This window comes from Sorex fumeus, unplaced genomic scaffold, assembly GCF_029834395.1.
Source record: "Sorex fumeus unplaced genomic scaffold, SorFum_2.1 ptg000019l, whole genome shotgun sequence".
In the NCBI taxonomy this organism is placed as follows: Eukaryota; Metazoa; Chordata; class Mammalia; order Eulipotyphla; family Soricidae; genus Sorex; species Sorex fumeus.
In genome coordinates, this window is record NW_026606076.1 from 2,371,160 (window position 1) to 2,443,248 (window position 72,089).

Here is a 72,089-nt window from a genome sequence, read left to right on the forward strand (position 1 = left end):
TTAGGCTTCATCTGCGAATTGCCCCTCTTGCTCCTCCCAGAGAAGCTTATCCTGTCCTTGCTAACATACCTAATTTAGTTAAAGTTTATCTTTAACATTTCCTTTGTATTTTCCCTCGCGTTGTCTCAGTTCCCGAAGTCAGTCTTGATTACCTATATGCCATGACTTTCTGTTAATTCTCAACTTCGTATTTGTACTGCTTTGTAGTTGAAATGCTGTGTATTTGTACCTGCTTTTCTATTTCCCCTTTAGATTTTTTATGTTTTTATTATTCAACAGTGTGTTTGGTTAAACAGAGTAAGACCATCAATGCTATGCTCCTAATATTTGGGAGTTGATTGACTCTGAAGTTATCTACTCCTGGGCACAATTGCTTGGTCATCATTACTTGACTCAGGTTACAGTTGCTGTAGTTCTTAACACCCCAAAAGGGACATTCTGCCGTGGTACTTGGATGGACCTGGGGCAAATGGCAAAACTACCCCCGGCTTCAAAATGGAACATTCTAGAAAGCAGATATGCAAGGTCTTGATGCAGACAGTTACAACGTTAGAGACAGGACCCCTATGGGAAAGGAAAAGCTGAACTGGCCTGAGGACTTAGTTTGGGATTTTCACTAAAAGCCTTGTTTGTTCTCAGAGCATTAAGTGTTTTAAGTTTTAGCATTTAAGTTTTAGCATCAAGTGTTAAAAGCCTTATTTGCTCTCAGAGCCCAGATAATTAATTGTTGGGATCTTTGTCTCTTACTGTTTATCAAACAATTGCAACTATTGATAACTTATACAACTAGAGGAAAAAGATAAAAGCAAAAGCAATGTAGATGTCCCTGGCAGATTTTAATGTTTATTTTTTGAACGAAGATTTTTGTGTGTGGGGGAGGGAGAGCTGTGTTCATGACTCACTCCTGGTATTTTTGGAAGAAATTTTCATAGGAAGCGGTGGAGCAAAAGTACCGCAAGTAGGGTGATTGGCTTGCACACAGCCAACCCAAATTCTGTGTCTTGAATCCCACTGGTCCGCACACCTGCTGGGAGTGAAACCTGAATGCAGAGCTAGGAATACTCCCTTAGCAATGCTGGTTCTGATTCAAAGAAGAAAAACATGCACACACACTCGCACAGACACATACACATGCACACAGAAAACATGTGATCGCAGAAAAAGAGAATAATAATTTATGGAAAACCATGCCAGAAAAACAAAGTTCTAAGGACCTGCTATTTGACTATTTAAATGTTCTTCCCTCTTATTTTGCACATGAATTCTGTTTGTTACCTATGTGTCGAATTTGCCCTTTTTTGCCGTGTTTTTGGTCATAATCTACAGTGCTCAGGTCTTAACTCCTGACAGTTCATATTATGGTCCTTAGGAAATGCCCTGGTTATTTGAATTATTTTGCTATACAACTGACTGTTTGTGTGGTTTTCTAATATATTCTTGCACGGCAGGAGCAAGTGTTGGCTGAGGCTAACGCAGATGTGCTTTTTCAGGGTTAGAGTAAATCAGGACCCATAAGGGTTCAGGTCCAGCACGAGAGAGCAAGACTGTGCCTCTGACCCAGCTGTACCCAGAAGTGATCTCGGTTCCCGGGACAGAGTGCCCAGGTGCATGTACTTGTCCCTTCTGCAAGAGAGTGGCTGAAGTTTTGTCCACTCTAAGTCCCTGTGGCTTTACCTATGACAGAGCCTCATCCAGGCTATAGTTCCCAGGGGACAGCACTGCTGCCAGCTCTAGGAGCACCGGGACTCAGAGTCAACCGCTGGCTGGGCCTGTAGGGATTTTCCTGTTCAATCCAGGGAGGAATCCGGAGATCAGAGAAGGCTGCCGTTTCCTCCCCTGTAGCCTGTGCCTCAGCTCCTATCCTGGAGTGCAGCACAGATGCCAACAAAATTTGCATCCCCAGCGGAGACAGGAGCTTCTGCCATTGTCTCCCTGAGGTGGGATTGTGAGGTTGTGTCTGGTCTGAGCTCAAGGGTGGGAGGAGGTGCTGCTCTCTGGTGCTCACTCTTCTGACTTCTCCAGGTCTTTGCAAGGAGCCTCCTGCTGATCCTCAGAACAGCAGTGGCGGGAGAAGATGGTGACGCGGCTTCTGATAAACCGTCCAAAGGTAGGAGTAGAGGGACAGAATGGCATGAGGAAGTACAGGAGTGCCCGGGCTTCCTGGGCGATCTGTTTTGAGTTTCTTTTGAACGGATTCCAAGATGAGACTTCCAATCGGACCACCCCATATTTGGCTTTGGGACTGACCCAGCGGTGCATGAGGAGTACTCAAAACTCAGTGCTCAATGATTATTCCTGACAGGTCTAGGCTACCAATGGGATGTTGGGGGACCAAAGATTTTGTCCTGGGTTTTCTGTTTTATTTCGGGTGGCAGAGCAATCATTCCTTGTGCTGCCCTCTGGCATTGCCTCTGGCAGTGCTTGTAGGACCATATGGGATGGTGAGGATCACCAGTCCTACACGCTGTCCCCAGTACAGCTGTCCTTTTACGCCAACCTGCTGTTTCTTTTTTTTTATTGCTTTGTTTTTGTACTCAGCCATTCTCTTGCCTCTGTGCTATGGATTCACAACTGATGGGCATCAGAACACCCTGGGGTGTGCTGGCCCAATTTGCGCCCTGGAAACTACAGTGACTTGGGTCCCAGGACTTGCTTTTCCCCTGTTTTGTCCCTCCTGCTCTGGAGAGCCTCACCTTCTCAGTCATACAGTCTTACGTTCACATAATGCTTTGTGTGGATGTCTGGGCATGTGCCGATCACAAGTAGAAAGAGCCAAGGATATCTGAGGCCAGTAGAGATGTTGGGGTCAAGAAACTTCTACCTTCTTTGTGCGGGATTTGGGGCGGTCCTGAGCAGTGAGTTCCTACAGGCACACATGCCATGCACTTCTCTGAGTAGTTTTCTATATGGACTGTCGAGTTCTAAATCCTAGTGATCATGAGCTGTGGGGGTGCAGCGGTGAGCGTGCAGTGGTTTTTGCTACACCCAGGGATAGTCTTTTGAATCGTACAAGTCTGTATTTAGGTGATCCTCTCTACAGTGCTCACTGGAACAGTGGTGCATGAATTTGCCCTGGGGTTACCAGGAAAGGCAGATACATCCAAGAACCTTCTGTATAACGTCCTACCACTTTAGCAGATCCAGCTGCCTTATGTGATTTCTGGGGCCCGTCAACAATGCGTGTGCATGGAGGCTGGTTCATTCGTAGGGGAGAGGCCCAGCGACAATAAGGACCCTGGGACTTGGCCTCACAGTAGTGGGAATGAGGCTAAGATAGACTCTGACACTCACCCTCTCCGTGTGCTGACTCAGGACACAGTGACCTTCCATGACGTGGCTGTGAACTTCACTCCGGAGGAATGGTCATGCCTGGCGGCCTCTCAGCAGAAGCTCTACAGGGATGTAATGCTGGAGACCTACCAGCATCTTCAGGCTGTCGGTGAGAGCAGTGTGGAGTCAACCGTGTCTGAACAAACCCGCGTGGGCTCCCTGGGCTTGGGAGGCAGCTGTGTGTCCAACAGTATCTCTGTGGCGGGCTGGGATATTGGATAGCCGTGCAGTAGCTGTTCCCTCCCTGTTTTTTTTTTTAGGGTTCACCTGTGGATACACAGGGCTTACTCTCAGCTTTGTGCTCAGGAATCACTCTTGTGGGGTAGCAGTACTCTATGGGGTGATTCAGATCAACCCAGTTCAACTGTGTCCATGGGAAGATCCCTCTCTGCCCAGTTATCACCCACGTCCCCTTAAATAATTCCATCCTTTGGTGAATCAATTTACTTTGTGTACTACACGAACTTTTGTGTGTTTAATTGGTTTTGCTGTTGCCTTTGTTTGGGGGCACAGTCAACAGTTCTCCTGGCTCTGTGCTAAAGGATGACTCCTAAGAGTCTCAGGGGCCATGGGGTACCATGGACTGAAACCTCTTGGCAACTTAAAATGTTGTTGCCTAACCCCCAGTACTTTTGCTCCAGTCACTCAAGTCAGACGGTTTTTGCTTAGGGATTAGGGATTATTCCTGCCTGTGTTTTCAGGATCCACACCTGGCCTTGCTCCAAGATCATATGGGCTGCCTGGGATCAACCCACATGTGTGTGCAGCGCTTCTGTCCTATGTGCTGTACTATCTCTCCCACCACAGGGGATTTGATTTCTTGTCTCTCAACTCATTAGACGCTGCCCTATTTCAGTCCTTGGATTTACTTCTAATGGTTCTTGTGAGACTTCAGCAGCACTCAGGGTTTCCTTATGGACTCTGCACTCAGGGATCACTCCTGGCTGGCATGACTGACCCAAGGGGATGTTGGTTATTGAAACTAGATTGACTGTGAGAAACTCCTGCTGTGATCTCTTTCTGGATACATGTTTTAGCTTTAAAAAATAAGGGTCTCTTGCCACCCTCGGCCATTTCCACATTTTTAATGCACGTAGTTTTACTGAAATCCGTGATGAGTTCATGAGGAACTCAGGAAACTCCATGTGGTGCTGGGCCTAGAGATACAGTACAGGGAGGAAAGTGATTTTCTTACAAGTGGCGCATGTGGGTTAAATCCCCAGCATCCTATGTCATCCCCGAGCACCAGCAGCAGTAATTTCTGAATAGAGAATCAGGATGCACCCCTGAGAATTTCCAGGTGAGACCCCAAACAAGACAAAAACCAACAACATACTGTGCTGATCAACCACCTGTGGGCCATACACAAGGCCAGGTCTAGAGTATTTGTGGTATATTCTGGGCCCACCTATTTCACTCTTCAATTGAAACTTGGGTCTTACCTCTCGAGTAACTACAAATATGTGTCATTTTGGAATGGACATTCTGTTCATGTCTTTCATATATTTGCCAAGTTATATCAGGAAAACATGTGGATTTACCTGTCACCTTGTTCCTGTCACTTATCCATGCCTCTGTCTCTGTCGCGGCAGGGCACTCTGGGATGAAGCCTGCGGTGATCTCCTGGCTGGAAGGAGGAACCCTGAGGTTGGGGATGAGAGGCATGTGTTCCGGTGAGTGTCTGAGGACCCTTCCTGGCTCAGGCCCTGTGTAGTGAATGGGTGCTCTGAGCATGTATCAAACACGCTGCTGAGACCGGGGTCTTGCTCTCCTGGATCCTTGGGTCTGTGCTGCACTCACGTTGCTCTTCATTCCCCTGGACTGTCAGTCACAGAATGATCCTGTAATTTGCTTCCCTGGCTTTCAAATAAGTAAGACCATAACAGAGCTAGTTCGGATCTGAACGATAGTACAGCAGGGAGTGCCCTGCAATGCCCCAAGGTGACCTGTTCAATAATTTGTTCAATAATCTGGTTCCCTGAACATTACCAGGTCTGCTCAAAAACAAAAACAAAACCTAATGTACAATTGCCAAGATCCTCACAGTTTTCCACTATCCGAATCTTTTCTTTAGTGTGGGACTCTTTGGACTTTGAAAACCACAGAGATGTACTCTTAAGTATATGGCATCATTTTGCTATATTTTTGGACAGTGCTTGAATTGCATGTTTTGTTCAGTTTCAGAACTGAAACCACGACTTCAGGATTTGGCATTACAGCACTTTGATTTGGAAATGGGGTCAGCAAGTAAGAGTCAGTTGGTAAGATTCGCTAATTCAGTATAAATATTATTATGCCAGCAGGAGTGGACCAAGTATGTGATTGTTAAGGTGGAAGTCTGGGAATGGTAAGGAGGAATGCCAAAGCCTGATGTTTGGAGTAGAGGACTCTTAGCTTCACTAGGTGCTGAGATCAACCATGTAGAAAAATACTGTGAGTTTTGATATGCTTGACAGTGGTAGTTGTTTAGAAAGCTAATTTGTACGCCCTAGAGATGGTGCAGTGAGAAATATACTTGCTTTGCACAAGGATGTATGGTCCTTACCCAGCACACCTTATAGACACCATATCCCCAGAGAACTGATCCTAGACACTGCATGGTGTGCCCCTCAGCCCACCCAACCCACGATAAATAGAAACTAAAAAACAGAAAGAACAAAAAACTTCATTGATCCTGAAATCCATCACTTGTGGTGAGAGCTTTGCAATGTCGATGTGGTCTGTCTCAGCTGTGTGGCGATGCAGTGTAATCTTTACCCCTGCATCACAGGTTCCACACTGAACTTTAACCAAACCCACATGTGGATGTATTTCATTTTCTCTTGAAATGGATGTGTCAGTTTTCTATAGAAGGAATTACTTCCAGTTGTATTCCTTCATTAATTTAAAGGGGGAAAGTCACAGAATTTACTGACTCTGCATTCATCAATTTTGTGCGTCCAACTTACAGTAACATGAAGTTATTCTATAGTAAGACAATTCATATGTCGGTAATTGCATTTGTGTTGTGCATATGTGTGCAACCACACCTGGAGGGCTCAGTTTTTTGAAAGGAAGACTCAGTGAATAAGTCAATAATTAGAATCCTCTGTTGTTCTGCAGGAAAGCGGCCACTCCGCGTGGAATGTCTCTGATCCTTCACTGTATGACAATGTCTTGAGTGAGCAATCCTGCCCTCAGCCTCATGCGGACGCTGAGGCAGGCGGTATGTCTTCTGAGGGTGATCAGAATGGCGAGAGCTACCTCAATCTGAAGAAGCCCTCTCCTGGAAAAAGTTCCTTGGAGTGTGTTATTCTCAGTTCACAGGCACAAAATCCCCCAGTGCGGCAGCTGCTAGGGAGAGGAGCACTGTTTAAAGTGAGTCCCTCACAGCAACATACCCTCAACCACAGTCACCATGAGCAGAACCCATCTATGTGTAAGGAATGTGGGGGGGCCTCCATGTGTTCTCAGCACTGTGGTGTTCCCTTAGAAAACCACAGTGGAGAGAATCCCCAGAAAAGTCATCCCCGAGAACAAAGTGTGAGTCAAAGGTTACTCCATCATGACCATATGAATATAAATTCAGGAGCGAAACCTTTTGCATGTGAAGCATGTGGGAAGGCCTTCGATAAATCATCACATCTTATTATGCATAGGAGAATTCATACAGGAGAGAAACCTCATAAATGCCACACATGTGGAAAGGCCTTTATTCACACCTCATCTCTTAATAGACATATGAAAACTCATAGTGGAGAGAAACCTTATAAATGCCAGACATGTGGGAAAGCCTTTATTCACACCTCATCTCTTAATAGACACATGAAAACTCATAGTAGAGAGAAGCCTTATATATGTCAGGAGTGTGGTAAGGCCTTTACTCAATCCTCAGTCTTCAGTATACATAGAAGCATTCACACTGGAGAGAAACCATATGTATGTAAGGAATGTGGAAAGGCCTTTACTCAATCCTCAAGCCTCAGTATACATAGGAGGATTCACACTGGAGAGAAACCATATATATGTAAGGAATGTGGGAAGGCCTTTGCTGTAGCCTCAAGTCTTCGTGTACATAGGAGAATTCACACTGGAGAGAAACCATGTATATGTAAGGAATGTGGGAAGGCCTTTGCTAGAGCCTCAAAACTTACTGTACATAGGAGAATTCACACTGGAGAGAAACCGTATATATGTAAGGAATGTGGAAAGGCCTTTGCCGAATCCTCAAGACTTAGTTTACATAGGAGAAATCACAATGGAGAGAAACCATATATATGTAAGGAATGTGGAAAGGCCTTTGCTGTAGCCTCAAGACTTACTGCACATAGGAAAATTCACACTGGAGAAAAACCGTATATATGTAAGGAATGTGGAAAGGCCTTTGCTGAATCCTCAAGACTTAGTTTACATAGGAGAATTCACACTGGAGAGAAACCATATATATGTAAGGAATGTGGAAAGGCCTTTGCTGTAGCCTCAAGACTTACTGCACATAGGAAAATTCACACTGTAGTGAAACCATATATATGTAAGGAATGTGGGAAGGCCTTTGCTGAAGCCTCAATACTTATTGTGCATAGGAGAATTCACACTAGCAAGAAACTGTATATATGTAAGGAATGCGGGAAGGCTTTTGCTGTAGCCTCAACACTTAGTGAACATAGAAAAATTCATACTGGAGAGAAACCATATATATGTATGGAATGTGGAAAGGCCTTTCCTAGAGCATCAACACTTACTGCACATATGAAAATTCATCTCAGAGAGAAACCTCATCAGTGTCAGACATGTGGGACGGCATTCACACGGTTCTCTTCCCTTTCTCTTCACATGAGAATTCATACTGAAGAGAAGCCTTAGTTATGTCGGGAGTGTGGAATGGCCTTTACTACATCACAATTGACTGTACATAGGAAAATTCAAACTGGAGAGAAACTGTATATGTAAGGAATGTGGGAAGGACTCTGTATGTCCTCAATACTTAATGTACATAGAAGAATACACACTGGAGAGAAACCGTTTACATGTAAGAAATGTGGAAAGGTCTTTTGAGAAGCCTCAGATTTAGTGTACATAGGAGATTTAGTGTACATTGGGATAGGCTTCTCCTCATTTCATTGAAAGGTACCTGCTGATTTTCACCAGGGCTGCACCTATGCCACTGTTCTAGTGCTTGGAATTGTTTGTGTTTAACTTGTAAATAATGGGTCTTGGTGATGAAAATCAGAAGGTAGGTGACTGAATAAACAGGTACAGAAACACCCCCTGCTCAGAGCTTTCACGGCTCACTACTCTGTTATTGATTGCTATACTTGTGACTTGGCCCAGAGAGGCTGGTTAGCGGGAATTATGGCAGAAATTAACCAAGATGCAGCATTGAATACTTTGAAAATGGAAAAACAGGTAAACCTTCATTCTTCAGTCTTTCCTGTGTTAGGATTTGGAATGCTTGAGCACCCTGCAAATCCCGGTATGGGAACTTGATTGGCAGGTCACGCCAGCTTATAGGGCGCTTTCACACATTGTTTTTTTACTTGTTATGGATATCCAGGTTTTAGGGGATGTGGAGCTTTTGGGAGGTGCATTGAGGGCTCTTCTGTGGCGCATGTGTCATGGATGAGGGTGCGTTGTCCTGAGAGCCCCTACAGCCACGATTGCATTCAGGTCCAAGATGGCACTGGAGGGTGGGCACATAGACTTCAGTCCTTGGTGTGTGGCATTACAGCAATTTACTTTGGCAACAGGGGAATTGCATACAAGTGTGATGTAAGATTCTGTTGTTGAAACTAAATATTAGGCCATTGGAGTGCTCAGTGGACCGAGCATGCGACTTGAAAGGTGGGGTCCGGCTCCATCCCTACAACCACATCTATGGTCTCAGCACCACAGGAAAAATATCGGAGCCTAATGCTGGGACTAGAGGAGCTTTAAACTCAGTGTGTGACGAAATCTGGAAATTTATTTCATTGTATTGTTTTTTAAAGTTTTCATTAAAGTGCCGGGATTTTCAAAGTTATTGATAGTTGTACTTAGGTGTACAATAATTGAACACCAATCCCTGCATCAGCTTCCTTCCACCCGTGTTCCTGTATTCCCTCCCCACCCCGGTCCCCACTCTACCCCCTTCTGTTCTAGAAAACGACATGACTAATTTTCAGTAGTTGCGGCTTAGATCTCTTGTTTTCAGTACTGTTGCATCTGTGTTTTGGCTAAATGGCTACACTCCTCACTCATGTCACTGGCATACATAACTCCCTGATCCCTGTAAACTTCTGGTTCTCTTGCGCCCCAAATTTCTTTCTTTCTTTGTCTCTAAACACTGGAATCAGTGATGATTTAAGCAGCCCGTTTACAGTACATTTCCACATCCAGTGTTCTGTATTCCACAGGTGAGTGACATCATCCTGTTTTTGTTTATTTTTCTGGCTAACTTCACTCAAAACGGTATCTTCCAGTTCCAACCATGTTGCTGCATAAAAGCAGTAATTCTAAAACCTAAAATATGTATTTTTATTTATTTACTTTCCTTTTGAGGTTATATCCAGTGATGCTCAGGGGTAAATCCTAGCTCTCCGCTCAAGAACTATTTCTATTGGTGCTTGGGGGCCATATGGGATGCCTGGTATTGAAGCTGGGCTGGCTGTGTGCAATGCAAATGCCTACCCCTGTACTATGGCACCACCCCCCCAAATTCTTTTTATTCTAGGGTAAATAATGTGACTTTACATTTGATACACATCAAGGACAAGTGTCATTGCTGAAATGAACTCGATGGTTCAGCACTAGTGCTTTTGCTTTAGGAAAGGCACTTGCTTGGTACCATGAAGAAAACTTGGGTTCCATCCCAGCACCCCACATGGCCCCCAGAGTCCAAACAGCAATAATCCCTGAGCAAAGGTGGTGTGACCCTCTCCCCACCTAATTAAATAGAACAAGATAACAGAAAACTCATTGATCCTGGAGAGGAATCTGCTTCAGGTGAGATGTTTTCAAAGGTCTGTCTCGGCTGTATGGGATCCATCATTGCCTTCACACGTGTATCCCACTAAGCTATCCCACTAAGCTCCACACTGAGCTAGTTCCAAACCCAGTCTCAGGCCCCTTTTATTTTCACCCTAAACTGGTGCTTCAATTTTCTGCAGAGGGAGTTATTTCCACTTACTGTGTCTGTTCTTTGGAAAAAAATTTACACATATATGTGACCTGCCGTCGGTCTATTTTGCTTGTTAATCTTGCTGAAACATCAGGTCGTTGCCTGGAAAATCCACCCACGTGTCAGAATTGCAACTGAGTAGGGTAAATGTTAGAAACCAACCTGCAGGTCTAGAATTTTTTGACGAAAAGACTATCAGGCACAGCACAGTAATTGGAATCCTTCTCTGCTTTTCTTCGGGTAGCAAGAGCCAAGGTGGAATTCTTCTGGTCATGCACAAAGTGACAAACTATCGACTGAGCAGTTATGCCTTCAGTCCCATGATGATGCCAAGACATGTGGGATGTCTTCTGTGGGTTACCAGTAGGAAGTGAGCGCCCATACTGAAAAGAAGCGCTCCCCTGGGACAAGCTACTCAGAGGCTGTTCTTCTCAGTCCATGGACACAAACTGCCCCAGGGGAGAAGCCCCTGGACTGTGGGAAAGGAGCACTGTTTATAGTGAGTCCAGTTATGTACCAGTTATGTACTCCACAAGATATGAAGACTGGAATAGAACCCAGGTTACCCAAGTGAAAGAAAGCTCTCACACTCTGGCTCTCCATACAGCCCCATGATGAAATAAAGGGTGCTGGGAGGATCCTCCCAGGATGGGAGATCATGCTGAAAGTTAACTATAGACAGAACATGATTACCACTCAATGCCTCATTTGCAAACCACAGCCCCCAAAAGGAGAGAGAGAACAAAAGGGAATGCCCTGCCACATAGGCAGGGTGGGATGGGGGGATGGGAAGGGGAGGGATTAACTGGGATCAGTGGTGGTGGAGGGAAGTACTCGATAATTGTATAACTGAAACCCAAGCACAAATATTTGTAAGTCTATAAGTGTACCTCATGGTAATTCACTAATTTAAAAATAAATAAATAAATACAAACAGAAACAAATAAATAAAAACAAAGAAACGATCCTGGAGAGGGACAGAAACGCCCACAGCGCCATCTCGTGGTCTATCGGCAGAACTGCCGCGGCCCACCTTTCCCACGCTTTAGATTTCCAGCCCATTTCTCTGCTTCAGTGTTAGGTATAGGGTCATTAAGGATCAAGGAAGCCACTTGGGTCGCTGCAGTGGGAGCAGAGCGGTTAGTGCTCTTGGCTTGCAGTCACAGGCCCCGGTTCTTTCTCCGCTCTCCATACAGCACCACCATCATGCCGGATTCCTGAATGCAACATCAGGAGAACCTCTGCCGTTGCTGGATGTGTCCCCCAAACTATGAACAAACCAAATACAACCAAAACAGCCCCAGTCCCTTATTGGGGGATTCCCTCACCCCATCGTGGGGGTTTCTGAGCTGTATCTTGCTGTATCCATGCTGCCTCTTCCTTGTAATAGAGGTTTGGGCTCCCTCAGAATGTGGGGTGCTGGGGTGTGGGTTGCCCATAACAGGAAATATTTCTCAATGGCTTGGTCGCAGACATAGCAAAGTGGCTTCAGAAGGTTTCTAGCTCAGTGAAGAGAACAAAAATGAAAATAAATGACTTTGCCTTGGAGTTTCGACGTCAGTTCAATCCTCTGCACCCCTTGTGGTCCAGAGACAAAGCGGGAGCAATCAACTCGATCCTCAAGAAGATTCTTTCTTTGGTTCTCCATACAACCCCAACATCATGTCGGAGTGATTCCTGAGTGCAGAGCCAGGAGTAACCCTGAGCATGGCTGGTGTTGGGCCTCCAAACCATGAACAAACAAAGTCAAACCAAAACAGCCTCAGTCCCGTGATGGCAGATTCTGGCACCCTAACTTGGTGGGTTCTGAGCTGTATCTTGCTGTATCCCTGACCCCTTTTCTTTGTAGAAGAGGGTTGGGGCATCCTCAGAAAGTGGGGTGATGGCACGTGGGGTTGACTTTAACTGGAGACCTTTCCAAAGAGCTGGGCCACAGACAGAGCAATGAGTGCTCATAACTTTTCTTGTTCGAAGTGAACAGAACAATGACAAAATAATCTCACCCTGCTTGTAACCAACCAGTTTCAATCCCAAGTACTCAATGTTTCCCAGAACCCTGTGGGCACGCACCAAAACAGTCTCCCCCCCCCCAAAAAAAAAGCCTCGGAGCCAGAGCTACAGTGAAGCTGGTAGGATGTTTGCGTTGCATAAAGCCAACTTGTGTCCAATCTCGGGCATCACATACTGCCACAGACTGGCTTGGTCGAAGAACAGCATGCAGAAGGGAGACCAGGCGAAGGTGCACAGGAAAGCAGGAGATTCGGCGCGTTGGACAGACAGACACCAACACAAGAGAGGCTGAGTGCTGCTGCGGTTTATTGCATCCAGAGTTCTTCTTTTTATACAGTTACAGAAACAACGTGGCAAAGCACACATTACATCAGACCATGGGTCATGTTCCCAAAACATCAAGGGGCACGTACATGTTCCGCTTTAAGATTAGGGCAGAAGATCCGCTTGTCCCAATAAAATATCTGGGTGAAATATTATGTTCCTTATAATTCCTTTATTGTTTACTTTTACTGACATTTAAGTTTTTACTTCCCTAAAAACGCCTACCCATAAAATAAAAAAAATCAGGATTTACAAAAGCTAATATTAACTCTACTTTACTATTAAGCATATAAAAATCAGGACTTTACAAAAACTATATTAACTCTACTAGCAAGCATATTTCCAAGGCCAAAAGTTAAATCAAAATATCTTATTACAAACTATATTATTAATCATCAAAATTAACTAACAGGCAGGCTCCTATTCCCACAGAAAGGCAAGTGAAGACTGCATGTCAGAGGTGCCTAGAAAACAGAAAAAGGGGGCTACCGGAGGCATAGACCTGTGGGCCGCGAACCTCCCATTCCCAGGGACCCAGGCCCTTGCCTGAGCCCCCTTGCAGCATGTTGCTACGTGGGCGACGCCATAGCCGGCGTGGCAATTCCTCCCTTTTTATTTTTTAGACACATGGCATACATGTCAACCCGAACCTTCTGCATAGAACGAAGCACGCTTCAGAAAAAACAGGGAAGAATACAAATAACTACTCCTACTACTAAAGCCAATAGGGCAAAAACAATAATATAATGAATCCAATCAAATGGATTGAGGGCCTTGATGCCTTTAGTCAGACCAGAGGCCAGATCACTTAATTCAGATGTCTTATCATAAGCCTGGCTCATAGCTGCAATATCCCTCTGTATGCTCTCCAGGTCATGAGTAATAGATTGATCCTGCCAGACTCCCAGCAGGTGATGTTTAACCTTATTCCAATCAGAAGAAGTGTTATAAGGCAAAGCAGTGACACAGATGGCCCTGAATTGTTCATGACAACGAGTATGCATCACTCTTTTAAGATTTTCAAGATCCTGTCCAAGAGCCAGGACCACTTCTTCCAAAACATTAACCTTTGCTTCTAATTTTTTATCAATAATTACTTGTTCAGATAAGGCAAATGTAACATTCTTATTCAATTCATTAACAAAATGAACAGTATGAATTTCCTCAACTAAAGCAGCTGTGGCAATAGCAGAGGTGGTAATGATAGATATTAAGGCCGTAATGCCAAGAATCAACGCGGCCACAAACCGTTTGGGTCGAATTAAAGCATGTAATTCCTTGAGGATCTGGATAGCAGAATTATCATACCAGGTCATATTGGGCAAATGTACGGGCAGCATGACAAAAGATGGCCTCTGGACAATCAACACAATATCCTTATTAGCATCATGGTTAGGAGAAACACAATTGGTTAATTCACAATTTTGACAGGCCACATGATAAGAATTGGAGCCAAAAGGAATAATATACATATCATCATGATTTGCCACTAATAAAGCATATGGATAGGATACACAACTTCTCACTGCCAGTACAGTATAAGAGGCCTGTCCAGGGCGTTTCTGAAGAATCATATTATAGGCGGCTGTAAGGCGGAACAGATCACAATGGACTTTTTTCCCGGCAGGAGTCTTAGCCACCCAAACGGGCTCCACATAGCCGGGCGAAAACCAACGAGATAAAGGCTCGTTGGTTGGAGAGGAGAGTACAAAACCATGATACTTGTTAGGATTATTTTGTAATTGCTGCCTAATACATAATCTATTATTAGTGGAGGAGGAATAATCCCAAATAGTAACATTAGAAATAGCAGTGGGAGTATACTGTACGGCGGTTGAGTCAAAACCGCAATCCAACCATTTTTGGAAAAGGAGAAAGGTTACTGTCCCAGAATTGATCAATATCCCGATATTTCTCTGCACATTTTTCCAGAGGCATATTTGGATCTGAGACAAAGACATCCTTAAGAGATGGCACACCACCCAATGTTGACATTTTCGTTTCCCACACCCAACGCTTGCCCTTATCGGGGGTTTCACCTTTCACTCTGCGAGGGGAATCAGCGAAGAACGTACGATACCTGACAATCATACAACCCTGAGCACCATAATTCCCCATGGCAAAGCAAATGGGAAGAGAATCTGAATGACCAGAAAAATCAGTCAATCTAGACACATGTTTTCTATCAGAAGAATCCTGAAGGCCTCCCATGAGCTCACAATGATTAGTAAGTACTTTAAGGAAGGTTTTGTCAAGCCATCCCACAGGGTGTAACAATGGGGGACTGGGCACATAGGCCCAATAAGCGGTTGATGATGAACCCGCAGAGGGAGAAGGCAAGGCCTGTCCAGCTGACAGTAAGGACAGGATTGCCAGGAAAACACACTCAGCTGTTGGTTTAGGCATCTTCTTCCTCGCTAGGGCTTTGGCATGCTGCATCAGTCTCCGGAATTGTGTCCAAGTTGGCAGGTCCTGTGGCTGGAGCAACAGCCTTTCCATCTGCTTGACCAGGGACGCTGCCATCTGCTTTTTCTTCCTTTTTTTTCTTGCGCCTGCGGTGCCGGCCTGACAAGGTGGTCCGGGATCCAGATGGGAGACTCGGCATCCTGAGGAAAAACACAAGCATAGCCTCGGCCTGAAGCCAGTAAAGGATCGGACCCTTTCCATTGGCCCGTAAGGAGGTATTTCCAGAGCACGTTTGCTTGTGCCATGGGGGGCATCTGTCAGTGCCTTTGAGCAGGAGTCTGCCCATCAGAGTCGGCATTCAGGTGATTGATCACAAAGAGGGAATGGCTCAAAAGATGATGTGGCGAGTGATACTGCTGTGCGTCTTGTAGACGCTGCAGTTGTATTTTTAACACTTGATGAGCTCGCTCAATAAGAGCCTGCCCTTGAGGATTGTAAGGAATGCCAGTGGTATGTAAGATACCCCATCGCTGGAGAAAAGAGGCAAAGGACCTAGAGGTATAAGCAGGTCCATTATCTGTCTTGATATGTAATGGCCTTCCCATGATCATAAAGCATTGTAAGAGGTGTTGAATCACATCCTTCAAGGCCTGTCCTGTTCTTGCAGAGGCAAACATAAAATGAGAATAAGTATCAATAGTTACATGAACATACTTCATCCTTCCCAAAGAGGGGACATGGGTTACATCCATTTGCTAGAGGCTCAGAGGTCGTAGGCCTCGGGGGTTTACCCCCATTTTTGGCCCCCCTGAAGGAGGGGGACAATGAGCACATTCTTTGACAATTTGCCGTGCCTGCTCTCTCGTGATTTTAAACATGTGTCTTAAAGCATTGGCGTTTTGATGATGTAGCTCGTGGCTCTCCTGAGCCTCTGTCACTGACAGTATGTGGCTCCTAGTTAATAAATCAGCCATGTGATTGCCCTGAGAAAGAGCCCCGGGCAGCTTAGTATGGCCTCTAATATGTCCCACATAGATCCGGTTAGTCCGGTTTTGCAAGATGGCCTGTAAATGTTTAAGTAAGGGGAGAATTGTTGAAGGTCCTGAGAGCAAAGCAGTCTCAATGTGTGGGAATAAATTAGCAACATATTTGGAATCAGTATAAAGATTCAAGGTTTGAGGAAAATGGGCTAAGGCAAGGTTCACTGCTTTAATCTCTGCTTGCTGAACAGAGGTCTGCTCTCCGTGTTCCACAATGGGGTCTTGACCTTCAATATACACAGCAGAGGTGCCACTGGAGGAACCATCTGTAAAAACAACGATACCTCCTGCTAGCGGGACAGGAGAACATATTTTTGGAAAAATTAAATCAACTGACTTTATAAATTCTAGTAGAGGATCCTGGGGATAATGATATAGAATTTGTCCTGTATAACCCATTACAGCCAATACCCAATCATCTGATTCCTTATATAACATTTCGAGTTGATCTTTATTAAAAGGAGTGACAATTATGTGGGGCTCCTACCCAAACAATTCCCTAGATCTGACTCTACCTTTACAGATTATTTGAGACACCATAAAGGGCAAAGAGGCTACTGTCTTTTTCTGATGGTGAGGCAAGTGCAGCCATTCCAGGATACCTTGCTGCCACAGGCAGGCAGTTGGAGAGTAAGGTGTGGCGAACACGAGCAAATACCATGGTTGATTGTAATCTAACTGTTTAACCTTAGCCTTTTCCAATGCCTGTTCCACCAGCTGAATGCCTTTCAAAGCAGCAGGTGTTAATTCCCTTTTTGATGTTGGGTGACTGTCCCCCTTTAAGATATCATATAGGGGATCCAAGTCTCCTGTGGTAATATGTAAATAACTTCTAATCCAGTGAATATTATCCAACAACTTCTGAAAATCATTTAGGGTTTTTAATTTATCAGTTTTTATGGAGGCCTTTTGAGGGACAATAAAGTCATTTTGGAACCACTGTCCCAGATATCCTATGGGCTTGTCACATTGGACTTTATCAGGAGCAATGACTAGCCCTTGAGCTGTTAATTGTTCAATGGTATCATGCAGAAGTTGCCGAGCCATATGCTCCTTTCGATGAGCTAGCAAAATATCATCCATATAATGGATGATATAGGCCTCTGGGTATTGCTGTCGAATTGGAGAAAGAGCCATATCAACATATTTTTGACATAGGGAAGGGCTATTTTTCATTCCTTGCGGCAGAACCTTCCATTGATAACATCTGTAAGGCCGCTTATAATTGGTTGAGGGGATACTAAAAGCAAATCTTTGACAATCCTGGGGTTGTAACTTAATAGTAAAAAAGCAATCCTGCAAATCAATAACAATAATTTTCCAAGTTTTAGGAACGGCAACCGGTGATGGCAACCCAGGTTGCAAAGCCCCCATATCCTCCATAGTTACATTAATGGCTCTTAAATCCTGCAACAGTCTCCATTTTCCTGATTTCTTCTTTATTACAAATACAGGGGTATTCCAAGGGCTATTAGATTCCTCTATATGTCCTTTATCTAATTGTTCCTGCACTAATATTTCTAAAGCCTGTAATTTTTCATCAGGTAGGGGCCACTGACTCACCCACACAGGCTGATCATTCTTCCAAATAATAGGATCTGCAACGATGTTAACTGCAGTGGCCCCTATAAAAAACTTTGTTCTTGTTCTGACTCATGTTCTTTAGCAGTCAGGACACAGCCTAGTGCCTTTAGCAGATCTCGTCCCCACAACGTAAAGGGTAGGGAGGCAACAACATAAGGCTGGATAGTCCCTTCTTTCCCATCTGCCGTCCAGGTTAAAATGGAGGAACTTACTGTGGCTCCCATGACAGTTCCAACTCCCATAAGGGTGGCTCCGGTAGTGTGCACGGGCCATGAAGGAGGTCAGTCCCTCCCGGCTATGCAGGTCTTATCAGCGCCGGTATCGAGCACTCCTCTAATCGGCTTTCCATTAATGTAAATAACTTTGAATGGTGCGAAATCCATCTCTTTAACCCAGGCAGCGACGTCGGCTGGAACCTCAGTCGCAACAGCTACGTCTGTAGACCCGAACTGTCCCGAGCCTCTGCTTCCTGTAAGAACAGGTGTCGGCAAGGGAATATAGGGCAGTACTAACAGCTGCGCAATTCTCTGGCCTTTATGCAGCTGTACAGTTTCTTTCAAAGGCTTTACCATTACTTTTATGTCTGATTCAGTATCTGAATCAACCACCCCGGGCACAATTTCCAGATGTTTATTAATGTTGGAGCTTCTGCCAATGACAAGCCCCATGGTGCCGGGGGTCAGTGTGCCCTTGTTACCTGTTGGAATTACTGTAATGCCATCCCATTTAGATAATATAATATCAACAGGAAAGGCCAAGTCCAGACCAGCACTCCCGGGTGTTCCTCTGGGTAGGGAGTGGATTGTAGGAGCATCTGTTTTTAACGGAGCCGACTTTTCGGCCGCTCCGTTCCCCTCTTTTTGTGTTGGGCTAAGGGGACGCCCCTCATCTAGTTTTTTGACTGTTCCTTATTCTTATTCCCTGTCAGCGGCACTCCATCCTTGGTAAATTTAGACTTACATTCACTCTTCCAATGTCTGCCTTTCCTACATTTAGGACACAGACCGGGCAGGCGAGAGCTCTTGTCCTTCTTCTCTGTACATTCTCTCTGCATATGCCCCTGTTTTCCACAGTTGTAGCACCGCGGCCCCGCATCCACACGGCCACTAAGCCCTTTCTTTACATAGGTCCCAAAGGACTGTCCCTTCATGGCGGCGGCATAAGCAATGCCTTGAACAACAGCCGGGGAGGCATCAACACAGGCCTTAATATAATCCTGAATAGTCCCTGTCTTCCTAATGGGCCTTAATAAGTCTTTGCACAGAGTGTTGGCATTTTCCCAGGCGAGTTGCTTAATAAGCATCTCTGTCCCTTCCGAAGGAGGGAGCATTCTGTGCACGGCCTCTTCTAAACGGGAGATGAAGTTTTGATAGGTCTCCCCATTGCCCTGGATAATGCCTGATAATGTGGTGCCTTTTACCCCGGGAGGGGGCAATTTTGCCCATGCCGCTACGGCATTCCTGGTGACGATCTCTAAAAATTCCCCGGGTATCTGTATCTGAACCCTAGTGGTTGCGTGGTCCCCTGTTCCCATTAACATATCTATAGTTGGCTTAGCACCCCGTTTATTTGCCATATCATTTATTGTATCTTTACATTTGTCTTCATATTCAGTCCGCCAGAGCACATAGTCTCCGGGGGATAAAGTTGCTTTCGCGACCTGATGCCAATCATACGGTGTCATCCAAGAGGCTGCCAGCATGACTACAACTTGTAAAGTATAAGGAGCAGAAGCTCCTGAGGACTGGACCGCTGCCCGTAACTCCTGCAAAGTTTTTAAAGGAATAGGTTCCCAACGCAGGTCACCTTCGAGTGCCTCCATAACAGGAAAGGCAAACGAAGTGTCCCCGAGGCGCCGAGCCTCAGCCATGGCGCCGCGGAAGCCCACAAGTAGTGGATACAATCTGCGGGCTGGAACTGACCTTTTTACTCTTCTAGCCCTGACAACGGGGAATGCCTTAAGGGCAGGGGGGTGATGATCGCGAAATTCATCTTCCCAATCTCGTTTTGCCATTTCGCTAGCTATTTCCCAATCACCCCACTCGTCCTCATCATCCTCCTCCTCTAATAGGGGAGCAGAGGGCCTCACTGAACCCTCATCTGGTGCTAATTCTGCATAAATAAGGGAAGAGTCGGTTTCCTCCTCTAGACCTTCTAAATCAGACGTTTGTGTTAGTAACTCCTTAATTTGCAACCATAATGGATAAGAACAAGGAGGCAGTTTCTCTTCTCCCTCCTCCTTGCCATACTTATGCAGAGCTTTACCCACTTTCCGCCATTCAGACAGCGTTAGACTACCATCTCCTGGGAACCAAGGACAAAGATGCTTGACCACACGCAAAAATTCTGACAGAGCTGAATCAGTAACTTTTAAACCTTTTTCTAATAACATGCGCCGCACGACAGCTGCAAAGAGCTTGTCGTCTTTTGACATCTGTACACCCATGATTACCTGATTACCTGCACTTAACCGGTGAGCCTTTACCGGCGGATCCGCAGAATCCTGGCAGGAGCCGATCCCTGCTTTGGAGAGAGAAAAGAAAGAAAGAGGGGGGATTACCTGTCCTTCCGGTCCCTGTTGGGGCGCCACCTGCCGCAGACTTGCTCGGTCTAAGACCACCAGACTGAGGGGAGACCAGGCGAAGGTGCACAGGAAAGCAGGAGATTCGGCGCGTTGGACAGAAAGACACCAACACAAGAGAGGTTGAGTGCTGCTGCGGTTTATTGCATCCAGAGTTCTTCTTTTTATACAGTTACAGAAACAACGTGGCAAAGCACACATTACATCAGACCATGGGTCATGTTCCCAAGACAACAGGGGGCACGTACACGTTCTGTTTTAAGATTAGGGCAAAAGATCCACCCGTTCCAATAAAATATGTGAGTGAAATATTATGTTCCTTATAATTCCTTTATTGTCTACTTTTACTGACATTATGTTTTTATTTCCCTAAAAACGCCTACCCATAAACTAAAGAAAATATCAGGTCTTTAAGAGCTAATATTAACTCTACTTTACTAGCAGGCATGTAAAAATCAGAATTTTGCAAAAACTAATATTAACTCTACTAGCAAGCATCTTTCCAAGGCCAAAAGTTAAATCAAGATATTTAACAAGCAGGCTCCTATTCCCACAGAATGGCAAGTGAAGACTGCATGTCAGAGGCGCCTAGAAAACAGTGAAAGGGGGCTGCCGGAGGCATAAACCCGTAGGTCACGAACCTTCCCTTCCCAGGGACCCAGGCCCTTGCCTGAGCCCCTTTGCAGCATGTTGCTACGTGGGCGACGCCGTTACCGGCGTGGCAAAGCCTGAGCTTGAGATTTGATGGTCTCCAGATAATATTACCTCCTGGACATCTGCTCTTTTGACTGAAGCCTCAGTTGCCCTTACTTCTGCGATCCCCAAAAGAAGGGTCCGATAAGAGACTAGATGGACCCAGGGCAAGTGGTGAGCTAGCTACCCTGGCATCGAAATGGTCCTGGCCAAAGTACCATAATGCTTATCTATAAGAACCTGGTCATGGACAAATTCTGTCATGAATCAAAAAGTAATAACTAGACCTGGACGCTGCTGGGATTAGGAGTGATTGATCTGGTCTGAGCACTGTAGTCTAATCTGTGGTGAGACATCCCCAGGAGAGTCACCAACAAGCCTAAAAGTGTCTAGTAGTGTGTCCATACAGAATGGTAATCATTAGGAAGTAATACGAAATATGTCAATTCAGTTGCTGGTCTAAGGAGAGGAGTAACACACCTTAAGGGCTGCTTTTCCTTCGTGGGCTGCAGGTGATGGGGAAGTCTGGAAAACCATTTTTCATTGTGCTTCCCGTAGGGAGGCGTGGATTGGGGTCGTAGTGAGAGAAGAAAAAGAGCAGCTTCAGGGAGACAGGGGGAATGAAGGAGACTGAGAAAATAATTGATCCTCTACCACCCTGATCCCCTATCTTCCCGTATGTACGTGTTACACCCACCAACTGTCCCCGTTGCCATGTAATCCCATCAATGGCCAAGACCCAGAGACTATAAAACCCTGCTCCTGGAAGAGAACAGCCCAGTCTCCTGACTCTGCGTCTGGTTGTCTTACTAGGTGTGTTCAGTTTCCCTTCCCATCCCGAGCAGAGACCTGGCAGCTGAAGACCTCTGATTCAAGCCACAGCTATGCTTAAGACCACTCTCCAAAACTTCGGACGAGCCTCACTCATGAAGGAACCGGCAGAGGAATCCAGGTGTGCAGGACCTGGGGCTTAGATCTCCAAGCTGCTCGTATTGGGACTGGGCCTCTTCCACCCAGATCTCCCATCTTCCAGTATGTAGGCGTTACACCCACCAACTGTCCCCGGTGCCGTGTAATCCCATCAATGGCCAAGACCCAAAGACTATAAAACCGTGCTCTGGGAAGTGCGCGGACACACGAAATCTTACAATCTACTCTTACTCTGGAAAAACTGGCAGGCTACCAGAAGTATCCTGCCCACACCGCAGAGTCTGGCAAACTCCCCCATGGTGTATTCAATATGCCAAATACCAGTAACAATCATGGTTCTCTTTCTCCTGACCTGAAAAAGCCTCAAATGTGGCACTTCTTAAAATCTCAGGGACAGGACGAAAGAGACATTACTGGGGCCTGCTTGAGTCAATTGATTAACAACAGGATGATAATGATACAGTGAGAAAAGAAGAGACATAGAGTTAGAGGACACGGTTCCGACTTAGAGAGAAGGCTGAGAGCTGAGAGTAAGAGTGGCTGGGGAGATTGGAGAGGAGTCACAGAGAACACTGGAAAGCGAGTTAGAGAGAGGGTTGGATAGAGCTGGGAGAGACAAAAGACTGAATAAACTGCAACCAATTAGCAACCAGCCTGGTCCTCATCTACTTTCATCGGCCCAAAGCAACAGCTGTCCAGGGTGGAGAAGTGGCTCGAGAGCACCAAATATGGACAGTGAGAGAGAGCCGCCAGGAGAGACGGGGAACATCTGTTAACATGTAAATCCTGTTAAAACCCCCACTTCTCATAGGGTGCCCCAAGCCCCCCTCGAGTGACTCCTGAATGTAGAGTCAGGAGTAAGCCCAGAGCACTTCTGGCTGTGATCCGAAAACAAAAACACAAAAAAGTGAACTGTGGGGGGGCTGGAGCGATAGTACAGCGGGTAGGGTGTTTACCTTGGACACGACCAACACAGGTTTTATTCCCAGCATCCCAAATGGTCCCCCAACCACCGCCAGGAGTAATTCCTGAATGCATGAGCCATGAATAAATGCTGTGCATCACCGGGGTGACCCAAAAAGAAAAAAAAAAGTGAATTGTGTAGTTAATCAGAAAAAAGAACACAACTTTCTCGACTTAGCATAAAAGCATTTTTATGATGGCTACAGAGATAGCACAGAGCACGAGTTCCTTGTCTGGCACATAGCTGACCAGTGTTCAATCTCTATCACCTCACAGGGTCCCCAAACCTAGATTTATCAATGAGAACAGAGCCGGGGTAAACTCTAATCTCCATTGGGTGTAGCCAACCAAAAATAAATCAATAAATTTAGGTGCCAGAACTATAGTTTGGTAGGGCACTGGACTTGTACACGGCTGACCTGTATACGCCGGCAACACACTGAGTACCGTTTGGTACCTTTTAGCAGCAACCAGAGGGTATATATATATATATATATATATATATATATATATATATATACACACTCGGGCTGGAGTGATAGCACAGCGGGTAGGGCGTTCGCCTTACAAGCGGCCAACATGGCCGACCCGAGTTCGATTCCTCCGCCCCTCTCGGAGAGCCCGACAAGCTACCGAGAGTATTCGATATGCCAGACACAGTAACAACAAAGTCTCCAATGGAGACGTTACTGGGCCCGCTCGAGCAAATCGACGATCAACGGGAGGGCCTTTACCTTTACCTTTATATATACACACACAAATATATGCGTGTATGTGTGTCTATATCTTTATCTATATCGATATATGTAATTTGTTCACAAGTCAACCTCCACCAACCAGTTTTATAGAATGCACGTTTGGATTTTGCTACAGGTGGCAGAACTTTGAGCTTACCTGAGTGGTGCTTGGGGAATACAGCGTTGTACAGGAGACTGTACCATGGTGGATTGCTTGCAAGGACCCGTCCTGCATTCCTGGCCTATGTATGACTGCAGGAATTCAAATTCTATATAAATAATGTGAACCTTGTGAGAAAGATACAGGCAGGGGGCAGGGATGAGGCCCAGCTGGTAGATAGAGGTCAGGGCAGGGTTGCTGGCACCTGGGGCCTCCTGGTGCAAACCTGAGCCAGAAGTACAGGCTGCAATTTCAAAGGTTTGCAGCGGCCTGGAAGAGCTGACAGTGAGGGGGAGGGCACTTGTCATGAACGCAAAAGACTTAACTTCACAACCTGACTTGCCAAGGAGTGATCACGGAGCACTGCTGGGTTTGGCAAAATCCTGCATAGCCAATCCGCCTTCTGCCCAAAAAAGGCAATGAGGAGTTAACTGCCAACAGAAGAGGTGTGAAATCTAGTAATATATTCTGAATAGTCAGTCCTCTGGGTTTGTTGTTTTGTTTTGGGACCACATGCAGAAATGCTCAGAGCTTACAGGCCAGGTTTTCAGATTATGATTTTACTACTATGGGTACATGATTTAATAAAAGAAAAAGAGGATGAAAAATTATACTTGGAGCCAGAGTGATGTACAGTTTGCAGGGCATATGTTCGGTCCCCGGCATCACATACAGTCCCCCAATCACTCCCAGGAGTGATTCCTGAGTGCCAAGCCAGAAATAACACCTGTGCATTACCGCTGTGTCCCAAAAAGAAAAAAGAAAAAAAAGAAAAGAAAAATTAAATTTAGCCCAAACGGGATTTTAAAGTCCATAATTTTGCCCAGAGCCTCCAACTCTTTCATTTTCCCTTCACAGCCATCTGTTGAAAGGGCTCAAGAAATTTCACATGCAAGAGCCCTCAATGAAGGTATTAACAGGAGAGAGCACAGCCGACTGAAGCAGATGCCAGCCACCTGGAACCCCAGAGGCCTTCCCTCGTATCCAGTGTCCACTAGTCCCCTGAGCACAGAGCAGGGCAAAGACCACAAGTACTACCAGGTGTGGCCCCAAATCTCACCTCCTCTGCTCCCCAAGTAGTAAGATATACCCAAGGAGAGAAGCTTAGAGGGCTGAGCACCTGATTTACCTTTGGGGGACATGGCATGGCTACCCTGCATCTCAGACACACACAAACTAGAGGGGGAGAGTCTCTGTTTATCTCCAAGTTTGTAGCAAATGGAGCGGGGACGGGGGAGAGAGTGAAAGACAAGAGAAACACTCCAACCCCAAAAAGATGCTCAAAGAATGCTCATGTGTCAAGACAAATTCTGGAGTGGGAGGGTTGGGGTCATACCTAGTGATTCTCAGGGGACAGTATCACCTAGTGTTGTTGTGGGAGTTATAACTCTGGTCACCGCAAGAAAGACAAATGCCCTCCTGGCTGTATTACTGCACCACCACTAAGAGTGAGACATTTAGAACCTATTGCAGCTGGTCCCTGGAAAACCCCTTTCTGCAAGTACTCACTTCAACAGTAGGGCACACCCCTGGTCTTGGAGAGATGGACAGTGGGGATGCTTGGAATCTGGACAAGTGAGGCAGAAATTCTATTTTCTGAGGAAATATAATCACATAGGGTTAGCAAAGCTAGTAAGTTGATAGGGTGTTTTTCTTTCAAGCAGCTAAGACGGGGTCAATATGCAACAGGACATAGGCTCACCCACTCCAGCACTGCTAAAAATGATACATGAACTCAGAACCAAGAGTAACTCCTGAGCACTGATTGCTGCTGTGGCCAAAAACAGTAAAATAAATTAAGTAATAAAGACATTTCTGGTACCGGAACGATGGTACAGCAGTAGGGAGTTTGCCTTCCATGCGGCCAACCCGGGTTCGATTCCCGAAATCCATATTGTCCCCCAGCACTGCTAGGAGTGACTCCTGAATGCAAAGCCTGAGTAAACCCTGAGCATCGCTGGCTGTGACCTTAAAAATCAAAAAAAAAAAGAAATTTCTGTGTAAAGAGATTGGAGACACAGTATAGCAGGTGAGGTGCTTGTCTTGCACTTGGCCAAGCTAAGTTTGAATCCTGGCATCCCCTACGGTGCCCTGAGCCCAGCCAGGAGTGATCTCTGAATGCAAAGGCAGGAGCAGTAACTGAGTCTTGCAGTTGTACTTCCTACAGACTGAATCATTATTTCATTTAAACGCATAAAGGTGTGGTGGCCAATAGTGATCCTAAATTGCATTATTAGAGGGTTTAGGGCACACTCTGGAAGTGCCCAAGCTACTTCCTGCTAAGATGGCACATTTGGTTGCAAGACCCACTGCAGCTCCAACCTGTTGCACCCTTCCAGACCGCAACCTGAGTTGCCTTAAAGCTCCACACCTTGGGGCCTGAGTGACAGCATAGACAAATGAGCATTTCTTTTGGTGGTGGACAACTTTGGTTTAATTCTGGGCATCCCTTATGGTTCCGAGCACCACTAGGAGTGCTTGCTGGATTTAGAGCCAGGAGTAACCACAATGCCTCGCTGGGTGTGACCCCAAATGCAAAATAAATAAATCAAAAGGAAAGAGAAGCTCCCCACCTCCCTGAACTCCCAGAACCCACTGAATGCACAAGAACCAGTGAAAATCAAAGGCTCTGCCAAATGCTTTTGAGCCTCAAGCATATGAAGAATATACCGTGCCCCTCCCCCCATTCAGCCCGACACCCCCCAAGAACGACAGGACAGAGGGGAGGGTGGTTTTTTCCTTCATGCTGCTGACCCAGATATGGGGTACCCTGAGCAACCCCATGAGTGACCCCTGAACACTGCCAGATGGGGCTCAACAACCCCCACGAGGAAAAAAAAATGTGCACCCAGGTCCCTTTGATGAGGGAATCCCATGCTTTAGCCCTAATCCACAATCCGCCTAAGGAATGACAGGGGACAAGGAACGGGAAGTCCTGGGGACACTTCTGGGATGATCCACCCACCCTGAGACTGACCAGGTGCTGGTTGTCGCCCCGAAACTAAGATAACACTGAGCTGCCCTCACCCGCCCCATCAGATCTGGGGGAGACTGAGGCTCCCTCTAGCTCTGACACTTCCTGCTTTGTGAGGGGCCTGCGCGATGGGTCAGCAGGGAGGGCGCTGGCCTCACATCCCGACACCCAGAAGGGTCCTCTAATCCCCAGGGAGGGAGTCCTGGGCGCCACCGGGAAAAGGTCTAAAACACATCAAAAAATTAAAAATTTTATTTTCACTTTTGCTTGTTCAGTTATTGTCCTTGTTTCTGGAACGTTCAGAACGACCTTCGCGCTTCCAATTCCTTTTTCTCCTCGACCACGTGCTTCCTCTACCCACCCACCTTTTTGGGGGGCCTGGGGGGCTTTGCCAAGGGGTTACTCCAGGCTCTGGGCTCACTCCAGGCCGTGATCGGACGCTGTGGGGTGCCGGGATCGAACCCGGGCGGCCGCGTTCCCCCCTTACACATCTTTCTAAATAAATTCTCCTTAGTATCAACAACCCTGTTTCCCCCAAAATCAATTTATAAACCTCTTGGCGGGAGCGCTCGGTGCGTCCCGGGTGAGGGGTCGCCACCCCGGGCCACCGCCATGGAACGACCCCGCCGCCCACAAGGTGGAGCCCGCAGAGGTTCAGGCGCTCAGAGCGACCACCAGGACGGGCAACGGTGAAACCGACCTCCCGGGACCCCCCTGCCTCCCCTGGGTGCCCCCTCACCCGCTCCTCACCTTCCTCAACCACGAGACCCGCCTGCACTTCCGCACAGACCGCCAAGGCCCTCGGATGAAGGTCACGGCTTTTGTGACGTCACCCAGAGTCTTAAAGGGCCAGGCTTCAAATATTCCTGACCAGGTACTTGCCAGGTCAGGAAGGTTCATTTTTCTTCGTTTCTCGGGTAGGATCAGGTGATCCAGACATCAGGGGGTCGCCAGGTTTGGGATAGATGGGACAGAGATGAGCTGAACAAATAACATGTCGAGCAGAGAGTCTTTGTATTTAAGAAGCAAATAAAATTCACAAAAATACTTTGCAAACAGCCGCAAGACCATCTCTCTGAGTCCCGACGTTCATTTATTTATTCATTTACAACCCTCAGCCACATGCTAGGACCAGGCCCCCAGGATTCCTCCTGGCAGGTGCCAATGAAAAAGACTGGCTTCAACAGGGTCCCTCACCATTGGGGGCTGATGAGCGGCCGCTCAAAGTGATCCGGCAGTTTGACATACACATGTCTACACAGAAAGCTGCAGGACAGGGTCCGGCACAACCCCTGGTTGAGAAGTTTGGGATGGTCAAGACTTCGGCCATCAGCAGGTGCAGCATCCTCGAGACCCACAGTCCTCCATGTTGATCTCCACCCCAGGCTATGTTGCCCCATCGCAGAGCTGGAGGTGAAGATACCCCAAGGATAATGCACTCACACTCGAGACCCCTGTGCCATGCTAAATCCCCCCAAGTGCAACCAGCAAAGCCTCATATCCTCCTAAATTCTCTGGAGCAAGGCAGACCCCAGGAAACCACTGGATATGGATGGGGGGAGTAAAAAAACAACCACAAAAGTGCCCCAAGAGCTGGCACAATCACGTTGGTCACATTATAGGCAATGGAGGTGCCTATAATGCCACTAATTGGCCTTCACTGTCCCCCTTTGACTGAAGTATCACTTGTCCTTTAATCGTGTGCCTAGAGGAGGCCTGATCCACTTGACATCACTAGGAATAAAGGTGCACATGGAAGAATCCCGTCTGTGACATCATCCATTTCACCAAGGAGACTTAATGTGCCAGGTTCCAAGTCCAGACAGACCATTATGGCAGCCCAGGTGAATCAGTGCAAGGGGGATGAGCTCGAATCAAAAAGAGGAGAGGCAAGTGCTGGAGGGGCTGGTCACAGAGTTCAGGGCAGCGAGTTAAGTTGGAGTCTCTTCACTGGTCAAACATAGAGTCAATGCTCCCCAATACATCCATCATAGAAACAAAAGCAGGTTGATTCAAAGTAAAACAGACAAGTAGGTTGTGAATGGGTCCTGGCACAATGAGTTTCTCTGGGAAGTCATTAATCAAGATGGGTGCAGTGTCTCTGAAGCCATCCCTGAAGGTGCAGAGGAACTGGCCTAGCAGCAACACAGAGAGCTGGAGAGACACTGGACAGAAGCAAAGGCTGGAAAGAACATCAGAGAGCACTATACAGTGAACACTCTACCCCTTGAAAACATGCTATATAAGATCCTACAAGGAAACCCCAGGACGCTGCTCTAGAAACACGTTTACAACCAAGAGTATGGGGAAAGAGGTTAGTACTGTGGCTTAATGCTTGTGTTAAGCATGGTTTTACTGAGTTCCATTCCTGGCATCCAAAACAACACAGACTCCTAAGAACTTCCAAGTATGGCATGAGTTACATAAAACATATTTCAATAAATAAATCCATGTATAGACCTACCCTAAGAACGGAGGCACATAGGAGTTAATGGGCACCAAAGTGTACTAGATCATTTTCTAGACTTCGTCTTTTGGACAGACCAAAAACAGTTTTAATCATTCTGGTGGCTAGTAGGGTTGAGATTTTACCACTTAAAAACGCAACGTGTTGTCGTCTTTTCTCCTAACATAATTGAAATGAGAAGAGTCAAATCCAGGAATGTGACCACCCTTTATAGTTAGTCATCACAGCTGATGCTATTGCCTGCTGAGATCGGAGTTTGGGCATTCTGCCAGGTTCCCACCATTTGTAAAATATTTTGATCAAGGGGCCTGTTCCATCCTATCATAGAACCATCAGAAATCTTTCTGTGCACAGTCAAGTGCATATCAACTATCTCTAATCCACCCTATTAAAGAAGAACGACAGGGTCATTATCCTAAACTTTTCAGAAATATTTATCCTCAATGCGTAGGGAAATCTAATAAAAATCTGAAAACAAGGAGTGCAGAGCTGATACAGTGGGAAGGTGCTCGACTGCACAAGACTGATCTGGATTCAAAGTCCAGATCCCCATAAGGATACCTATGTCCTCCCTCGCAGGTATGGATGAGCTCAGAGCCAAGAGTACGGCCTTAGCAAAGCAGGTGTGGCTCCTCAAAACATAACAGAGGAAGGCCTGAAGTGTGTAGGTTTGCCTCTTTTTCCATTCCAAAGGATTCACTGCAACATCCTGGTTGATCTCTATCATAAACCCCGCCAACCGGGGTCTCTGCCTCAAACCAGAGTCCAAGCAAAACTGAGACACTGGGCTGCAGTTATTACACAGCGGGCAGGGCGTTTTCATTGCATGCAGCCAACCCGTGTTCAATTTCCAGCATTCCATAGGGACCACCAAGAACAGCCAGGAGTAGTTCCTGAGTCCAGAGCTAGGAGTAACCCCTGTGCATCTCTGGGTTTGACCAAAAAAAAAAAAGAAAACATAAAGAGTGACACTGATAAGTGTGATCGAGGGGTGGTTATTGTACCCGTTCACTTAGTTCCTATTTAATCAGTTTTCACCTGGATTCCATCATCAAGACCCATTATGTACAGGGGCTAGAGCAATAGCACAGCGGGTAGGGCGTTTGCCTTGCATGTGGCTAACCCAGGTTCGATTCCCAGCATCCCATATGGTCCCCCGAGCACAGCAAGGAGTGATTCCTGAGTGCAAAGCCAGGAGTAACCCCTGTGCATCTCCGTGTGTGACGGGAAAAAAAAAAAGAAAAAAAAGGATCCATTATTTACAGGTTAACATACACATCAAGTCCAAGTGCTGCGACACTGGCATAGGAAATAGTAACCATTAGTATTATTATTATGGTTTGCTATATAAGGTAACTCAGGAGGTTAATTCAGGTTCATAAGGAACTCAGGCATTAGTAGGCGTATGAAAATACACAGTGGCAAGAACTCTTAAGAGTGTACAAAATGGGAAGATCTTTGTGTTTCCCTGAATTGAAACCATCAGCAATTCCCTTTCCCTCATAGTACTGAAGTCACCAGTTTAATTTGAACTTGAGAACTGTAACATAAAGAATGAACTAGGAGTGTATATTTCAGTCATCAAAAGGTTGAAGCAGAGTGTTTACCGTTGGATCGCCCAAGTACCACACTCCCAGACTAATTCCTGAGTGCATATTCAGGAGAAACCCCTGAGCATCACCCAGGTGGGACACAAAAATGAAAAAAAAAAAGGTCAAAGGGCAAGCCGTGAGGAACCCAGACATAATGGAGGCCTTGTGTATCCCACCCAAGGCCTGGAAGAGATTGAATGATGCATTCAATGTAAATTGAAATTCAGATTTTAGGGACTGCTGGGCATTTGTCCTGCAGGGGATGACGGGATATGATCCCTTTCCCTCCCAGGCCCACCTGGAGTGATCCTGCCTGTGGAGCCAGAAGTTACTCCTGCGCATTTCTGGTCGTGCCTTACCCCCACCCATACAAAATAGTTCTTGTTTTGTGTATTGAACAGAAAGCGCTATGTCAGGGGGATCAGGTTTATGAATGAGAGATGCGAGGCATTTCAGTGATCCCTGTCATCAAGGCTTTCTGTGACTGTAGGTGGCTTATCTGGGCTCACCTCCAGTATCACATAGTCCCCTGGTACCACAGGGAGTAACCAGCTAACTGGACAGCACTGGGAGCCTTTGGATATGCATCTTTGGGGAGGGAGACACAGTCAGCAGTGCTCAGGGCTTATTTATTCCTGCCTTTGCACTCAGGAGTCACTCCTCTGGGGCCAGGGTTGAGGGCTCCTAAAGTCCTAACGTCCAGCACCTCCTAATGGTTTGGAGGGAATTGATGTAGGCATGCAGGCAGATAGGGAAGGTCACCCCTCCCAAGGCAAAGGCAGTAAATTTCCTGGGAATAGCTCTGAAGTTGTGAAGGCCAAACTTGCAGAAAACAGGAACTAAGGCCTGATCATGCCCTCATCTATGGCCACCAACAGAACCCAGAGAAGCTCCTGCAGAAACAAAAGGCCAGGAAAGGAATTTCAAAGAAGATCATCACCACTCCCAACCTGCCTAGGCAACCTCCTTAGCAATGGGACTTTGACCTTGTTAAAAGACTAGATTGGATTCCCTTCTGTTCCAGGGAGACCACTCATTGGCTTTCCCAGACATTTGCGGGAGCAGGGCAAGTGGGGGGTCCCCGAACGTGGGAACCAAAGTCGGACTCCAGAAGGATGTGGAGCCCCCCACCACTGCTTCCGACCGGCTCCCCCAAATTATATAGTCAGATCAGGAGGTGTACACCAGGTGGGGTGGGGTGGGGTGGGGGTTGAGGGATGACCCCAGACCTCAATGGGGGAGCACCCCAATGGTGCTGCTTCATTCTCAAGGGGTCTTTGTGCCAAAAGGAGGCCGCCACTGGTGGATTCAACAGTCTTACACCCGCAAAGGGCTGGAGGGGATGAGAGAGTCCAGCATCTTCCGGCCCTGCCTTCGTCCAACTGGGCCTTGGGTCAGAGAATAAACTGGGGATCTGTGTCCGGGTGTTCCTGCTGCCTGGGGCTCGCCCCACTCACTGTATGTATGGAGGCACTCCCAGTGGGCAGTGCTCCAGAGCCAGCTACCCGAGAGCGAACAGGGTGGCACAGGAGAGACTTTCCTTCCCGCAGTACGATGTGTCCAACCAACTCAGTTCTAAAGGTGTCCATACCCCATGTCCACGTATCACAGCACCCCGCATTGCTGAGGGTGCCATCTTCCATCCTGAGTTTTGAGGTTCTTATACACATGAGAAGTCCCATGTCTTCTGTTCTCCGTGGAGGAGGGTGGCAGAGGCTCGATTCAACTCCAGCAACTCCAGATGTCTGGGGTGAAGGTAACAGTCATCAGAGGAGCTAGGGTGTGTTAAGAAGAATTTTAATTGACACAGAAATATTGAGCCTAAGACTGAGCAATCTCCTTCCCTGGAAAATCTAAATACATCACTTCTTCCAAGGATTTTTTTTTTGCTTTTTGGGTAATACCCAGCAATGCTCATGCTTTACTCCAGGTTGTGCACTCAGAAATTCCTCCTGGTGGTACTTGGGGGACCATATGGGATGCTGGAGATTTGACACAAGTTGGCTGTATGCAACACAAACATCCTACCAGAAACACTGTAGCACTGGTTACGAGGGTTTTTTTTGGGGGGGGGGACTGTTTTGGTGTGTGCCCACAGGGTTCTGGGAAACATTGAGTACCTGGGATTGAACCTGCTCGGTTACAAGCAGGGTGAGTTTATTTTGTCGTTGTTCTGTTCACTTTGAACAAGAAAAGTTATGAGCCCTCTTTGCTCTGTCTGTGGCCCAGCTCTTTGGAAAGGTCTCCAGTTATAGTCAACCCTATGTGCCATCACCCCACATTCTGAGGATGCCCCAACCCTCTTCTATAAAGAAAAGTGGTCAGGGATACAGCAAGATACAGCTCAAAACCCACCAAGTTAGGGTGGGGGAATCTGCCATCACGGGACTGGGGCTGTTTTGGTTTTATTTGGTTTGTTCATGGTTTGGAGGCCCAACACGAGCAATGCTCAGGGTTATTCCTGGCTCTGCACTCAGGACTATCACTCTGACATGCTGGTGGGGCTGTATGGAGAGTCAAAGAAAGAATCTTCTCGGGGTCGAGTGGGTTGTTCCTGCTTTGTTTCTGGACCTGGAGGGGTGCAGAGGATTGAACTGACGTCGAAAGTGCAAGGCAAAGTCATTTATTTTCATTTTTGTTCTCTTCACTGAGCTAGAAACCTTCTGAAGCCACTTTTCTATGTCTGTGACCAAGCCATTGAGAAATATTTCCTGTTATGGGCAACCCACACCCCAGCACCCCACATTCTGAGGGAGCCCAAACCTCTACTACAAGGAAGAGGCAGCATGGATACAGCAAGATACAGCTCAGAAACCCCCACGATGGGGTGAGGGAATCCCCCAATAAGGGGCTGGGTCTGTTTTGGTTGTATTAGGTTTGTTCATGGTTTGGGGAACACAAATGCAGCAACGGCAGAGGTTCTCCTGATGTTGCATTCAGGAATCACTCCGGCATGACGGTGGGGCTGTATGGATAGCCAGAGAAAGTACTGGGGCCTGTGACTGCAAGCCAAGAGCACTAACCGCTCTGCTCCCGCTGCAGCGACCCAAGCGGCTTGCTTGATCCTTAATGACCTAACATTGAAGCAAATGGGCTGAAAATCTAAAGCGTGGCAAAGGTGGGCTGCAGCAGTTCTGGCGATAAACCAGAAGATGGCGCTGTGGGCGTTTCTGTCCCTCTCTGGGATCGTTTCTTTGTTATTTATTTTTATATTAGTGAATCACCATGAGGTACAGTTGTAGACTTACAAATTTTTGTGCTTGGGTTTCAGCTATACAGTTATCGAGTACCCGTCCCTCCACCAGTGCCCATTCTCCACCACCACTGATCCCAGATAGTCCCTCCCATTCCCATCTCCCCATTCCACCCTGCCTCTGTGGCAGTGCATTCTTTTTTGTTCTGTCTCTCTTTTGGGGGGCTGTGGTTTGCAAATGAGGCATTGACTGTCAACCATGTTCGGTCTATGGTTAACTTTCAGCATGCATCTCCCATCCTGGAAGGATCCTCCCAGCACCCTTTATTTGGTGCTCCCTTCTCTATCTGAGCCGCTTTTTTCCATAGCGTGTGCGGCTGGCCTCCATGCGATGGAGTAAACCTCCTGGTTATTCTTGGGTGTTAGTCTGAAAGAAAGGGACAGACATAGAAAGATGGCTTTCGTCTGGGGAACATAAAGTAACAAAACATGCTCGTTTCTCTAAGAATTTTCCACCCTTGGGTTTGCTTCAGTGTTGAGTATGGGGTAATAAAGGATCAAGCAAGCCTCTTCCACAGGTGCAGCAGGAGGAAGGAAAGCCTGCGGTTGCTTGTCTTTCAGTTGAGTAATCTGGGCTCGATTCCAGCCTTCAGATCTTTGTGAGGCGGATGTCTGAATCGCCTTGGGGGTCGAGTGGGTTGCCCTAGCTTTGTATCTAAACCTGGAGGGGTGCAGAGGATTGAACTGAAACTTTAACGAGCAAGGCAAGGTTATTTTCTCACATTAATTGTTCTTTTCTCTCTGTACAAGAAAGGTTCTGAATGCACCTTGTGATGCCTGGGACCGAGCCCTTTGAATGTTTCCTGTTATGGGCAACCTACATCCCATCACCCCACATTATGAGGGTACTTAACTGTCTTCTACACCGACGTGGTGAATGGAAGAATATACAGTTCTGACACCCTCTAGTCGGGCTGATGGAATTCGCCATCAAGGAACTGAAGCTCTGTGTTTTACTTTTCTTTCTTGTTTGTTCCTTTATGGTTGTGGTCACACCCGGATATGCTCAGGGCCTTCTCCTGCCTCTGCACTCAGGAATCACTATGGACATGACTGAAGAACCATAGGGGAAATCTATGACTATACCCGGGTCCAATGGATGCAAGGCAAAAGCCCTATCTGCTCTGCTCCCATTGCAGCAGCCCAAGCTGCATGCTGATTCCTTAATGACCTCATACTTAACATTTCAGCAAAGAGAAGGGCTGAAAATCTTAAACGTGGGAAAATTTGGACCGCGGAAGTTATACTGAAACACCATGAGATGGAGCTTTGAGCAATTCCGTCCCTCTCCAGGTCCATTTCTCTAAGAATTTTCCACCCTTATTTTTGCTTCTGTGTTAAGTATGGGGTAATTAAAGATCAAGCACGGAGCATCAAAGGGGCAGTGGTCGGAGAGTCTTGAGGGTGCGAGTCTCTCACATGGGTGACCAGCATTCGATTCCTGCCTTCATTTCTTGTGGGATACATGGCTGAACCACCTCGGGGGTTGAGTGGGCTGCTCCGTATTTGCCTTTAGACCAAGAGGGGTGCAGACGATTGACCCTGACGTGGACAGAGCAAGGCAAAACTGCAAGGCTGAAGCCATAGCACAGCGGGTAGGGTGTTTGCCTTGCATGCGGCCGACATGGCCACCTGGGTTCAATTCCTCCACCCTCTTGGCAAGCTAACAAGACTATCTTGCCCACACGGCAGAGCCTGGCAAGCTACCCGTGATGTATTCGATATGCTAAACACAGTAACAAGTCTCACAATGTTACTGGCCCCCCCCCTTGAGCAAATCGATGAATAATGGGAGGACACTGACTGTGACACTCCGAGCTAAAAAATATCTGAAGCCACTTTGTTATGTCTGTGACGAAACCATTGAGAAATATTTCCTGCTATAGGCAACCCACACCTCATCACCCTACGTTCTGAGGGTACCTAACCCTCTTCTACAAGGAAGACGCAGCATGGATACAGCAAGATACAGCTCAGAAACACCCCCGTTGGGGTGAGCTAATCCTTCAATAAGGGACTGAGGTTCTTTTGGTTTTATTTGGTTTGTTCATGGTTTGGGGGCCACAAATCCAGCAATGTGCACAGGTTCTCCTGGCTCTGCACTCAGGAAGCACTCAAGCATGATCGTGGGCTGTATGGAGAGTCAAAGAGTGTGAGAGCTTTCTTTCACTTGGGTAACCTGGGTTCTGTTCCAGTCTTCATATCTTGTGGAGTACATAACTGGTACATAACTGGACTCACTATAAACAGTGCTCCTTTCCCACAGTCCAGGGGCTTCTCCCCTGGGGCAGTTTGTGTCCATGGACTGAGCAGAACAGTCTCTGAGAAGCTTGTCCCAGGGGAGCGCTTCTTTGCAGCGTGGGCGCTCACTTCCTACTGGTAACCCACAGAAGACATCCCACCTGTCTTGGCATCCTCATGGGGCTGAAAGCATAACTGCTCACTAGAGATGTTGTCACAGTCTGCATGACCAGAAGAATTCCTACTGGGCTGTTGCTCCCCGAAGAAAAGCAGAGAAGGACTCCAATTACTGTGCTGTGCCTGATAGTCTTCTCGTCAAACAAATTCTAAACCTGAAGGTTGGTTTCTAACATTTACCCAAGTCGGTTGCAATTCTGACACGTGGATGGATTTGGTACTATGGATTTGGCATTATGGTACTTTGTCCAGGCCCATTTCGATGCCAGGGTAGCTAGCTCACCACTTGCCCTGGGTCCTTCCAGTTCCTTATCAGGACCCCACCTTTGGGGATTGAGGAAGTAAGGGCAACTGAGGCTTAAGTCAAGAGAGCAGATGTCCAGGAGGTAATATTATCTGGAGACAATCAACTCCCAAGCCGCAGGCTTGTCTTATAACTATCTTCCTGTACCTATACAAAAAGCAATTGCTCTGAAATAGCTAACCATGCAAAGGACATTAAGAAAAAGAGAAAGACAATATTTACAAGTCAAAGTCTGATCAGGAGACAAAGGTAATTGACAGGTTGGGGGCAATCAACAAATAAAAGCTCCCAGTGGCCATGGAGGAAGGGCAAACCAATATTATCCTTAATATCTGGCGATGCTCAGGGGGTTCTCATGGCTCTGCACTCAGATATTAATTCTGTCGGTGCTCCGGGAGACTCCACAGGATCCTGGTGGTTGAACCTAGTTTGGCCATGTGCAAGCAACACCCGACACCAATCTACAGTTGCTCTGGTCTCAATTGGAAACAGTTTCGATGAGCTTAACTCTGCACAGAACATCGTTTGAAAGGATGGAAGGGGCCCCATTGTAAAAATTTTTATAAGTGGAAATATGAGTCAACTCCTAAGCTCCCCACATCCCAGCAGGTCATTTCGTTTACCTGATTACTCACGAGGTTGGTCACATTCCTTGATCCCACATATGTCACTTTACTAATATTAAAAGAAAACAGTTATGATTGGAAAGAACAAAATTCCATCAATCTATGAGTCAGATGGTGCTCAGGGGACCATTTGGAATTCAGGACATTGTACCAAGATTGACTGCATGCAACCCACTGTACTAATCCGATGCTCAGTTTAAAATAATGTTTGTAAAACTCCCTCCTGAGGTTTTCTTGTAGCTGAGAGTCCACTGTTAGCGTGTTGCCAATGGGTAGAGCATTGCCCAGACCGTGCTCTCTGATGTTCTTACCAGCCTTTGCTCCCGTTCCATTTCTCCATCTCTCTGGGTTTCTCCTAGCCCAGTTTCTCTCTTAAGACCAGGGATGACTTCGGAGTCACTGGTTTCACCCCCATCTGGATTTATTACTTCCCCGTGAGTCTCATTGTCCCTTCCCCCACCAGTTACCTACCTGCAGAGTTTGATTTCTTTTTACATGAAAACTCTCATGGCATAGAATAACAATTGGAATCCTTCTGTGCTCTTCTACATGGAAGCAGCCAGCCCTGGTGGAATATCTTTTCCTGCACACTGTGATAAAGGCTCAACTGAGCAATTTTTCCCTCATTCCCATGGGGATGCCGAGACAGGTGAGATGTCTACTGAGGGCGAATGGAAGAACACCTTTCCTGTGTCCTCAGCACAATCACGTTCCCTTAGAAGCCCATAATGGACAGAACCCCCAGAAATGTAAGCACTGAGAAAAACTTTTGAGTCCAGCCTCACCCTGCTGGGACTATGTGAACGAATACACAGGAGAGAAACTGATTAAGTGTAAGGACTGTGGGGAGGCCTTCAGTGGATCCTCATACCTTATACACAGGAAATTTCATACTAGAGAGTAAGGAATGTGTCGTGGCCTTTATCTGAATCTTACATCTTAGTATGCACAGAAAAAGTCACACTGGAAAGAAACCATATACTTGTACGGAGTGGGAAATCTTTGCTTATTCCACAAGCCTTGACCAGGGTTTATGCACAGAAAAACTCTCACTGGAGAGATACCTTATACATGTGTGCAACGTTGGAAGTCCTTTGCTTATTCCTGAAGTCTTAGTTTTCACAATTTTCATTTTGGACGAAACCCTTATATATGTAAGGTAAGTGTAAAGGCCTTTCATTCCTACTCAGGTCTTTCTTATCATAGTGCGGGGGCCCACACCAGACCACTCTCTGGCCTGCGGAGGTGGCCCTAGGATCCGTAGGTGCTGGGAAGGACCGACAGAATGAACACGAGACACAAGAGACAGAATGCAGCTCAGAAACAGAGAGAAAAAGGGACAGGACTTTATTGGGGGCAATCAGGGTATATATCCATTAGTGAGGCAGTTACACAAAAGGTCATGCCCATATATGGTTAGGAAGGTTTGTTTTCGCCTATCATGCATTACAAGGTTTATGTGTATCTGGTACCAGACACGAGGTGATTACACAAAGGGCCATGTCCATATGACTTACCAGACATGAGGTAGATACACAAAGAGCCATGTTCATATGATTTATAAAATTTACATGCATCACGTACCAGACACGAGATAGTTACTTCTTGTTATTACTGACAGCCATGACAGATGTTCTCTCAGGATAACCATACATCAAGATAACCATACATAGCACTGGTTTTGCCTGTCGTGGAGTCGTAGGTCAGGATGACCATACAGGCACTTAGGCCTTGGTCAGTTAAAGGACCAGCTTCCCACAGCATAGCAAAGTTCATACAGAAATGAAACATTATTCGTGTCACTACTGAGGGAGGGTCTTCGCTTTCTATTCAAACTTTTTTGTCCACAAGAAAACACAAGCTGCAGTGAATCCATATATATGTAAAGAGTGTGGCAAGGCCTTTGCTTATTTTGCAAGCCTTTTGAGGCACAGAAATTTTCATACTGGAGACAATTCTTATGTTTCTAAAGACTTTGGCAAAGCCTTCAATTCGCCCTAACTCCTTATTTAATATAGGAAAATTCATACTCGAAAAAAAAACATACGTAGGTATGTGAGAAGTTCTTTACTCAATCCTCGAGCTTTGCTGTGTGTAGAAAAATTTATCCTGGACTGAGGCCTTATATATGTAAGGGCTGCAGGAAGATTTTCATGCAATTAGCATAGCTTTCTGAACAGAAACATTCACAGTGGAGAGAAACCTCATAACTGTTAGGAATGTAGAAGGGTCTTCAGTTTGTCTTCAGCCCTTCCTGTGTGTGTGAAAAGTCATTTTGCAGTGAAACCTTATATATGTCTGGAGTGTGGGAAGGACTTTCCTGGATCCTCAGGCCTTTTTATGCAAAGGAGAATTCACACTAGACAAAAACTACATATGTGTAAGAACGTGGGAAGCCCATTATTCACACCTGCGGCCTTTAAAGAGAATACTGGAGAAAATCCTGTAGGGAAGGGATAGAGGAAGACCATCATGTTCCCTCAAGCTTTAGTAAATATAAAAGTTATGCTGGATCAATCACTTCCATAATTACAATAGCCGGGGTCAGAAAATGAATCTTAGGTAAAACAATTTTAGTTTCCACAAGTGCATGGGGGCCTGATACAGTAACGAAGGAAATAATCCTGGTATGTGTGAAATCTTCCTGTGATACTAGTACCATAAGTGAAAGGTACTTGCTGATTATCCCCTGCACCATGGTTATGACAGTGTCCTGGCATGTGGACTTGCCAGTAAGTTAACTGGTAAATAATGTTTCTTAGTGATAAAGCAAGCTGGAAGGAATTAAATAAGAATTAAATAGGTACAAAAATGCATTTTGCTGGGTACTGTCAAGACTCACCATGGTTTCATTCTTTGCTGTGACTCTGACTTGGCTCAGAAACCCTGGTTTGCGGGGCATCATGGCCGAAATCAACCATGATGCTGCAGTGAATCCTTTTGACATTGGATATTCAGCCAAACCTCCATTCTTCAGGCCCTTCTGCGTTATGTTCCGGGTGCCACATCCCGCTGTGCTGTCCATAATTTGTGTCCAGGTCAGCCACATGCAAGGAAGCACTTCACTCACTGTAGCGTATCAGCACTCATTGTATTCAGCTTTCCATTGGATTTACACAAAGATTGAGGGTAAATGTTTTGAGATTTTTATTTTAGGAGCATTTAAATCCTAACAATCGAATATTCACCCAAATGGTAAACACCATGTAGATCTGTGCCAAAGGCCAAGCCAGGCTGAAAAGTGACCAGTGTGGTTTGCTGCCTGTTAGTCCCATGCGTGCCTCCATTCTAGTGGTTGGAATATCTCTCTCTCTCTCTCTCTCTCTCTCTCTCTATATATATATATATATATATATATATATATGTGTGTGTGTGTGTGTGTGTGTGTGTGTGTGTGTGTTGGATAACATTGCTTTGTCCTTCAAGAAGCTTAGGTTTTATCTGGATACAACCATTAATCTGGTTACACACATCAATCTGGTTACACCAACCACAGTGCTCCAGAGGCGATTCCACTTCCATGTGTTTACATGTAAACATGTAAACAGTCTTCCCTATGCTCTCCTTCCCACCCAGTTAATCAGCTTTCCCCTAAATCAGACTTGTTAATTTGTAAGATCAGTTTCCCAGAAATCTATGATTTTATATATATGAGTGAAATATTGCCTTTCTCCTCTCCTTATGCCTTATGAATAGTTTACCTTAAAGTAATATCCTTTTTGTATAGATACAGAAAGACCGTTAACATTGTGCTTTGTAACTTACGATTTGATTGGCCTTGAATATTATTCACTCCCGGGCATCTGCTTTCTCGACTTAAGCCTCAGTTGCCCTTAGTTCCTAACACCCCAAAAGCAGGGTCCCAACGAGGGACTGAATGGACCCAGGGCAAGCGGTGAGCTACCCTGGCAGCGAAATGGGCCATGCCAAGGTGCCACGATTCTTAACTATAAGTTAAGAGTTTGATCATAGACAAATGCTGTCATGATCCAAAGGTAACGACAAGACTAGGATCCTGCTAGGGGTGGGAAAGACTATCTGGCCTGAGCACCATAGTCTGAGATCGAGATGGCCCTAGGAGAGCAATTCTATAAGTTTAAGATATTTCTTACTGTATCCATACATATCCGGCAGCCAAAGACCTCCAGGACCAGCCACCACCATGCTGAGACCACTCTCGCACACATGAAGGTACTGGCAGAGGGACAAAGCCACGCGGGTTCCGGGGCTGAGACCTCCAAGCCTACTCGAATTGGAGTCACGCATCTTCCACCCAGATCCTCCAAATTCCAGTAGGCGGGGGTCACACCCACCACCTGGCCCCCTGGCGCCGTGTAATCCCATCAGCGGCCAAGACTCAGAGACTATAAAATACAGATCCCGGAACCACGCGGCCGCATTCGCGGCTGCGCGGCATCGTATCAGAACTTTTTTTTTTATGACATCTTATTGTCTCATTCCTACTTTGGACAAACTTGCAGGCTGTCAAATGTAGCCTGCCCACAGGGCAGAGTCTGGCAAACTCCCCGTGGCGTACCAAATATGCCAAATACCAGTAACAATGATGGGACTCATTCTCCTAAATAGCCTTGAATATAATCTCAGGGCTAGGATGAAAGAGACGTTACTGGGGCCTGCTCGAGGCAATCGACAAATAACAGGATGATGAAATGAAAAAAAAATCCATACAAAATGATTTATATTATATTCTTGTATGCTTGTCGGACAAGGAGAGGAGAGGCACGCCCATGGGATTCTGCTCTAGGGTGGGCCCTCCTGCTGAGGAAGGATCTGTCCTAGGAGCGGTCTTCCCTGAGGCTAAGATTTCTATCCCTGTTGATCTCTACCCCTATAGATTGTGACCGCACCTATGTAATTGTTCCCCCAATTCCTCATGGAGAGAGGATTTAACTGTACTGTAGGAGTGGGCTGGGGGGAGAAGGAAGAAGCAGAGGTTTAGAGAGGATCAGAAGGAAGAGGAGGATGAAGGATGGAGAAGGAGTATGAAGTAGCTGGGAGAGGAAGAATGGGGGGCAGAGACAGAAGGAGAGATGAGGAGAGACAGAGAGAGACAGGAGCAGAGACAGATGAGGAGAGAATCAGAATAAACTACGACTAATACCTACCAGCCTGGCCCTCGTTCCTTCCACTGCCTGACCATCGCCATCGACCTCTCCGGGGTGGGAGAAAGGTGAGACTACTGAATGCGGGCGGCGGGAGAGATAGAGCCACCGCCACTGTGGGTGCCGTGCCCCCTATTTTGTGTGAGTTTACACATATATGCTATGTTTTGTGTACTTAATTATGTATTTTCATTTTGGGGCAAACCTGACAGCTCTTAAGGGTTACTCCTGGTGGTTCCCATGCCACTATTGGGGATGTCCGGGACTGAACTCAGGTTGACTGAGTTCTGAAACTGCCTCCTATGGCTTTGCTTGTAGGCATGAGTCCACTGCTCTCGTGTTCTTAAGGGTTAGAAGCCTTTCCTCCTGTTCCAGTGTCTCTCCGCATTCTGTGTTGTTACTAGATCCGTTCCTCTCTGCATCTCCAGGGCTGGCTTCAGAGTCACTGTGTAATACAGGATCGGGTGACTTCTCTCTCCAGACCCCCACTTTGTGACGGAATACTCTAGCCACCACTTCTCTGCTCCTTTATGCAATCCAATTCCACTTGCAGTACACTTTTTCTTTTTGGGTCACACCCAGGGGTGCTCAGGGGTTTCTTCTGGCTCTTCTATACTCCTGGTCCTGCTTGGGGGACCATACAGAATGCAGATGAATGAACCTGGGTCAGCTGCGTGCAATGCAAACGCCCTCTCCACTGTGCTATCGCTCCAGCCAACCAGCCTTACACATTTACCTGCATTTTCCTAGTTGTTTTCTGCGCAGCTGGTCTCTGGCCCTTTAAGGCTGCCTGCAGAAGCGGAAGTGACGTCACAGCAGGGCATTTACATGTTTGCATGCAAGCCCCTGGGTCGGGCATCCATTTGTTGTGCAGGTGAGGGGTGAAGTGGCTGCCCCACGTGGAAGGGGTCTGTGAAGGCCGGATTCTTGGCAGGACACCAGCAGTCTTCCGTGAGCGCCCCGCCCGCTCCTCCCTGTGTCCGCACTGAGGGTCAGGGCCAGGCCACCTTGGAGGCGCTTTCGCACTCCTTTTTCAATCCTTTCCAAGATCCAGGCGGTTCCTGCGGCGCGGCGGGTTTTGTGGGGGACGCGGAGCTTTGGTGGGTGCAGTGGGGGCTGTACCGGGGCTCAGGGGTCGCAGCGTGAGTGCGTGGTTCTGGGGATCCCCTGTAGCTCCGCCGTGGGGCGGTGGCGGTTGGGCGCGGGGCTGACCACGGGGGCTGCAGAGCGTCTGGGCTGGGCCGTCCTGAGCCTCCCAGCACGGTCCTGAGCTGGGCCCGGTCCTGGACGCTTTGGCCTGGACCTCCCTGTGTAGGACCTGCAGATTCACAGAGCGGCGAGAGAGCACAGCGGTTAGGGCGTTTGCTTTGCACCTGGCCTACCGACATTCCATCTCCGAGCTCCACCAGGACGGGTGCCTGAGCGCAGAGTCAGAAGTTTCTCGTCCCTATCACCGGTGGTGACTCCAAAACTATAAAAGGCCTGTTCATTTTTGACCGGCAGGGGGTAGCTCCCTAATGGCAAAGGACACTGTAGCCCTCGGTCACTAGCCTTGATGTCCAGGGCCATCCTGGGGCCGTGGTCCTAGTAGAGGTTGCGGTTTGCAAATGAAAATTTACTTTTGGGCTATTTTTCATTGTATTTTGGGGACATCTGTGGAAGCTCCGGGCTTAACTTCAGTAGCAGCACTCTGCAATTGTTTTTTTTTCATCTTTAGGGGTCACGTGAGATGCAGAGTATAAATCTGGGTCTGCAAGGGAAGCGCCCCTCCCAGCTTACCATCCCTAACTCCACGTTGTTTTTTTTCTAGCATGTAGAATTTCTGTACCCTAAAATCAAGCTGAAAATTGCACCCCGACTCTTTATCTCTCCCTGATCAGGGCAAAACCCAGCTGTTACACTGAGTACTGAGAGTTGTGTTCAAATAATGTCTGGACATGCGCTTTGTGCCTTTGGTGGCAATGATTGATCTCCCCACCCTGGCCGGTGAAGGGTGACAGAGGATCGAAGAAGGAAACAGGCCCAGGCTCTTGGTGATCTGCTGGATATTAACTTAAGAATGTTTTAGGCTTCATCTGTGAATTTCCCCTTTTTCTCCTCCCAGAGAAGCTTCTCGTGTCCTTGCTAACATCCCTAATTTAGTTAAATTTGGTTTAACTTTTAAAATTTAGTTAAAGTTTATCTTTAACCTTTTCTTTGTATTTTACCTCACGTTGTCGCAGTTCCCCAAGTCAGTCTTGAGTACTTATAAGCAATAACTTTCTGTTAATTCTCAGCTTCGTATTTGTACTGCTTTGTAGTTGAAGTGCTGTGTATTTGTCCCTGCTTTTCAATTTCCTCTGTAGCTTTTTTATGTTTTTACTATACAGAATGTTCTTTGGTTATACAGAGAAAGGCCATCAATGCTATACTCCTAATATCTGGGAGTTGATGGATTCTGAAGTATATCTACTCCTGGGCATAATTGCTTGGTCATAATTATTTGACTCAGGCTACATTCGCTGTAGTTCCTAATGCCCCAAAAGGGAATTCCTGCCGTCGGACTTGGATGGATCCATGGAAAGTGGCAAAACTACCCTGGCTTCAAAATGAACATTCTAGAAAGCAGAAAGCAGAAATGCCTGGTCTTGATGCAAACTGTTACAACTTTAAAGACAGGACCCCCATGGGGAAGGACAAGTTGAACTGGCCTGAGGACTTAGTCTGGGATTTACAGTAAAAGCCTTGCTTGCTCTCAGAGCCCAGAGAACTAAGTGTTGGGATCCCTGTCTCTTACTATGTTTGTCCATACAACTGCAAGTATTGATAACTTATACAACTAGAGGAAAAGATAAAAGCAATGCAGATGTCCCTGGGAGACAGAGTGTCTCTTTGAGTGAATCTCTCCCTGAGAATTCCTTCTGCCAAATGTTTTTTTCTGCATAAATGACCAGTCACTCCTATGTCCGTACCTCATGCCCCCTCAGATGTTCTATAAGTGTGGTAGCTGTTCTGCATTAAAAGGGCCATTTTCACCATCAGGCTGTGGCTTTCTGTCTCCCCGTCTCTCTGTCTCTGCTGGGAGGGGCTCAGGAGGTGGGGAGGCAGCGCTGGGCCACCAACACCTCACCACACCCCCACATTTTACATTGTGGACTCACAGTGATGAGTTGCCCTTTATTCCGTTCTCCTGCGTACATATACCAGTCTCCCACTGCTCCTCATTCCCTCTCCTCACCCGTCTCCCATAGCCTTTATTCTCCAGCCCATCCCACAGAGTCAGGGTTAGCAAATAGACAGAGATGTGGTTGTTCAATCAAAGGAAGGGGAAAGCTTCTAGCATAAAAATCTGACATGGAAGGAGAGATCAGCTCAAGGGCAGGATTTTCCCTTAAGGACATATTTTTCTTTGCTTAGTTCATTTTCATTGAAACAATCATCTTAAATTGACACTTAATCTTTCTGTTCATTTTGAATGGACACAGTAAGAGATCTATTAAGCTTATAGGGTGGCTCTATTGGGGATATTTCCTATAGCTCCCAGACTACACTCCCCAGGAGAGTTTAGTCCTTCCTAACCCCAGAATGATCCTTATCCAGTTGCTTATGTTTGGGCCATGATGATGTCGGTGGGCCCCACGGGTGACTTATGTGAAGCGGGGAGGAGAAAGACAGTCACTTTCTCCCGAACCGCCTCTGCCACCTGGGACCCAGGGTTACTGGGTTCTTGTCTCACCTCACAGAAAGGAATTTCAGGAATACACAAGCAGTGAAATAAATAGATTTTATTTGGAGAATTTTTAGGTGTTGAGGGAGAGAGAGGGAGAGAGTGACGTACTCAAGAGACAACACAGGCTTCTCCAAGAGTGGAGAGAGCCCCTACACACATCCTAACATTAGACACAAAAGCATGAAAGTACACATCTCAAGAGGGGAGATGCGGGCGACTCATGTGCTCGGGCACCACATGTGCTAGGAAACGTGGGTGGAAGAAGCACATGGGCTCGGCAACATATGCGCGCCCTTCCTTTGTTCAAGGTGGCCTTTATAGGGTTTCTCCAACCTTCCCCCATGTGGGGCTTCTTCCTATGTAATATTCCCATTACCGAGGAGGTTACCAGGGAGGTTGGGAGTGGTGATGGTCTTCTTTGGGCTGAATCACTGAAGTTAATCAGATTAAGGGAGAGGGCCCAGGTTTTTGAAAAGAGAAACTTCATGGGGAGGGGGCCAATATCCTCAGGGTCTGCTGATGGTCTTATAAGGTCTTTGTTTTCTGTATTCACAAGGTGGATCAGTCCTAGAATTATTCCATGAAACTTTGTTAAGCCAAGTTTCATTGTCAAGGGCCTTTCCCTATCTACCTGCCTACCTCAATGACAGAATTTGTTATGGTGCTTTCCTGTTCCTTTTCAATGCCAGGGTAGCTCAGAGCTATCCTGGTTCCAACCAGTCTCTTGCTTTTGATGTTCTAGGAACATAATAGGCCAGCTGAGGCTTAAGTCTCATAAATATGACAATGCCCAGGAGTATATAGTATCTGGAGTCAATTAACTCTGAAGTCACAAAAGCATAATATTGTGTTCCTTTGTCTATGCAAGATCCTCCCAGCACAATCTTCCCGACATGGGACTGCACTAGTCCTTTTCCAGGAGGAAAAAGGACATTTGTCTAAAGTAAACTGCAGAGAAAATAAAGGAAAGGGAAAGTCAAAATTTCACTTACGAATAAAAAATCCAGAGATCTCTGAAGAATCTGACTTTTCAATTCACAGGTTCTGGTTAGGGGAAGTGGGTGATTAATGCATAGGGGAGGTAGAGCACCTGGAAATTAAAGATGAATACTAAGGAAATGGGAGTGATTCGGGAGTATTATTATAGGTGTTACTCAGTAAGCCTAAGCTCCTTGTAGCAGAGGAGAAATGATGGACCAATATTAAACCTAAATTGTTTAGAACTCTAATCCAACAAGGGAAAGGATTGAGTTTTTTTAAGCAAGATATTTTTGGTTTTTCAGGAGTAAGGACATTTGCTCAGGGATTACCCTGGGTGTGCTAGGAGCATATTTACTTAGGGCCAGAGCCATAGTACAGCGAGTAAGCATTTAAGCATCCAAGCAGTCAACCTAGGTACCAATCCCTGTATCCCATGTGGTCCGTACCAGAGTGATTCCTGAGTATAGAGTTAGGAATAAGCCCTGAGTCTGCCAGATGTGGCCTCCTAAAAAAAATCACACAAAGACACACACACACACACACACACACACATATATATATATATATATATATATATATATATATATATATGGCTGGAGCGATAGCACAGCGGGTAGGGCGTTCACCTTACAAGCGGCCAACATGGCCGACCCGAGTTCGATTCCTCCGCCCCTCTCGGAGAGCCCGGCAAGCTACCGAGAGTATTCGATATGCCAGACACAGTAACAACCAAGTCTCCAATGGAGACGTTACTGGGCCCGCTCGAGCAAATCGACGATCAACGGGAGGGCCTTTACCTTCTCTAGGCCTTTACCTATATATATATATATATATATATATATATACACACACACACATATATATATATATATATATATGCACACACAGTTAAGAGAGATGCAAAATGGAGAAAGAAAAATAGGGATTCAGGAGAAACTGTGAGTTTCTGTAGCAGGGAAATATCAAGAATAGGGGATTTTATGGAACAGAAATTTGACTCTTTAAATGTTTCCCTCTAAAATTTGTCTTTGCAAATCATTTTGCCCCCTTTGGTGGAATTTGCCTTTTTTGTGTTACATTTTTCACCACAGCCTACAGTGTTCAGTGTTCACTTTTGTCTCTGAGGTCAGGGATCATTTGGCAAGAGTCAGGGCAGTATTGTGTGTCTAGATATCATTGGTTCAATGTTTGTTGACAACTGCAGGATCAGGGGACTTCTACTTACCCCCAGGCCCCTTAGTGTGTGACCGACCACTCCAGCATTTGCCTCTCTACGCCTTTTTTCGCGTCCATTCCCCTTGCAGCACAGATTCACTTGGGTGCCGAAAAGGTTCTCAGTGCCTAAACTCTGGCTCTTTAAGGCACCTTCTGGAAGCGGAAGTGATGTCATAAGTGATGCCATGGTTCATTATCCGTCCGTGACACAGGCACTGGGGCTGTTGCTCACTTGGCAAAGGACATGTAAATTTGTGCCCCATCCTGGAAGGGGGACTCTGAAGGCGGATTTTGTGGCAGGACTCAAGTAGCCTTCTGTGAGCTCCCCACGCATTCCCGTCTCCACACTGTGAGCGGAGGGGGCAAGCCAGCTTGGGGGGCACTTTTGCACTGTTTTTTTCACTGTTCCACAATATACAGTCGGTTTCTGAGGTGTGGTGGAGGCTTTAGGGGGACATGGAGCTTTTGGGGTGCAGTGGGGCTGTATCAGGGTGCAGGGGTCACAACAGTGTGTGCTTGATGCTGGAGAGCCTCTGGTCACCATCGTCTCCAGCTCTGGGATGGAGCAACAGCGGGTGAATGCGGGACTCAGATGGGGGCTTGGCCATCCCAACCCTCCCAGCAGTCCCATATTTGAACCGTCGGCGCTAATCTTCTGAGAATCTCCAGATTTGAGGGGCAGATCTGCAGCCCCTCCACCTAATGGCAGGAGACCTGTTCCTGGTTATCTTCATTGTCAACTGTGATAGCCGGTGTCATGAGGAGGATGGGGCTGGGGAGGGGACCTTTAGGTGCCTGGGGTTTTCCAGTGAAAATGTACTTGGGGAGCTGTTTTTGCTTCTTTGTTTTTTTGAGGGGGGTCACATCGGGAGATGCTCAGGACTTACTCTAGCCTCTAATATCAGGTATTATCCCTGGCACTGTTGGAGACCATATGGGATGCAGAGGATTGATCGGTTCATCTAGTCAAACGCCCAACTAACATTACTGCCTGTCCAAACACAATACTGTTGTTTCTTTTTCCAGATCAGGAATTTCAGCTCCCTAACGTCAGGCTGCAAAGCACCCTTCATCTCTCCCTGAGGTAAAGGGGTTTTAAATGTTTATTTTTTGAAAGAAGATTTTTTTTGGGTGGGAAGGGAGAGCTGTGTTCATGACTTCTGGTATTTTTGGAAGAAACTTACATAGAAAGGGGCGGAGCAAAAGTACAGCAGGTAGCGTGCTTGCCTTGCACACAGCCAATCCAAGTTCTGTGTCTTGAATCCCACTGGTCCCCAAAGCTGCCAGGAGTGAAACCTGAGCGCAGGACTAGGAATATTATCTGAGCAATCTGGTTCTGACTCAAAGAAGAAAAACATGCACACACACCCACACAGATACACCCACATGCACACAGAAAACGTGTGATCTCAGAAAAGGAGAATAATAATGAAAAACCATGGCAGAAAAAGTTTTTTTTTTTATAATTTTTATTAGTGAAACACCATGAGGTAAAATTGTAGACTTACAAATTTTGGGGTTTCAGTTATATAGTGACTGAGTACCCATCCCTCCACAGTGCCCATTCTCCACCACAACTAATCCCAGTATCCCTCTCACGCCCCCATCCCCCATCCCACCCTGCCTCTGTGGCAGGGCATTCCCTTTTGTTCTCTCTCTCCTTTTGGGTGCTGTGGTTTGCAAAATAGGCATTGAGTGGCAGTCATGTTCAGTCTCTAGTCTACTTTCAGCATGCATCTCCCACCCTTGGCGGATCTTCCCAACACCCTTTGTTTGGTGCTGCCTTCTCTATCTGAACTGCCTTTATACCTAGAGTGTGCGACTGGCCTCCAAGCCATGGAGTAAACCTCCTGGTATTTATCTTGGCTATTCTTGGGTGTTAGTCTCCTATTTTTGTTACTTTATGTTCCCCAAATGAATGCAATCTTTCTATATCTGTCCCTTTCTTTCTGACTCATTTTGCTTAGCATGATACTTTCCATGAAGTACCACTTGTATGTAAATTTCATGACTTCGTCCTTTCTAATGGGCTGGAGCGATGAAGTCTCACAATGGAGACGTTACTGGGCCCGCTCAAGCAAATTGATGAATAACAGGAGGACCGTGACACATCCTTTCTAACAGCTACATAGTGTAGATGTACCAAGGTTTCTTTAACCAGTCATCTGTTCTAGGATACTCAGGTTTTTTGCAGATTCTAGCTCTTGTAAACAATGCTGCAATGAACAAACAAGTGCAGATGTCACTTCGACTGTATATATATATTTTTTTGGTTTTTGGGTCACACCTGGCGATGCACAGGAACTACTCCTGGCGGTGCTCAGGGAACCATATGGGATGCTGGGAATTGAACCTGGGTCAGCTGCATGCAAGGCAAATGCCCTACCCGCTGTGCTATTGCTCCAGCCCCCCGACTATAATTTTTGCCTCTCCGGGCTATATTCCCAGGAGTGGTATTGCTGGGTCAAATGGGAGCTCAATTTCTAACTTTTTGAGAATTGTCCATACTGTTTTAAAACAGGGCTGAACCAGTTAGCATTAACACCAGCAGTGGAGGAGAGTCCCTTTCTCGCCACATCTGCGCCAACACCAGTTGCTTTTGTTGTTTTGGATGTGGGCCAGTCTCTGTGGTGTGAAATGATTGAAATGAAATATTGTTGTTTTGTTGCACCTCCCTGATGATTAATGATGTAGAGCGTTTTTCATATGCCTTTTAGCCATTCGGATTTCTTCTTTGAGAAAGTTTCTGTTCATTTGTTTCCCATTATTTGATGGGGTTGGATGTTTTCTTCTTGTGGAATTTAAACAGTACTTTGTATATCCTTAATATCAACCCCCTGTGGGATGTGTATTCGGCAAATATCCTTTCCCATTCTGTAGACTGTCTTGTACTTTGGTCACAGTTTCTTTTGAGGTGCAGAAGCTTCTTAGTTCAAGATAGTCCCATTTGTCTATCTCTGTTTTCACTTGCTTGGCCAGTGCTGTGATACCATTTGAAGTTACCATTAGCTTCAATGTCAGGGAGGGTTTTGTCAACTTTGTCTTCAATGTACCTTATGGATTCCGGTCTGATGTTGAGGTCTTTAATCCATCTTGATCTTACTGTTGTACCTGGTGTTAGGCAGAGATCTGAGCCCACTTTTTTGCATGTAACTGTCCAGTTTTTTCAGCAAAATTTGTTCAAGATGCTTTCCTTGCTCCACTTTACTTTTCTTGCCCCTTATTAAAGATTAGATGATCATATGCTTGGGAGGGAGATGTCAGTATATTCAACTGTCTTCCATTGGTCTGCAGCTCTGCCTTTGTTCCAGTACCATGCTGTTTTAATTATTACTGCTTTGTAGTAGAGTTTGAAGTTAGGGAGGTTGATTCCTCCCATTTTCTTTTTCCCAAGAATTTTTTTAGCTGTCCTTGGGGGCTTATTGTTCCATATAAATTTTAGGAGTGTTTGCTCCATTTCTTTGAAGAATTTCATGGGTATTGTAATAGAGATCGCATTGAATTTGTACAGTGCTTTGGGAAGTATTGCCATTTTGGCAATATTAATTCTCCTGATCCATGAACAGAGGATATTTTCCATTTCCTTGTGTCCTCTTTTATTTCCTGAAGTAGCGTTTTGTAGTTTTCTTTGTACAGGTTCTTTACTTCCTTAGTTAAGCTGATTCCTAGGTGCTTGATTTTCTGGGGCACAATTGTGATCGGGAATGTTTTCTTTATGTCACTTTCTTCTTTCTCACTATTTGCGTATAGGAAAGCCATGGACTTTTAGGTATTGATTTTATAGCCTGCAACTTTGCTATAGAAGTCTTTTGTTTCTAGGAATTTCTTGGTAGAGGCTTTAGGGTTCTCTAAGTATAGTATCATACCATCTGCAAATAGTGAGAGCTTGATTTCTTTCTTTCCTACCTGAATGCCCTTAATATCTTTTTCTTCCCTAATCGCTATTGCAAGAACATCCAGTACTATATTGAATAGTAGTGGAGAAAGTGGGTATCTTTGTCTCATTCCTGATCTTAGGGGAAAGGCTCTCAGTTTTTCCCCATTGAGGATGATGCTTGCTGTAGGCTTGTGGTAGATGGCTTTAACTATTTTGAGGAAAGTCCCCTCTATTCCCATTTTGGCGAGGGTTTTCATCATAAACGGGTGCTGGATCTTGTCAAATGCTTTCTCTGCATCTATTGATATGATCATATGATTTTTAACTTTTCATTTGTTTATATGATAGATTATGTTGATTGATTTCTAATGTTACTCCATCCTTGCATCCCCGGGATGAATTCCACTTGGTCATGGTGTATGATCTTTTTGATGAGTTGTTGAATTCTATTTGGTAGTATTTTGTTGAGAATCTTCACATCCGTGTTCATCAGGGACATCGGCCTGTAGTTTTCTTTTCTTGCGCTGTCCTTGTTTTCTTTTGGTATGAGAGAGATATGGACTTCATAGAAACTGTTTGGGAGAGTTTCTGTTTCTTCAGTTTCCTGAAAACCTTGAGAAGAACTGGCAATAAATAGGTCCTCTTTAAATGTTTGGAAAAAGTCGCTAGTGAATCTAACTGGCCCTGGGCTTTTGTTTTTGCGAAGAATTTTACAGTTTCAATTTCCTTGATGTTAATAGGTATATTCAGGTACTCTAGGTCTTCTTGATTCAGCTTTGGTAGATGATAGGAATCCAGAAATTTATCCATTTCTTCTAGGTTCTCTTGTTTCATGGCATACAGACTTTCAAAGTTGTCTCTGATGATCTTTTGAATTTCTTCGGTTTCTGTTGTGATATTCCCATTCTTATTTCTGATTCGATTTATTAGGGTTCTCTCTCTCTTTCTTTGTGAGTGTTGCTAGTGGTTTATCTATCTTGTTTATTTTCTGGAAGAACCAGCTCTTGGTTTCATTGATCTTTTGGATTGTTTCTTTGGTTTCCATGTTGTTGATTTCTGCTCTAAGTTTTATGATCTGTTTCCTTCTGCCTGATTTGGGCTCATTCTGTTGATCCTTTTCTAAGATCTTGAGCTGTGAAATGAAGTTGTTTATGTGCACCCTTTCTTCTGTCCTGATAAATGCTTTCATAGCTATAAATTTTCCCCTTAATACAGCTTTAGCTGTATCCCATGAGTTCTGGTAGCTCGTGTTTCCAGGTATCCTTTTTTTTTTGCTTTTTGGGTTACACCGGGCGATGCACAGGGGTTACTCCTGGCTCTGCACTCAGGAGTTACTCCTGGCGGTGCTCAGGGGACCATATGGGATGCTGGGAGTTGAACCCGGGTCGGCTGCGTGCAAGGCAAACGCCCTACCTGATGTGTTGTCTCTCCAGCCACTCCAGGAATCTTTTGATTTCGTCCTTGACTTACTTCCTGACTCACTCGTTGTTCAGCATTGAGTTGTTTAATTTTGAGTTGTTTAATTTCCAGGAGTTTGATTTGGTTCTCCGTGTCGGTGTGTGATTCATTTCTATCCTCTGCTCATCGTGGTCTGAACAGATTGTTGATACTATTTCTGTCTTCCTGATTCTATTGAGGTTCGTTTTGTGACCTAGCACATGGTCTATTTTGGAAAATGCTCTGTGCGTACTGGAGAAGAATGTGTATTCTTTCTTTTTGGGGTGTAAAGCCCTGTAGAGGTCTATAAGCCCTTTCTATTCTATTTCTTCTTTCAAAGCCAATGTTCCCTTGCTGAGTTTTGTTCTTGTTGATCTATCCACAGGTGATAAGGCAATGTTAAAGTCTCCAACTACTATTGGGTTGCTAGCAATGTCCTCCTTAAAACCTATTAGCAGTTGTTTTAAATATTTAGCTGTTCCCTCATTAGGTGCGTATACATTTAAGAGTGTGATTTCTTCCTGTTGTACGTATCCCTTGATAAAGAGAAAATAGCCTTTGCTGTCCCTTCTAATCTTTTTCAGCCTGAAATTAATATTGTCGGATACTTGTATGGTCACCACAGCATTTTGAGGGAGCTGTTTTCTTGCAGGATTGTTTTCCATCCTTTCACTTTGAGTCTGTGTTTGCTTTGACTGTTGAGATGGGTTTCTTGTAGGCAACAGAATGTTGGGTTTTGTCTCTGAATCCATTTTGCCACTCTGTATCATTTAATTGGTGAATTTAGACTGTTGACATTGAGAGAGATTATTGTTATGGGGCTTTGTGTCATCTTTCTGTAAGGGTTTGTTGTGCTTATAGGTTTTGTCTTGTCTTATAGTAGCCCCTTTAGCCCTTCTTTTAGGTTTGGTTTTGAGTCTATAAAGGTCCAGAGCTGCTGTTTATCTAGAAAATAGTGTATCATTCCTTCAATTTTCAGTGAGAGTTTAGCTGGATAGATTATTCCTGGTGACGCATACATTTCAGTGAGTTTTTCACTATATCCCACTATTGCATTTTGGGCTTGGAGGTTTTCCTCTGATAGGTCTGCCGTGAATCTATGGGGTGCACCTTTGTATGTAATTTCCTTCTTTGACCTTGCTGCTTGCAGTATTGTGTCCCTATTGGCAGCATTGATCATTCTGACTATGATATGTCTTGTAGTGTTTTTGTTAAGGTCCTTTTAGCTGGCACCCTTCGGGCTCCTTGAACCTGAATGGCTGCATTGTTGAGCTCTGGGAATTTTTCAGCAATGATTTGTTTAACTGTGGCTTTTTTATTGGGATTGTTTCCCTGAGCTTCTGGTACTCCAATAATTCTAATGTTGTTCCTCTTGGAATCGTCTCCTAGGACTCTGATTTACTCTAGAGCTATTTTGAGGTCCCTTGCCATTGTTTGTTGTTGCCTGTTGGCTTGGTTCAGCTGATCTTCCAGCTCACTGATTCTGTCCTCAGCTGTGGTCATTCTACTATTGAGGGCACAGACTGAGTTTTTTATTTAATCTACGGAATCTTTAATTCGTGACATTTCTGTGAGTAGCTTTCCAATTTCTACTCTCATTGCTTCCTGTATTTTCTCGAGTGTTTCTTTCATGTCCTCCTTTAATTTACTGGATATCTGTCTGACTGTTTCATTGAGTTCATTGAACATCTTCAATGACTTCATATCTGAATTCTTTGTCAGAGAGGTCCCTTCGGTGTGTCGCACCTACAGAGGCTTCTGGACTCTTTTCATCATCCTCCGCATGTGGTGGGGATTTGTGTTGTTTCTTCATGTTGGTGCGTAGGTATGGGTACTAGGTTTCTTGGTATGGCTACAATACCTGCAGCTGCTTAAAGGGCCGCCCGCCTAAAATCAGGCCACGCCCATTTCTAACAAAGGCACGCCCACTTCAGAAGAAGTCACGCCCTCACGAGAACCTGGTGTGTGGGGGGGTAAAGACTGGGTGGGGACTAGACCAGGACAGCTTGGAGGGCGAAGCGGAAGAGCAGAAAAACAAAGTTTTAAGGACCTGCCATTTGACTATTTAAATGTTCTTCCCTCTTATTCTGCACATGAATTCTGTTTGTTTCTTGTGCTTCGAATATGCCTTTTTGTTTCAGTATTTTTGTTCATAATCTACAGTGCTCAGGTCTTAATTCCTGACAGTTCATATTATGGTCCTTAGTAAATGCCCTGGTTATTTGAATTATTTTGCTATACAATCGACTGTTTGCGCGGTTTTTCAATATATTCTTCCACAACAAGAGCTAGTGTTGTCTGAGGCTCACGCAGATGTGCAGTTTTAGGGTTAGAGTAAATCAGGACCCATAAGGGCTCAGGTCCAGTGGGAAAGATCAGGGCTGTGTCTCTGACCCAACTGTACCCAGAAGTGATCTCGGTCCCCGGGACAGAGTGTCCAGGCTCAGGTTCTGTCCACCCTGCAAGAGAGTGGCTGAACATTTGTCCACTCTAAGTCCCTGTGTCTTTCCCAGTTGCAGAGACACATTTCCAGGCTATAGTTCTCAAGGGGCAGCACTTCGGCGAGCCTGCAGGGGGCGCTGAGTTTTGGGATCTGCTGGGCTCAGAGTCAGCCCCTAGCTGGGCCTGTAGGGACTTTCCTGTGGTATCTAGGGAGGAATCCGGGGATCAGAAAAGGCTGCCGTTTCCACCCCTGCAGCCTGGGCCCTAGCTCCTATCCTGAAGTTCAGCACAGATGCCAACAAAATTTGCATCCCCAGTGGAGACAGGAGCTTCTGCCACTGTCTCCCTGAGGTGGTATTGTGAGCCTCTACCCATGTGTTTGGCAGATCCGAGCTCAGGGGTGGGAGGAGGTGCTCCTCTCTGGTGCTCACTGTTCTGACTTCTCCAGGTCTTTGCACGGAGTCTCCTGCTAATCCTCAGAACGACAGTGGTGGGAGAAGATGGTGACACGGTTTCTGATAAACCGTCCCCAGGTAGGAGTAAAGGGACAGAATGACATGAGGTAGTGCCAGGATTGCCCAGACTTCCTAGGCCATCTGTTTGAGTTTTTTTTTTTTTTTTTGCTTTTTGGGTCACACCCAGTGATGCACAGGGTTTAATCCTGGCTCTGCACTCAGGAATCACTCCTGGTGGTGCTCAGGGGACCATATGGGATGCTGGGAATCAAACCCAGGTCGGCTGCGTGCAAGGCAGATGCCCTACACGCTGTGCTATTGCTCCAGCCCCCAGGGCCATCTGTTTTGAGTTTCTTCTGGACGGATTCCAAGATAAGACTTCCGATTGGACCATTCCATTCTGCTTTTGAAGCTGCTTTTGTGTATGTTTGTTTTGTTTTATTTGGCTTTGGGGCCAACCCAGCAGTGCATGAGGAGTACTCAAAGCTCAGTGCTCAATGATCATCCCTTACAGGTCTAGGTGACCAATGGGATGCTGGAGGTCCAAGGGTTTCATTGTAGGTTTTCTGTTTTATTTGGAATAGTACAGCAAAGGATTCTCACAATCATTCCATGTGCTGCATTCTGGCATTGACAGACATGTCGATTTCTGGGCATGCACTTATCTGAAGGAGAAAGAGCCAAGGATCTCTGAGGTCAGTAGAGATGTTTGGCTCAAAAAACTTCTAACTTCTTTGAGAGGGATTTGGGGCGGCCCTGAGCAGTGAGTTCCTACAGGCACACATGCCATGCACTGCTCTGAGTAGATGTATATATGGACTGTCGAGTTCTCAGTCTTAGTGGTCAGAGCTGTGGGGGTGCAGCGGTGAGCGTGCAGTGGTTTTTGCTGCAACCAGGGATGGTCATTTGGATCGTACAAGTCTGCGTTCAGGTGATCCTCTCTACAGTGCTCACTGGACCAGTGGTGCTTGTATTGGCCCTGGGGTTACCAGGAAAGGCAGATACATCCAAGAACCCTCTGTATAACATCTTCCCACTTTAGCAGATCCAGCTGCCTTATGTGATTTCGGGGGCCTGTCAGCCATGCGTGTGCATGGAGGCTGGTTCATTTGGAGGGGAGAGGACCAGCGACTATATAGGACTTTGGGTCCTGAACTCACAGTAGTGGGAATGAGGCTAAGATCGACTCTACCACCGTAACTGTGTGCTGACTCAGGACACAGTGACCTTCCATGACGTGGCTTTGAACTTCACCCCGGAGGAATGGTCATGCCTGGCATCTTCTCAGCAGAAGCTCTACAGGGACGTGATGCTGGAGATCTACCAGCATCTGCAGGCTGTCGGTGAGAGCAGTGTGGGGCCAACCGTGTCTGGACAGATCCACTTGGGCTTCCTGGGGTTGGGCCAAAGCTGTGTGTACAACAGTATCAGTGACTGTGACGGGCCGGGATGTTGGACAGCCATGTGGTAGCTGTTCCCTCCCTGGTTTTTTTTTAGGGTTCACCTGTGGATAATCAGGGCTTACTCTCAGCTCTGTCCTGAGGAATCACTCTGGTGGAGGAGCAGGACCCTAGGGGGTGATTCAGATCAACCCATTTCGACTGTGTCCATGGGAAGATTCCTATCTGCCCAGTTATCACTCAGGTCCCTTTAAATAGTTCCATCCATTGGTGAATCAATTTACCTTGTTTACTACACGAACTTTTGTGTGTTTAATTGGTTTTGCTTTTGTCTTTGGGGGGTATAGTCCACAGTTCTCCTGGCTCTGTGCTATAGGATGACTCCTAAGAGTGCTCAGGAACCGGTGTACCTTGGACTGAAACCTCATGGCATCTTAAAACATTGGTACCTAATCCCCAGTACTATTCAAGCAGGCTCTAAAATCATAGGGCTTTTTCTTTTTCTTTTTTTCCTTATGGATAGGGATTATGCCTGTCATTGTATTCAGGATCCACACCTGGCCTTGTTCCAAGACCACATGGGCTGCCTGGGATCAAACCCACATGTGTGTGCAATGCTTCTTTCCTATGTGCTGTACTATCTCTCCCACCACCGGGGCTTTGATATCTCATTTCTCAACTCATAAGACGCTGCCCTATTTTAGTGCTTGGATTTACTTCTAATGGATTTTGTGAGACTTCAGCAGGACTCAGGGTTTCCTCCTGGACTCTGCACTCAGGGAACACTCCTGGATGGCATGAGGGACCCCAGGGGATGTCACGTATCGCAACTGGATTGGCCGTGAGAAACTCCTGCTGTGCTCTCTTTCTGGAAACATTTTTCGCATAAAAAATAAGGGTCTCTTACCACTTTGGCCATTTCCAGATTTGAGAGGCTCAGGAAACTCCATGTTGTTCTGGGCCTAGAGAGACAGTACAGAGAGGAAAGGGATTGTCTTTCAAGGAGCGCACGTGAGTTCAATTCCGGATCCCATGTCATTCCCAAGCACAACCAGCGATGATTTCTGAATACAGAGTTTGGAGAAACCCCGGAGCATTGCCATGTGAGGCCCCAAACAAGACAAAAACCAACAACATATTGTGATGATCAACCTCCTGTTGGCCATACACAAGGCCAGGTCTAGAGTATTTGTGGTATATTTAGGGCCCACCTATTTCACTCTTAAATTAAAACCTGGGTCTTACCTCTTGAATAACTACAAATATGTGGCATTTTGGAAATGAACATTCTGCTCATGCTTTTCAGATATTTGCCCAGTTATATCAGGAAAACATGGGAATTTACCTGTCACCTTTTCCTTGTCTCTTATCCATGTCTCTGTCTCTGTCGGGACAGGGCACTCTGGGATGAAGCCTGCGGTGATCTCCTGGCTGGAAGGAGGAGCCCTGAGGTCGGGGAGGAGAGGCGTGTGTGCAGGTGAATGTGTGAGGACCTTTGCTAGCTCAGGCCCTGTGCAGTGTATGGGTACCCTGCGCATGTATGAAACACACTGCTGAGTCCGGTGGACTCCTTGGGTCCATGGGTCTGTGACACACTCATGCTGCTCTTCACTCCCCTGGACTGTGTCACAGAATGATCCTGTAATTTGCTTCCATGTCTTTGTTGTTATTCTTGCTCTCTGTCAGTCCATGAGATTCACCGTTCCTGATCCACCCCCTCCCCTATCTATGACTTACATGATTGGATTCACAACCACAGTGTCACTATACCTGTAAAAATATGTTTAGACCCTTTTGTTTAAATTCGAATAAGTGAGCACATAACAGAACTAGTTTGGATCTGAACGATAGTACATGGAGTAGTGCCTTGCAGTGCCTGACGGTGACCTGTTCAATAACCAGCATCACATATGGTTCCCCAAACATCACCAGGTCTGCTCAAAAACAAAAACAAAACCTAGTGTAGTATTGCCAAGATCCTCACAATTCTCCTCTGACAGAATATTTTCCTTAGTGTGGGACTCTCTGGACTTTGAGAACTACAGAGATGTACTCTAACTTTGTGGCATCATTTTGCTACGTATATTTTTTGACAACTTCTTAAATTGCATGTTGTGTTCGGTTCCAGAACTGAAACCGCGGCTTCAGGATTTGGCATTACAGCACTTTGATTTGGGAATGAGTTCAGCAAGTACGAGTGTGTTGGTAAGATTCGTTAATTCAGAATAAATATTAATATGCCGGCAAGCTAGTTCAGTGGACCAAATATGTGATTGTTAAGGTGGAGAGCTGGGCGTGGCAGGGAGGAATTCCAAAGCCTGATGCTTGGAGTATAGGGCCCTTAGCTTCACTAGATACTGAAGAAATCAACCATGTATAAAAATACTGTGAGTTTTTATTTGCTTGACATTGGTAGTTTTTTACAATGCTAATTTGTGGGTCCTAGAGATAGTGCAGTGAGAGATATACTTGCTTTGCACAGGGATGGATATTCCATGCCCAGCATTCCTTATGGTCTCCATCGACCCACAGAACTGATCCTAGACACTGCATGGTGTGCCCCTCCACCCACACAACCCCCAATAAATAGAAATTACAAAACAGAAAAAAACAAAAAATTTCTTTGATCCTGAAAGCCATCACTTGTGGTGAGACCTTTGCGATGGCCGTTTTCTCTGTCTCAGCTGTGTGACGATGCAGCGTTGCCGTCAGTCCTGCATCACAGGTTCCACACTGAGCATTAATCAAACCCACATGTGATGTATTTCATTTTGACTTTAAAAGGGTGAGTCAGTTTTCTATAGTAGGAATTATTTCCAGATTGCTCCTTTATTAAGTTGGGGTGGGGAATTCAAAGAATTTACTGACTGCGTCCATCAATTTTTTGTGTCCAACTTACAATAACATGAAGTTATTCTATAATAAGACAATCCATATGTTGGTAATTGCATTTGTATGGTGCATATGTGAGAAAACACATGAGATGGGCTCAGGTTTTTTGACAGGGAGACTCGGTAAATAAATCAATAATTGGAACCCTTCTATGCCGTTCTACAGGAAAGCAGCCAGCCTGAGAGGAATGTCTCTCATCCTGCACTCTGTGACAATGTTTCGAGTGAACAATCCTGCCCTCATTGCCTTGGGGAGACCGAGACAGGCAGGATGTCTTCTGAGTGTGATCAGAATGGCGTGAGTGACCTCACTCTGAAGATGCCTTCCCATGAAAAAAGTTCCTTGGAGTGTGTTGTTCTCAGTTCATGGGCACAAAATCCCCCAGTCCGGCAGCCCCTAGGGAGAGAAGCACTGTTTATAGTGAGTCCCTCACAGCGACGTACCCTCAAACAAAGTCACCATGAGCAGAACACATCTAAGTGTAAGGAATGTGGGGGATCCTCCCCATGTTCTCAGCAACATGGTGTTCCCTTAGAAAATCACAGTGGACAGAATCCCCGGAAAAGTGGGCACCAAGGACAAAGTGTGAGTCAAGGTTTACTCCATCATGACTATATGAATATAAATGTAGGAGCAAAACCTTATGCATGTGAAGAATGTGGGAAGGCCTTCACTAAACCATCACATCTTATTGTGCATAGAAGAATTCATACAGGAGAGAAACCACATAAATGTCAGACTTGTGGGAAGGCCTTTATTCAGAACTCACATCTTAATAGACATATGAAAACTCATAGTGGAGAGAAGCCTTATATATGTCAGGCCTTTACTCGATCCTCAAGCCTCAGTATCCATGGCAGTATTCACACTGGAGAGAAACCGTATAGATGTAAGGAATGTGGAAAGGCCTTTGCTGATTACTCAAGTCTAAGTGTACATAGGAGAAATCACACTGGAGAGAAACCATATATATGTAAGGAATGTGGAAAGGCCTTTGCTGGAGCCTCAGGACTTAGAGTACATAGAAAAATTCACACTGGAGAGAAACCATATATATGTAAGGAATGTGGAAAGGCCTTTGCTATAGCCTCAAGTCTTAGTTACCATAGGAGAATTCACACTGGAGAGAAACCATATATCTGCAAAGAATGTGGGAAGGCCTTCTGTCAATCTAGGTACCTTTGGAAGCACAGGAGAATTCACAGTGGAGAGAAATCTCATCAGTGTCAGACATGTGGGAAAGCCTTTACTCTGTGCTCTTATCTTACTGCACATAAGAAAATTCATCTTAGAGAGAAACCACATCAGTGTCAGACATGTGGGAAAGCCTTTATTCTGTGCTCTTATCTTATTGTACACATGAGAATTCATACCGGAGAGAAGCGTTTTATATGTGTGGAGTGTGTGAAGGCCTTTACTAGATCCTCAAAACTTAGTGTACATAGGAGAATTCACACGGTATAGAACCCGTATACATGTACGGAATGTGGAAAGGTCTTTTCTGGATGCTCAAGACATACTGTTCATAGGAAAATTCACACTGGCGAGAAAGTGTATATGTAAGGAATGTGGAATGCCTTTTCTATGGCCTCAATACCTAATATGCATAGGAGAATTCACACTGGAGAGCAACTTTATATATGTAAGGAATGTGGAAAGACCTTTGCTGGAGCCTCAAGACTTAGTGTACATAGGAGCATTCACACCGGAAAAAAAACCTAATATACGTGGCGAATGTGGGAAGCCCTGCCATTCTGAATACCTTGCTCAGCATAGTAAAATTCACAGTGGAGGGAATTCTTATCAGTGTCAGACATGTGGGAAGGCCATCACTTGGTGCTATTCTCTTACTCAGTATATCAGAATTCATACTGGAGAGAAACCGCATATATGTCAGGAATGTGGGAACGGCTTCATGTTACCCTCACACCTTGGTCAACATAGAAAAATTCATACTGGATGATTTGATTCCTTAATAATAGTCTCTAAGGTCAGAACAGAACAGCTCAGCAAAGCAAGTTTCCTTTGGACAAGATGGTCAAGTGTGCTACAAAAGTGCAGTTAGGAGGGAAATAAGCCTGCCTGCTTGGGATGGCCTTCTCATGTAAGTGAAATGTACCTGCTGATTTTCACCCGGGCTGCAGCTATGTCAGTGTGCTAGTGCTGAACTTGCTTGTTTTATTTAACTCGTAAATAACGGGTCTTGGTGATGAAAATTAGGAGAAAGTTGACTGAATAAACAGGTACAAAAACACCCCCTGCTCAGTGCTGTCATGGCTCACCACTGTGTTATTGTTTGCTCTGCTTCTGGTTTGGCCCAGAGCTGCTGGTTAGGAGTAATTATGGCAGAAATCACCCAAGACGCTGACTTGAATCCTTAGAAAGTGGAAAAAAGGCAAACCTTCATTCTTCAGTCGTTTCTGTGTTAGGATTTGGGATGCTTGAGCATCCTGCACCTCTGGTTTGGGAAATTCAGCTTGGGTCACTCCAGCTTGTAGGGCACTTTCACCCTTGCTTTTTTTTTACATGTTCTGGATAACCAGACGTTAGGGGATGTGGTGCTTTTGAGGGGTGCGTGGGGGCTGGTCTGTGGTGCAGGTATCATGGGTGAGGTTACGTTATCCTGAAAGCCCTTGCAGCCACGATCGCAACCAGGTCCAAGATGGCACTGGAGGGTGGGCACATGGAATTTGGGCCTTGGTTTGAGGGACCTGCAGAAAGTGGAGGTCTTAGCCATCTCATACCTCCCTACTTGGACAGCGTGTGGCCCTGTGTGGAGTCTTTGGACTGGATATAACACTAATCAAAATTCCAGATATATCGCCGTCATTTTTATTGGGTCCCGTGCTGGGATGGGACCTTCGGGGCGTGTCTTTACAAGTGAGAGGTATTTGCCTCTAAAATTTGCTCTTTTCATTATATATATATTTTTTTGCTTTTTGGTTGATACCCAGCAATGCACAGGGGTTACTCCTGGCTTATACACTCAGAAATTACTCCTGGAAGTGCTCAGGGGACATATTGTTGCTGGAAATCAAACCCGAGTTGGTCGTGTGGAAGGAAAATGTCCTGTCCGCTCTGCTGTCACTCCAGCCCCTCTTTGGATTAATTTTAGTAGCTCTTTATATTCAGTGGAGTTGGACGGGAAGAAAAGACATTCTTCGATGTTCAAGGCTTACTTCTGGCTCTGCAGCTCAGGAATTATTCTGGGGTGCTGCTGGGCTTCTATGGGATGGGAAGGTTTGACCTGGATCAGCAACGCAAACATCCTACTCAATTTACGGTGAGTCTAACCCCAATATTGGTGTTTTTTTTCCATATCAAGAATTTCTACTTCCTGGCAGCGTGGTGCCACCAGCAGGTCAATCTGTGGCTGTGAGGCGAGTGTATCAGCAGGCTGATGGCGCCATTAGACTTCCAGATACCCCAAAATTGCTGCTGTGCCTTTGGCCAGACTCCAAAAACTTGGGGCAAAGTTTACCTGGAAAGTAAATAGCCAAAAGTTAAGTATGTGTGAGACACACCAAGAAACCATTTCTTGCTCAGCTATATATATGGAGGTAAGGCTTCTCTGGTTCCTGATCAAACTGCTTAAAGGACATTTTCCCATAGACTCAGAGATAAATCTTGGAACCCAGCAGCCTTTGCAGAGATGCACCCAGTCCCCGCAATGAGCTACCAGTGCCAGACAACGGCAAGGGGGAAAGGGTGTGTCCCTCTGCCTGATCCCACTTTGGCTTGACAGTTGCCATCTTCCATTGGACATCTGCCATTGGACAGTCAGGTTCGGGCCTGCTGTGAAAAAACACGCAGGGCCTCATGAGATGGGGGTGACATGGCTCTTTCCTCCCTGCCCCAATGAGACCCTGTGCCACTGCCCACCAATGACCTCTCTTGCTTGGGATCAAGCTGCTTAACGGCCATGATCCCAGAGACTCAGAAACAAATTTCGGAGCCCAGCGACTTTTAGCAGAAATGCATCTGTTCCCCATAGTAGGTTACCGGCGCTGGGCCACCCCAGGTGGAAATAGGTTTCGTGCCTTGGCCTGTTACCCGTGGTGGCTTGGTGGACGCCATCTCCAATGGCTTCTGGACGGTTAGATTTGTGCCTGCAGTGATGAGACATGCAGTACCAAAGGGGATGGTGGTGGAGCTGGCCCTTTTCTCCCCACCCCAAAGAGACCCCGAGTTACCTGGTGCCCATGAATGGCATTTGTGGCTCATGATCAAGCTTCTTAATGGCCATGATCCCAGAGATTCAGAGACAGATCTAGAAACCCAGCAGCTTTTGGCAGAAATGCGTTGGGAACACGCATTGGGTTACTGTCGCTGGGTCACAAAGGGGGAAAGGATTCTGTGCCTCTGCCTGCTCGACTTAGTGGATACATGGCCACCATCCTCCAGAAGCCATTGGAAAGACAGGTTTGGGTCCACAGTGACAAGATACAATGGGCCTCACAGTATGGGTGTGGAGGTGGCCCTTTCCTCCAGCTCCGAGACCTTAAGTTGCACCCATGAACCGCATCTCTTGCTTCTAATAAAGCTGCTTAATGGCCATGATTCCATATACTCAGGAACAACTATCAGAACCCAGCAGATTTGGGCAGAAATCCCTCCATATTGTTAAATTTTCAAAATTAAAAAATCATGTTATTTATAATCTGCAATAGAAAATAAATTGTCTATTGTTGCCTTTTCAGCAGATCTGAGTGCTTGAGTAAAATCCCAAATAGTAATGGTGGGTTTGGTGTCAAAATATTGAATGTGATCAAAATAGAGAGAGAGAGAGTAATGTGGAAATCATCTGCCCCACAGGTAGGGGGAGGATGTGGAATGGGGGGTATACTGGGGGTTTTGGTGGTAAAAAAAATGGGCCCAGTGAAGGGATGGGTGTTTCTTTGTATGACCAAGATTTAATCCCGAATGTTTTGTAACTGCTCTCACGGTGATTCAATAAATAAAGTTATGATAAAAGGGGGGGAAAGTAAGGTGGAGTTCATGCCCATTTCAATCAGCCTATTTAATGGCTGAATAAACAGCAGTATTCCTAGGGAAAAAAAAAGAATTTCTACTTCCACATGCCCAGTTGCAAACAGTCCCTTTCTCTTCATCACTCCCTGACCAGGATATCAGGGATACTGGTTATTGGGTTGGCTACATCGGTAAGCTTGTTGTTTTATGTTTTTCTGAAAGGGAGATATTTGAGTATGGGGAAGCATCCTCCACCCAGATCCTCCATATTCCAGTAGGCAGGGGTCAAACCCACCTACTGGCCCCCTGCTGCCATGTAATGTGTAATCCAATCAACGGCCAAGACCCAGAGATTATAAAACCCAGATCCCGGAAGAGAACAGCGCAGAGTCTCCTGCCCCCATGCCTGGATGTCCTCACCGGGGCCCCTTGGAGTGGAGTGGGTTGAGTTTCCCTCCCCCCCCCCCCTGACCAGGGCTCTGGCGGCCAAAGACCTCCAGAACCAGTCAACACCATGGTGAGACCACTCTCTGCACACCTGAAGGTACTGGCAGAGGAACAAAGGCATGCGTGTTCCGGGGCTGAGATCGCCAAGCCTGCTCAGATCGGGCCTGAGCATCCTCCACCCAGATCCTCCATATTCCAGTAGGCAGGGTTCACACCCACCCACCAACTGGCCCCCTGGCGCCGTGTAATCCCATCAACGGCCAAGACCCAGAGACTATAAAACCCAGATTCCAGAAGCGAATGCGGCTGAGCGACATTATTATTTCATGCTTACTTTGGACAAACTGGCAGGCTACCAAATGTAACCTGCCCACATGGCAGAGTCTGGCAAGCTCCCCGTGGCATACCCAATATGACAAATACCAGTAACAATGATGGGTCTCATTCTCCTAACCCTGAAATAGCTTTGAATCTCAGGGCTAGGATGAAGATGTCACTGGGGCCTGCTTGAGGTAATCAACGAACAAAAGGATGGTCGTGATCATGATCGGGGAAGGGAAACTTTGCTCAGGGGTCACTCCTAGTGTGCTGAGAAGAAATTCATTTTAGAATTGGCCAGAGCCATAGTAAAGCGAGTACAGTGCTTGCCTTGCATGTGGCCAACCCAAGGGTACTCCAGTCCACAGCATCTTTGAGTTGCCCACTGGAAATTGAGTGTCTCCTTCTCATCCCTAGAACAGGTGATGTGGCGGTGCGGCATGAGGGAGGAATGCCTAGTGGTTTGGTCCAACCCAGTGTTGCTTTCTTTTGGTCCTACTGGGTCTGTGCTTAGGTATTACTCTGCCTGGTGCTCGCAGGAGCAGTGTTCATTGGCTTTGTCCCTGGGGTGGCTGTGTGCAAGTCCATCAACTTTCAGTATAGTGCCATTGTAAGAGATCTGGCTTCCATACTGTGATTACTGGGGCCTGTCACCCTAAAGTTTTGGTGGAGGCCGGTTTCTCCCTTGTGAAGTGGGGAGACGGGAGAGGCCCTGAGCTCCTCTACGGTGTTGCAGTGTATCATCCTTTGGCCCTATTGTATGGAGTGGGATGGCCTCCTCCTCCCCATGTGTGTGCTGGTTCAAGATGCAGTTACCTATGTAAACATGGCAGAGTGTTTTACCCGAGAGGAATGAACATGCCTGGTTGCATCTCAGAGGAATCTCTACAGGGACGTGTTGCTGGAGTCAAGAGAAACAAAGAGATGGGGGACCACTGACTGATGATCAGAATGACCCATTTAGTGCAAAGCTGTTAGCATACTTACAGAGCATTGAAGGGGTTTGAGGTATAGGACTACACGTAGGGGTGACTGCACACGCCCTGCTCAGGTTCCTGCATAAATAGTTCCTTCCATTGATAAATTAATTGTGCTATACTTCAATTCAGTATGTTATTTTGGGATTTGTTTCGGGGCCACAGTGCCCATTCCTCCTGGCTCTGTGATGAAGGATCATTCCTGGCAGTGCTCCAGGACCCACGGAGGTGATGTGGATTAACCTAGTCAAACAGCTTATGAGGCTGGTGTCTTATCCACTCTAATACTGCACCAGGCCTGCAACTTCATTCATTATTTTTTGGTTTTGATTTTGTCCTGGGGCTACACACAGCAATGCTCTGGATTTCTCCTGGGAATACGTTCAGTACTTTCTCCTGGCAGTGATCTGGTGCCATCTGGAGGTCAGACTTCAAAACTGTGTCAGGCATGTGTCCGCCCCCTGGACCTTCCCTCCAGCCACAGGTTCATTTTTTCTAGGGTCCCACCCCATCAGACACAGGATTGTTTATTGGGATTACTTCCAGTGGTTCTTGGGACACTTCAGCATGACTCATTTACAGCTTAAATTGAAATATGGTTATTCTGCTGCCTACCTGCCAGTTACTGAAACAACCTGCTTCATTTTCCCCTATGGACTTGAGTGTGAGAGCATTGGTTCACCCTAGTACAGCATCACGGCACTTCCCCTTACTCCCAGCCCCGCACTGTGTGACCAACCACTCCAGGAGCTTCCTCTCTACTCTTACATATAAGCCCATCCGCTTTGCAGCACAGATTCACCTGGGTTTTCCAAAACAACCTCTCCACACCTGAAGCCTGGCCCTGTATATGCTGCCTGCGGAGCCTGAAGTGACATCACAGCACAGGAGCTACTGGGTACACATTTTGTTTCTGACACAGATGTTTCTCTCACGCTGACCTTGGGAACCCGGGGGAAGGAGGAAGTGGTGTTCTGGTATGGCACGGGGACCCTGAAGGCCGATTTTGTGGCAGGAAGAGAGCGGCCTCCCATGAGCACCCCACGCAACCCATCTCTCCACTGTGACCGGTGGAAGCACGTCAGTTTGGGGGATTCTTTTGTGCTTGTTTTTCACTTATTCCCCTATATCCAGGTAGTTCCTGAGGCGCGATTGCCTCCAGCTCTGTGATGGTGTAGCAGCGGGTGGGTGAGGGCTAGGTGCAGGGGATTGGGCCTTGAGGTGCGGGATCTGTGGAGGATGTGGCCTTGACCGTCCGAAACCTCCCAGCACAGACTGCACTGGGCCCTGTCCTTGAACCTTTAAAGGGCCAGACATGGGAGTCAACCTAGAACCTCCAGACTCACATATGGGGCATCGCTTCAGCCTCTCACTAGCAAAGGAACCGGTTTTCATCCTTGTTTGTCACTGGCTGCCGTGGTGGGGCGAGGTTTCCGGGGGCGTGGTCCTTGCAGGTGACTGGGTTTGCCAATTAAAATTGACTTTTGGGAGCTGGAGCGGTAGCACAGCGGGTAGGGCGTTTGCCTTGCACGCAGCCAACCCTGGTTCGATTCCCAGCATCCCATATGGTCCCCCGAGCACTGCCAGGAGTAATTCCTGAGTGCATGAGCCAGGAGGAATCACTGAGCATCGCCGGGTGTGACCCCAAAAATTAAAAAATAAAAAATAAATAAAATCGACTCTTGTGGCTATTTTTATTTGGTCTTTTTTTTTTTTTGCTGGGGTGGGTGGTCCACCCGTAGATGCTCAGGTTTTATTTCTGTCACTGTGCTCAGGAATTATTCCTGACGGTGCTCTGGGGGCTGTACGGGATGCAGAAGATTGATCGGCGTCAGCAAGGTAAGCATCCAACCTGTTTTATTGTCTGTCTTATCCCTACATAGTTTTATTTCCAGATCAGGATTTTCTAGTCTCTTAAGTCAAGCAGCAAACCGCCCCTCAACCTCATCTCTCCCTGGCCAAGTGACCCCTGGCAACTGGTTTTTGGGTGAGTACAGTGGATAGACATATCTTTGTATTTTGTTTTTTTGTGTTTTTTTTTTCCTTTTTGAAGGAAAGGGGGATTTTTGGAAACAAGAAGCTTTGCTCAGGGATCACTCTTCGTGTGCTGAGAAGCAATTTGTTGATAAATGGCCAGAGCCAAAGTACAGTGATAAGGGCACTTGCCTTGCACAAAGCCAACTAAGGTGTGAGCCCCTGCATCCGAGTAAAAGGCATATAATGAGGCTTTAAACACCCACTGTTTGGGGCTGGAGAGAGAGCACAGCGAGTAGGGCATTTGCCTTGGACACGACCAACCCTGGTTCAATTCCCAGCATCCCATATGGTCCCCTAAGCACCGCCAGGAGTAATTCATGAGTGCAGAGCCAGGAGTAACCCCTGAGCATCGCCAAAAAGCAAATAAATAAATAAATAAATAAACACCCACTGTTTGACTCTTTAACTATAGAATTTGTCATTGCACATGACATTGTTTTCTGTTTTCTTTTCTGTCCTGCTTGGTTAGAGTTACCTTTTTGTGGTTGCTGTACTTCTGGGCCACATCCTGCACTTTGTCGGTCTAACTTCTGACTGAACTCAGGGCTCACTGCTGCCAGGGTCAGGGCACCATAAGGTATGCTTGGGTATTTCCTTGGGACAGACAACTGCAAGATGATAGTACATGCTGTAATATTGCTGTGACACATGAGATAGAAAATGTTTAGTTAGAAAGTAGACTTACACAAGAAGTTCTGACTGTCAGACACAGTTCCTATCATGATCTTTAGTAAACACTATGGATAATAGGATGATTATATTCTGCAACACACATTTGCATGGTTTTCAAATCTATTCCTGCAAGACAGGAGCGAGTGCTGGAAGAGGCTCATGCAGATATGCTGATTCAGGAGTAGCGTAGATCAGGACCCAGAGGAGTCCGTTCCAGCAGGACAGAACTGGGACTGTGCCTTGGGCTCACATGGGCCCAGAAGTGATCCTGGTCCCCTGCAGAGAGCTCCCACATGCATGTGACTGACGAGCTTCCAGAGGTCACCTGATAGTTTGTCCATGCTGAGGCCCTTTAGCTGTGCCCATGGCAGTGCCACTTTCAGGCTGAGGGTCACTGGGGGCAGCATTGATGCTGGCCTGCAGGGGGGCGCTGATGTGCTTGGGCACCTAGGCTCAGATTCAGCCCCTTGCTGGACCTGTGGGACCTTCCTGTAGTTTTTAGGATGGAGTCCAGAGACTCAGGCAGGACTGCAGTTTCCTCTCCTGTGTCTGTGACCCAGAGCTTCTGTTTGGACAAGTAGCCCGGATTCCAACCCACTTTGACATCCTCATGAGAGGAAGAAACTTCAGTGTCTTTCTGGAGTGGGTCAAGGTTCTGGTGCTAATATTTTCACCATTGAAAGTGTTTCTGCCTCCAATGCTGGGGCTTCTGGTACGGATTTAGGGGTGGGGTGTGCTCCTCTTTGGTGCTCATGGCTCTGACTTCTCCAGGTCTTTGCACATAGCCTGCTGCCGATCTTTAGGAATAACAGATGCTGGAGATGATGGTGACACACCATCTGACACACTGTCGCCAGTTAAGAGGTACGTTACAAGATAACATGATGCATTGCCAGGAACTCGCTGTCTTCCAAGCCCATCTGTCTCCAGTTGGTTTAAGAAGGAGCCCTGGACTGAGGTTCCTGGAAAGGGTTTCCAACTATGCTATATGAGGTAAATTTTGTCCCTGTTTGTTTTGTTGTATATGGATTGATGCCTCACCCAGAGGTGCTCCCGAAGTATTCCCAACTCAGTTCTCAAGGATCACTTCTTTGAGAACTGGGGATATTACGGGGTACTCGGGGTCCAAGGCTAACTTTGGGGTTTTGGGTAATTTTATTTTGGGATGTGATGTGGTACCAGACCTAGTGATGCTCACTATTACCCCTGGCTCTGCACTGCAGCATAGCACCTCAGAGTGCATGAAGGACCGTGTGGGACTGCAGAATTGCCAGCCCTACCATGCTGCTTGCTGTGTTGTTTTCTTTTATATTTATTTTTTGTGCCACAGTGGAGGTGCTCAGGGCTTCCTCTTGGCCCTGTGCTCTAGGTTCACACCTGAGGGGCATTAGGGGCCCCTGGTATTTTGGCCCCATATGTATCCTGGCAGCTACAGTAACTCGGGCCCCAGGACATGTGTTTCCCCTGCCTTGTTCTTCCCGCTCTGGAGAGCCTCGCCTGCTCAGTCACACGGTGTCACATTCACATGCTGCCTGAGCTTGCGCCGGTACCTGGGAGACAAGCAAAGTATGTCTGTATCTGGTAGAGGTGTTCAAGATCAAGACATTTT